Raw genomic sequence first — 72,089 nt, 5'->3', positions numbered from 1 at the left:
AATAAATACTGTTCCATGAATATGAGAGTCTCTGATGGTTAGTGTAAGCAGTTCCTTTGGTCATTCAGGAGTCTCACTGCCTGTAGGAAGAAGCTGTTCCTCAGCTTGGCTCTGATATTCCTGCATCTCTTCCCCGAGGGGAGCAGCTGAATGATCCTCATCAGTTAACCCCCCCTCATCACTGGAATCAATCTGGTGAACCTCCCAAAAGAGGAAGGAGTATTAAACAAGATAAATGTCAATGGTGCAGTCAAAGAGGACCTCTTCCACCCCACACACAGCATCCTTCAGTTCCTCCCATTGGGAAAATGATACAGGGGGATCAGAGCCAGCGCCACCAAGCTGAGAAACAGCTTCTTTCCACGGGGAGTGAGAATGCTGAATGACCAAAGGAACTGCTCATACTGACCATCCAAGACTCTCATATTCACAAGCAACATTTATTTATTTCTTTGTATTAATGAATACTTGTTCTGCATATGTATTGTTTGTCTGTATGTGTGTTATATCTGGTTGTGTGATTGCGTGTTTTGCACCGAGGACCGGAGAATGCTGTTTCGTCGGATTGTACTGGTGCAATCAAATGACGATAAACTTGACTTGACCAAGAGAGGAGAAGTGAATATTGAGAGGAACCAGATGTTTAGAAGGGCCAAGGATGGGTTGTTCAGTATAAAGAAAAGTGCTTCACCCAACTTCAGGCTTCACTTTACATTGCACGTTATCTAATTACAAGCTGATTTGGTGAATATATTGCTCATTCAGGAGGTTCAGGTTGATATCTCTGGAAGGATCTTTGGGATCAGGCTCGGCTGATGAACATGTCATTGCTTCCTTCCCAAGACTCCAACCTGCTCTGCTTCACATCTTTTGTGGGACCTCCTATGTCCAGTTTCTCCACATTGTCCAGCCCTGCTGACTTCACCTGCAGTAGCTCCTGCTGAGCATCGTTTTGGGGTGAAGCCGTGCCAGATGTGAAACTGGACTGAGTGTTTCTGTGTTCCAATCATGTTAGAAAGGCGGGCGCTTTTCTGACATCTGGCTGGAAGTGGATCCATTTTAATCCAGTTTCAAACTTCATTGGGGAGGTGTGCTAAAGCTCCCAGCTTCACTTAGCTTGACCTTAACCTCCAGGAAAGAACAGTCCAGGTTCGGAGCCCATCAAAGTCTACCCACAGAACATCATCTGCAAATGCATCATTCATCAGAGAAGTCTGAAGTAGATGGATGTGCTGTCTCTGTAGGTTCTCCGAGTGTGGGCTCTTTACTGATGGACATGACGGTGGCACTATTGGTGTAGTGGTTAACACAACGCTCTTACAGTGACCTGGGTCGAATCTGGTGCTGTCCGTAAGGAGTTTGCCTTTTCTCTCTGTGTCTGCATGTATTTCCTCCAGGTGCTCCGGTTTCCTCCCACATTCCAAAGATATACGAAGTTAAATAGATTAATTGGTCACTTGGGTTTATTTGGGTAGCACAGGCTCATGGGCCAGAAGGGCCCATTACTGTGTTGTATCACTAAATTTTAAAAAAAATTAAAACGACTTTTCCCTGACCCATCTGCTATGGTCAAAACAAGGCCTGCCTGATAATATCAGTTCATCTTTAATTTCAAAAATAAACTTCATTCACAAAAAATTACAAAAGAAGAACATGGTGTAAATCTCTTTACATCCTTCATCAGTCTGTATATTTACCGTTACTGATTCTGAACATAGCAACACATCTGTTTTGCACGTAGCTCCATTGTTTGCATGTAGCCCCTGGAAGTGGGGGAGGGGGGGGATACCCCCTCCTTCATTTGAGGGGTTTGCCCACCAAAAATCACTCAAAAAAAACTGGTCAACTCCAATACAGGTGCTGATTACTCAATTTGTCTATAGTCAGCCATCATCAAACGGGTGGAAGTTGTCATCAACAGTGCTTCCTGATGCTTGATCCAGGGGTGCAGTGCTAAATTTTTAGGTGCGGGAGCTCACCAAAAATGGCGACAAGGAGGTGCCCCATGAGGTGCCGGAGTGGTGCTCCGTTGAGTCCAGCAGCACTTCACCCCTGGTTTTATCATCACTTCTTAGCTCCAGGCCTTGCTCATCATTTGGGTCAAACGTGAATGAAATACTTGAACTCCAGAGAATGACTGCGTTCAAAATCATGGCACCATCACTCTTGTGTGTCCAAAATAACAAGGAAGACCAGGTAAGATGAATATCAATGGAGCAGGCAAAGAGAGGAGAAAATGAATACTGAGAGAAACCAGATGTCACTTAATGCTGAACTGGTCTTTGCTACCTTAAACCTAACTCCAGGCATCACTTGGGTCAGATGCTTTGGAAGTGCTGGAGCCTGTACATGGAGACAAATCTGAAGAAGGCACTCCATTACCTCCACTTTTTAAGAAATCTGAGGAGATTTGGCCCATGGTCAAATACTCTATCAAACCTCTACAGGCGCACTATGGGAAGTATCCTGGTTACATCATGGACTGTTTTGGTTACTCAAGTTCACAGGAATGCAGAAGGTAGCAAACATAGCCAGTACCATTGCGGGCTCTGATTTCCCATCCATTGAAGACGTCCATGTGAAGTGCTGCCTCAAGAAGGCAGCCAGCATCACAAAGAACCTCCCACCCCCCATCACCCTGGTCCCAACTTCTTCTCACTGCGACCTTCAGGCAGAAGGTCTGAAGTCTGAAACCTAAAGCACAGTGCCTCCAGGTTCAAGAACAGTTTTATCTAAAAGCAGTCAGTTTTCTTGAATCTTCCCTTATTACTGAGTCATTAACTATCTAACATCACAAAAAGCCCTGCTTGGACAATTGAAATATCACCTTTTTACTTGCACTAACAGTAACTGTGAACAATTATTATCTATTTATCTTTTATATTTAATATCTCTTTCCATATGGTAATTTAATGTATCCTGAAAGCTGTTTTACAAAATACCTCTTTTGCTGCACCAAGTAAGAACTTTGGTGCAAATATACATTGGACTTATGTGTATGACAATAAATTTATCATTCGTCTGTGAATAAACAAAGAATAGGGCAGAAATATTTAGTCAACATATACGGAAAGAGAAATGGAGGCAGTAATTCGGGGCACTGACCTCTCTCAGAACTGGAAACAGTGTGAAATGTAGCATACTTAAAATGGTCAAAGACGTGTAAAACTGAGATACACTTTTTGAGGAAGGCAGGAAAGATTCAATAACGAGAAAGATAAAGAAGCAGAGTGAAAGGGGTGGTAATGGAGCAAATAAATGATAACGTTATGAGATATGAGTTCATTGTGTGGTACAGGAACTGCTCCCCCACCCCCCCAGACCTCAAGAAATGTAGAGGGTTGCGAACATGGCTCAGTCCAGCACTCATACCCCCCTCTCCTCCACTCATACCACCCCTCTCCTCCATTCATACCTGCATCTCCTCCACTCATCCCCCTCTCCTACACTCATACTCCCCTCTCCTCCACTCATACCCCCTCTCCTCCACTCATACCCCCCCTCTCCTCCACTCGTACCCCCTCTCCTCCACTCATACCCCCCGTTCTCCTCCATCTATAACCCCTGATACCATGGAAAAGAACGAACACGTTAAAAAGCTCGTGTCACTCCAGCCATACTCTTCATTCCCCCCTTCCCCCATCTCCCTTCCTTCAGGAAGGAGACTCGTGTGCGGGATCACACACCATCAGATTCAAGGACACTTTCTTGCTGACTCCTGAGTGAACTATGAAATACTAAAATTATGTTGCCTTTACTATGTAGCAGCTGATCTCTCTCCATATCTCTACATGGTTGTATTGTGTGTTATGGACAGGTTATGGGCTGAGAAGAAAGGAAGGGTTAGATTGATATGGTGGAGGTTTATATCGGTTGGCACAACATCATGGGTCAAAGGGCCAGTAATGTGATGTACAATTCTCTGTTCTAAATCTACTGCTCTGCTTTCAAAGCAACTTCTATCACTGCATTTTTAATACATATGACAATAAATTTGAACATACATAAGTACAATGTCCAGATGTAATGGAATTCCTGCCACCTACAGCTACATAGGTACATAAAACACAGAAAAAAATTAAAGTACAAAATAAATTAACACAATGTGCCATGAGAGGAAAAAGAAAGAACAAATATCAGAGGAAAAACGTCCACCGTAGCAGTAGTGCAAAAAAAAGAGTGCTGTTTCGAAAGGCAGCTTTCGAGTTGGGGTAAGGTAGGGTAGTGTGGAGAGCCTGAGAGCTCTTGAACCAATTTGCTCAGATGGGGGAAAAAAAGACCTTTTTTGAATGTAGAGATGCCAGACTTCAGGCTTCTGTTTTTTTCCAAAGAATCACTGGAGGGGGGGGTGGGGGGGGAGGGGTTCCAAATAGCAGCAGCAGAAAGATTACCAGCAGTATGAAAAAGTGAAGGCAGGGATTAGGATCAGAATCTGTTGAATTCACTGTTGAGTTCAGAGGCTGTCGAGGGTTGAATTAAAAATGAGGTGCTATTCCCCAGTGTTAAGTTAACTTGAGGAAACAGAATGGAGTGTGTGAATTCCTGTTCAGCCCAAATGAATCGGCAACAACTGCGTCTTTTGGGTTTGGATCAAGGTTTTGCCACTTAATTGTGCACGTGGCAAAGTGAAATAATGGTGAACTTAGTTCTCTTCATTTCAACCCCAAGCAATCAGTGATGGTGGATCAGAAATTGCACAAGCACCACATTGCTGAAGCAATTCCTGACTCCCCCTCATGCAATCACTACCAGTGATTTTTGGGCTTTGTCAAAATGTTATGGAAGTGGACAGCACGCTTTGAAACCCTGTAACCTCTATTATGCAATAGGAAAGACTGTCTCTTTAAAACAATATTTTCTTCTATTTTAATAATGGTCAGTGTAATCAAATATTGCTTTCGAGTTAGATAACTCAATCTCAATGTGTGTTCAATAATTCTGATTCCAACCGGGACTGATCACAAATATCATTTGAGGTTTTGGTTCTCTTTGCGTACAGGACTTTGGGATGTATTGTTACTATAAAAATTCATAAAACTCTGACTTACCTTTGTTCAGAAAGGTGACATTTTTCCATCTTTGAAGCAAGCTCTCACGAGACTGACTAATGTGGAGCAAAAAAAAACAAACTGCTAGAGGAACTCAGCGAGACGAACAGCATCAGTGGGAGCAAGACAGTTGTTGGCATTTTGGGTCAGAGCTCCTTTTTGCTCCAGATTCCGGCGCCTGCATTTTTGTATCTCCAGTTTATACTCCACTGCAAAGTCTCTTTGAGGCATGCCAACTTTCGTACTCTCAATCTTTGACGAAGGTCTCTGACCCGAAACATCAACCATTCTTTTTCTCCCCCGCCGATACTGCTCGACTCGCTGAATTTCTCCAGCCGATTATTTGTTGCTGCAAGATCCCAGCCTCCATCGTCTCTCGTGTCGTGAAACCGCTGTAATTTCATTCCCCGGTGCGAGGACTGTGAAGATCATTGTTCAACATTCTGGGTGAATTGGATTTGGTGGCCCCAGGGGTGTTAGTCAGGAAATCCAATCCAGTCTCCTCATGCGGGGGCCTTTCTGATGGGGACATCACAGTGTGAGGTCCACAAATCTGGCTTTGATTTTGTTGTCGCCTACTGTACCCAAAAAACTGGAGTAATTGCCAGTTTGGGTTACTTGAATGCAATCCACACCTCAATAAACAATATAATTGGTACTCTCATGAGCATGTGGTTTTTTTCCATCTGGATTTGATTGTGTCGTACATGGAGAAGTGATAATCACTGTAAATGCAGCATTCCATTCAGTGGAAACATCCCTGAGATACAGCTACATTGGCCAAGAAATGCAGAGCGGAGTGGTAGTGCATGGGAGACACATGTTGGCTCCATCCTCATGGTCACGCACCTTGTCTACATGTGCAGAGTGAATTGAAACTGGTGAACTGATAGTACGGCTCGTTTTCGATCTGTGAGCCAACACGCACAGTGCGTCACTGTGCCAAGCTGCACTGGATCAGCTCACTGACCAAATTTGCTACCCAGTCTGCTGGGTAGGGTTGGTTGCGTTGACTTCCTCTGCTTGGGAGTCCTCTTGTGAAGCAGAGCAGGCTGGCATCCCTAGCCCCCATCTTGACAACATTGACGATTGAGAATGACCTGCCTGGCTGCATCCTTGTGGGGAGTGGTAGCTACAAAGCATTGGACTGGGATTCAACACAGAGGTTCATCAAAATGGTCAAGTTGATCACTGGGCCTTTCCCTTATTGATGACATTTTCTGGGGCCAATGCTTAAAAAGGGCTCGAAGAATTATTGAGGACCCTTTCTGTCCAGCACATAGTGTCTTTGACCTATTACCATCAAGCAGCACCAAAATCAGGGCTACCAGGTTGGGAAATAGCTTCTTCTTGCAGGCTGTGAGATTGATGAACAGTATCCCATAACCAAGTAAATCACTCAAAAAAAAAATGTTTTTTAAATTATATTTTCATATATTTCATTTTTAATTAGAGATGCCAGTAGGTTACCTGCCAGTAGGTTACATGGTCTTCTGGTGCATGAGCCCTCGCTACCCAAATACATCTATGCAGCCAATCAACCTACTAACTGTAGTGCACGTCGAAAGAACCAAAGACCCGTTGATCCAAACCAAGGCTTTTATTAATTGAAAGACTGGAGCATATCACAAGTAGGTCGACCAGTCCAGAATGACCTGGTCTGGCTAGGGGCCATCCTTTAAGACCTACCAGTAGGTGTGGCTACACTCTCAGCCAATCACAGTCACCCTACACTACCATCTGTACATATGTACATATACACATTGGTTATAGAATCTGTACTATCACACTAACTCCGTGCATCCTTGAAACTGGGAGGAAGCTGGAGCCCCTGGAGGAAACTCACGCAGTCATGGGGAGAACATGCAAACTCTTTCCATCATGGCTGATCTGATTGATAGACTCATCTCCACCTACCTGCCTTTTCCCCAAATTGCTTAATTCTCCTACTTTGTGAAAACCTATCCAACCTGGTCATAAATATATTTACTGAGGTCGCCTCCACTGCTTCAATGGGCAGCGAAGATTTATAAGCAGCTAATGACAAGTTATTCAAAGCAATAAAAAAAGAACATTTTTGAGACACAGAAATACATTAGAATAAAGAAAAATAATCACTTATCATTCAGTAGATTTGTTTATGCATAGTTACACAGCAAGGAAACAGGCCCTTCAGCCCAACTCATCCCTGCTGGCTGACATGCCTACCTCAAAATCAGAATTTATTGTCATGAACAAGTCATTAAATTTGGTGTTTCGTGCCAGCATCATAGGGGAAACATTAATATTATAACCATCTTACTTCATTACTTTAAAAAAATAAAAATAACAGTGCATGAAAAATAAGGCAGTGTCTTTGGTTCATTGATTATTCAGGAATCCGATGGCAGTGGGGTAGAAGCTGTCCTTGTGCCGCTGAGTGCTCACCTTTAGGCTCCTGTACCCTTTTCCCGATGTTAGCAGAGTGTAGAGGGTATGGGCTGGGTGGTGGGGGGAGGGGGGTGTCTTTGAGGTTAGAGGCTACTTTTTTAAAACATCTCATGTAGATGTCCTTGATGGAGTGAAGGAAGTCTGGGCACCTAAGCTGATCCCTGCTTTTGCTTCATATACCTCTAAAGCAGTGGTTCTCAACCTTTTCCTTTCCACTCACTTAACACTGTAAGTAATCCCTATGCCATCGGTGCTCTGTGATTAGTAAGGGATTGCTTAAGGTGGGATGTGGGTGAGAAGGGAAGGATGAGAATCACTGCTCTAGAGCCAATTGTTACTGAAATATTTTGCTTGAGAAAAATTGTCATTGGCCCATTTCCTTTGGAGTTATGAAACCATGCACATAACGAGCCAATTAAGTACGATTAAAACAGTGGCTTTCAAAAACCAATGGCATAGGGAATGCTTAAAGTGGTATGTGAGTGAAAAGAAAAAGATTGAGAACCACTGCTCTAAAGCTTTCCTATTTATGCATCTGTCCAAATGTTTTTAAATGTTGTAATTGCCTCTGCCTCTACCCCCTTCGTCTGGCAGCTCGTTCCAAAGACCCACCACCTTTGTACCACAAACCTTGAAATTTTTCCCCTCTCACCTTAAACCAATGCCCTCCATTTTTAGATTCCCTGACCCTGAGTAACAAGACTATGACTGCTTATCCAATCTATGTCCTTCATCATTTCATGAACCACAGCAAGATTACACTTTAGCCTCCTTCACTAGTGAGAAAATAAATCCCAGCCAATCAAATCATTCCATATAATGCAAGCCCTCCAAGCTAGGCAACATCATTGATAAACTTTTCTGCACATTCTCCAGCTTAATTAGATCCTGATATATTCAAGATAAGGCTAGCCCATTCAAATTACTGGGATCACACCATGTCTGCCAAATGGCTCTGCATTGTAGCAATGGATATGATTTCTTAACACAGTACAGTAGTGAGTTCAGTGGCCAAGCAGGGTCTGTAAATAGTACAGAATCTAATCTGAAGATCATTCCCACACCCCCTCCCCCACCCCCATCTCATGCATCCAGGCACAAAACTCGGACATGAGCAAACTGAGAAGCAAGATTTCATCATGGGTTCCCTATGGAACAGCTGGCTAAACAGCTGTACAGATCAGTTCAGATCCATAGAACACCACAGCATAGAAACAAGCCCTTCAGCCCATCTAGTCTGTGCCAAACTATTAATCTGCCTTGTCTCATTGACCTGCACCCAGACCATGGCCCTCAAAACCCCTCCCATCCATGTCCCTATCTAAATATTTCTTAAATTTCAAAACCAAGCCCACGTTCACCATTTCAGCTGGCAGCTCAAGCCACACTTTCATCACTCCCTGCATGAAGACGTTCTCCCCTATATTCCCTTTTAAAACATTTTCCTTTTCATCCTTAACCCATGTGCTCTTGTTTAATGAAGCATCAGCTGTTAAAGCAGTGACATTCACCTGTAATGACTGTTGAAATGTGTTGGATTGTTTGGGGTGAACGATGTGTTAAGATTTGACAGGGGCCATTGACTGAGGTCAAAGTGGGAACCTAGAAGAAATATAGGGGCCATCACCTGGAAAATGAATAGCAATCCAGAACTATTTATTTCAGGGTGTAATGACCTTATTATTTGTGTAATTCCTCATTCTTGCTGGTGTTGTACATTGGAATGTAAAGGTACAACCTGCAAGAGTTGGTTCAGATCAAACTCATTTGTTTTTTTATTCCAAGAATTTTTTTTTGCCAAGACTAACTGGGAAGTCCATTAATGTGCTTCCCACATCTGCCACAGAAATAATTTAAAATGTAATTTTAAACCAAACACGAAGCATGTTTAAATTTAAAAAAATTTAAATTTAGACATACAGCATGGAACAGGGCCCATCCCACCAAAGTACCCCAATTAACCTAACAACCCCCATATGCTTTTAAAGGTGGCCTCGACCCTTCTCACCTTCCCGGTGTCAGTTGATTAAACCAGTGGGAAAAGGATAGACGAAAGTCACCCGTTTCTGGTTGAAGGTGGTCTCTCCTATTCCTAGGGATGAGATTGTGTTCAGTCAGTGTCCCGGTTAAAGGTGGCCCAGTGGAAGCAGCACCAATGGCTTCCTATCCCGGGACACTGCACGGCCAATTAACTGGGATGCCAGTGAAAAAGGGGCTATTGATAGCGCCAGTTTCAAACACAGGTTGTTGGCGCTGAAATAGTGCTGTGCTACCACTACGCACAAATATATTTTTATCAGTCAGTATCTACTCTCAGTTTAGTTATTAAACCAACAATGTTTTGGATTTATTTCTGCTTAATTAGAATTGACCTTGAATTGTATCAATTCTACCTCTCCAAGGGAAATAGTAAATATAGAAAAAGAATTAGCAATGAAGGAAGATACAACTAAAAGAAGAGAATTGGCAGATAAAAAAATAAAATATGAAACACTACAAACATACAAGGTGGAGAAGAATATAATGAAGACAAAACAGAAATATTATGAACTAGGAGAAAAAATGCACAAAATTCTAGCATGGCAGCTTAAGACAGAACAAGCTAAGAAAATGGTATTGGCATCAAGGAAAAAAGACAAACAAATCACATATAATCCAACAGAGATCAATGAAAACTTTAGAGAATTCTATGAACAATTATACCAAACTGAAAACGAAGGGAAAGAAGGCAAAATAGATGAATTTTTAACTAAAATTGAACTACCAAAATTACAAATAGAGGAACAAAATAAATTAACAGAACCATTTGAAATAGTAGAAATACAAGAGATAATAAAAAAATTATTAAATAATAAAACACCAGGAGAGGATGGATTCCCAATAGAATTCTATAAAACATTTAAAGATTTATTAATTCCTCCCCTCCTGGAAGTAATCAACCAGAATGACAAAACACAAAGCTTACCAGATTCATGTAAAACAGCAATAATTACAGTAATACTAAAGCAAGGGAACGATCCACTCGCACCAGCGTCATATAGACCAATATCATTACTTAACACAGATTATAAGATAATAGCTAAACTATTAGCAAACAGATTAGCAGATTATGTACCTAAAATGGTAAATCTAGACCAAACTGGATTTATTAAAAAAGACGCACAACAGACAATATTTGTAAATTTATTAACTTAATTCATGCAGTAGAAGGGAGTAAAGCGCCAACAGTAGCAGTTGCTTTAGACGTAGAGAAGGCCTTTGACAGAGTAGAATGGAATTATTTATTCAAAGTATTGCAAAAATTCAGTTTACCAGAGAAGTATATTAATTGGATTAAAGCATTATATAAGGGGCCATTGGAGAAAGTGACAGTAAATGGATATATATCAAAGCAATTTAACTTAAGCAGATCAACAAGGCAGGGATGCCCACTATCACCTTTATTGTTCGCGTTAGCTATAGAACCACTAGCAGAATTGATAAGAACAGAAAATAATATAAAAGGGATAAAAATAAAAATCAAGGAATATAAAATCAGTTTATTTGCGGATGATGTTATAGTATACTTAACAGAACCAGAACTATCAATAAAAGAATTACATAAGAAATTGAAGGAATATGGAGAAGTGTTGGGTTACAAGATTAACATAAATAAAAGTGAAGCAATGCCAATGAATAATGCGGATTTCTCAAAATTTAAGAAGGAATCACCATTCAGATGGCAAATGCAAGCAATAAGATACCTAGGTATACAAATAAATAAAAATCTCGGCCATCTATATAAACTCAATTATTATCCACTAATGAAAAAGTGACAGGGCGATTTGGAGCATTGGAAAGATTTACCATTAACACTAATAAGAAGGATAAACTGTATTAAAATGAACATTTTCCCATGGATATTATACCTATTTCAGGCATTGCCAATACACTTGACAGAGAAATTCTTCAAGGAGTTAAAGAAAATAATAAGGAAATTTTTATGGAAAGGGGGGAAACTGAGGATAGCACTAGATAAATTAACAGAATGGTATAAACAAGGAGGCTTACAACTGCCAAACTTTAAAAATTATTATAGAGCCGCACAATTAAGATACCTATCAGATTTTTACCAAACGAGGGAAAAGCCAGATTGGACTAGATTAGAACTAGATATAATAGGGGAAAAGATACCTGAACACATATTATATAAATGGGATGAAAAATTGGTACAATGTAGGAGTTCTCCAGTATTACATCATCTGCTCAATATTTGGAAGAAGATTCATGTAGAAAGGAATAAAACAAATTACCAATTACCAAAACTAATACTGACGCAAAATCAGTTACTCCCTTTTACAATAGATAACCTTTCCTTTAGAGAATAGGAGAAAAAAGGGATCAAAAGAATAGAAAATTGTTTTTCAGGAAATAGATTCTTATCCTTTGAACAAATGAAAGATAAATACAATATAACTCAAGATACAGTGCTGGCATATTACCAATTGAGATCCTACTTGAAGGACAAATTAGGAAGCAGTCTGAGGTTACCAGAGGGAAATAACTTTGAATATGTGATTACAGATACAATGATAATCAAAAGATTTATAACAAATATGTATATTAAACTGCAAGAAAAGGAGAATGAGGAAACAAATGGTAAAACTAAACAAAAATGGGAACAAGATTTAAATATAAAGATAAAAAAGGAAACATGGGAGAAGTTATGTTCTGGAACGATGAGAAATACAATAAATACGAGGTTACGTATGATACAATATAACTGGATACACAGGCTATACATTACACCTCAAAAGGTAAATAAATGGGACCCAACAGTATCTGACAGATGTTTTCGTTGTAAAAAAGAAATGGGAACAACAATTCATGCAATCTGGACATGTGAGAAAGTAGACAAATTTTGGGAAGATCTAAACCAGATATTAAATAAAATTACAGAAAACAATATACCAAAAAACCCAGAGAGATCTTCCTCCTAAGTAACATAAAAAACAAAGAATTTGGAATTGATTTGGATGGTGCACAAAAAAGATTTGTTAAGATAGCTCTAGCCGTAGCAAAAAAATGTATTATGTCAACCTGGAAATTGGAAGATCATTTGAAAATACAACAATGGTATATAGAAATGAATAAATGTATTCCATTAGAAAAAATAACATATAGTTTAAGAAATAATATTGAAATATTTGAACAAATATGGGAGCCATACATGAAACACAATAGAGAAAACCTACCGGGGACATTCACCACCTAAATTAACGAAAGGAGAAGGAAATGAAAAGAATTGACTCAGTGGAATTTCTTGTTTATTTTTATTGAATGACAACATTGTTTGACTGGTTTAATGTATCTTAGATTTTGTACTTTAAATGGATGGGGGGGGGAGGTAGGGAGGGTGGGATGGGAGGAGGGGGGGAGAAAATGACACTGCATATATTTGAAAAGGAAAATGTATGTATCATGGTCAATGTGGTTTATGGTGTGAAAAATTAAAAATTAAAAAAAAAATTCTACCTCTCCGATTTGAGGGACACACTTTTTTCATTTGCTTCTCCAGGGAAGCAAGTGTTTGATTAATCAGAGTGGCACAGCTGGTAGAGCCACCGCCTCACAAGTGTCCAAGGCCCAGGTTCAATCTTGACCTCAGATGCTGTCTGTGTGGAGTTTGCATTTCTCCTTGCGACCATGAGGATTTCCACAAGACGTAGGAAAGAGTTAGGCCATTCAGCCCATCGAGGCTGCTCCGCCAATTCAAATCATGGCTGATGAACTTTTCCTTTCAACCCCATTCTCTTGCCTTCTCCCCATAACCTTTGACACCGTTGCTAATCAAGATTCTATCATCCTCCACTTTACATATACCCAGCACAGCCGTCCGTGGCAACAAATTCCATAGATTCAGCACCATTTCTTCTCATCTCTGTTCTAAAGGGACATCACTTCTAAGCTCCAGCAAGTACAGGCCAAGAGGCATCAAATGCTCCTCATATGTTAACCCTCTTATCTCCAGATAATTCTCACAGACCTCCTCTGCAACTTCTCCAACACTAGCATATCCTTCCTTAGAAATGGGGTCCAAATGGTTCCACCTCATGCTCTCCCACATCCCAAAGACCTGTGGGTTGTTCAGTTAATTGTTTACTGTAACTTTTTCCTGATCTGTCAGCAAATTTTGAAGAAGTTGATGAGAATGAGGAGAGAATAAAAAATGTTGGATTAGTGTAAACGGGATGTTGAAGATTGGCTCGGACTTTGTGGGTTGAAGGGCCTGTTTTTGTCTGCCTTTACATTGCTTAACTTACCTTGGGCAGATTCTGGAGGCAAACTCAAATCTGCCTGGGGTGTACACTCAGAAGTGGAGCGACTCTCTCCGCCTCATCCATGAAGGCAATGCTGCAGAAAGCGACTGCAAACAGGGGCGAACTGATGCCTCCAACCCAGGAGCACAAATGTTAAAGTGCTCAATGTGGTCAGATACTTAATTTAATGAATATTATTGTAGATTTATTTTTACAAAGTACCTGTTTGTCTGCAGTAAGTAAGAATTTTGTTCTTTTGGGTGAGAGGGAATACCTATACAGCTGCCTAACCTTTTATCCAGAATTCCGAAAACTGGCAACCTCTAAAAACTGGCACTTTTTTTCAGTAGATTGCATCTGCTGATCAAAGATGGAGTTTGGCGCCACACATGATCTGATGCGACCCTAACTCAACTCCCGTGTATCCCGTGGCGTTCCACTACTTTATAGTCACGGTGCTTTCAGTCAGCCTGGTGGCGGCTCAATAGGTGTTGTTGCTACCCATAATCCCCCACACACCTGTAACCCTATACAAGCCCCAGTGCAGGGGAACTAAGAAGGGGGCCATTCTCCTGAAGCTGGTACGGTGGGGGGCGGTGGAGAGAAAGAAAGAGATGGGAGCCCGACTTGGGCGGGTGAGGGGTGGGGAAAGATGGCAGCGCAATTCAGAGAGGGGAGGGGGGAGAGACCAGCGCGACTCGGGAGAGGGGGAGAGATGGCAGCTGACTCGGAAAGGTGGGCTTAAAGGGAACAAAATCAAAATTATTCTGAAATCTGGAAGATTCCTAACAATGGCAGGTGTCTGGTCACGATTATCCTGGACAAAAGGTTAGGCACCTGTATTAACTTTTCACTTGCTGGCGCGTATGGATGACATCACCTTGACAGGTGGCGCTACTGCACCACTTTCCCCGCCTCCCTCAGTGCCGGAAAAGTGATCGCGACGCTGCTCAGTAAGAAAGCAATGCTGATCCGCCTTGTGGGCCTTCTCTATAAAAGGGTAAATTCAACTCTTTTTTCATTTCATTGACCCTCCTTCAAGGAAATGTTGTATCATAAAAAGGCTGAATGACTCTAATGGGCTGAGCATTGACTAATTAAGCAAGAGGAACTCTTTACACATTGAAAACGGGTGGGTCACTCTCTTGGAGGAAGGGAAGGTGAATATGCTTGCGAAACTCTCCCAGACAACTCCTGAACAAAAAAGTCCGCAGACGCAGTGATTGTAGTTCAATATGCAAAAGTGCTGGAGAAACTCAACAGGCCATGCAGTGTTCTTGATGTAGCAGGTATGTGTGATAGTACAGACCTATCACCAATGTATATAGTTACAGTATCTAGAGTGTAATGACTGTGCTTACAGCGATTGGCTGAGAGCTTAGCCACGCCTACTGTCTCGGCCTTAAAGGGTTGTGTCCCTAGCCAGGTCGGATCATTCCGGACTGGTCGGCCACCTGTGAAGAGCTCCTGTCTTTTGCTAATAAAAGCCTTGGTTTGGATCAACAAGACTTTGGTTCTTTCAACGAGCTCTACAGTATGTGACCAACATTTTGAGTCTGAGCCCTTCATCAAGATATGAGCAAATAGTAGGCAGGTGCCTGAATAAAGTGGTGAGGGGGAGGGGTGCAGACCCTCAGACAAGTGGATAAAGGAGGGAGAGCGGAAGAGATCATAGCTGGGGTGATGGGGGAGGGGATAGCCCTCTTTATGGAGAGGGAAGGGCATGGGGAGCTGGAGAGGGATAGGGCCAGAGAGAGATAGGGGAGGGACCGAACAGAGAATGGAGAATGGAGAAGAAAGGAGTGAGAGGGATAGGGCCAGAGAGAGACGGGGGAGGGACCGAACAGAGAATGGAGAATGGAGAAGTCAATGTTAATGCCATTTGGTTGGACAGTGCCCAGGCAGAATATTGGATGTTGCTCCTTCAATTTGCAGGTGGCCTCGGTTTGGGAGTGCATGAGGCCATGGACTGACAATTCAGCGTAGGAATTAAAGTGGTTGGCCACTGGGATGTTCCCACTATTTTAACGGGCAGAGAGAGGGAGCTCAACAAAAGCATCTCCCAGTCTGCTTCTAGTCTCTCATATGTAGAGGAGGCCATAACAGGAACACCGGATGCCGTAAGTGACCCATACAGGTTCATAAGTGAAATGTTGTTTCTATTGGGAGGATTGTTTGGGGCCCCAAATGGTGGTGAGGGTGTGGGCGCAAGTGTAGTAATTCCTGTTGAAATACAACTGATTTGACCTTTGCAAAATTCTCACTCACCCCTGAGGCCTCACCCAGATGTCAAGGGGTGTGGCTGAGAGTGTCCTGCCTGATCAAAGAGGAAAGAGGTCTCTTCTTTCAACAGCTTCTCTCTTTCCCCAGGACAAAGCCTTCAACACATTCCTATTTCACTGTTGATGCAATGTAACCCCTGTCTGGGAGGGGATAAGGCTAAACAAGAAACTAGATGTTCTGGTTTGGTGTTCTTGATGTTTTGGAAGGGGCAGGCCTTCCCCCTCTCTCAGCACTAGTACAACTGGATGATCATTTATAAATCATGTCAACTGGCTGTCGTCATTCCCAGTCTGGGTGGCATTTGAACATCATTAGCTGAATTTACCTCCTCCCTCCCCTGGTTTTCTCACATTAGTATCTGAAAGTGAGGTCACTCGCATATGCTCTGACGTGACGTTGGGGGTGGTAAGTTCTTTTGTGAAACACAAAAGTCTGCAGACACTCTTTTCTTTGGCTTGGCTTCGCGGACGAAGATTTATGGAGGGGGTAAAAGTCCAAGTCAGCTGCAGGCTCGTTTGTGGCTGACAAGTCCGATGCGGGACAGGCAGACACGGTTGCAGCGGCTGCAGGGGAAAATTGGTTGGTTGGGGTTGGGTGTTGGGTTTTTCCTCCTTTGCCTTTTGTCAGTGAGGTGGGCTCTGCGGTCTTCTTCAAAGGAGGTTGCTGCCCGCCAAACTGTGAGGCGCCAAGATGCACGGTTTGAGGCGATATCAGCCCACTGGCGGTGGTCAATGTGGCAGGCACCAAGAGATTTCTTTAGGCAGTCCTTGTACCTTTTCTTTGGTGCACCTCTGTCACGGTGGCCAGTGGAGAGCTCGCCATATAACACGATCTTGGGAAGGCGATGGTCCTCCATTCTGGAGACGTGACCCATCCAGCACAGCTGGATCTTCAGCAGCGTGGACTCGATGCTGTCGACCTCTGCCATCTCGAGTATTTTGACGTTAGGGATGAAAGCGCTCCAATGGATGTTGAGGATGGAGCGGAGACAACGCTGGTGGAAGCTTTCTAGGAGCCGTAGGTGATGCCGGTAGAGGACCCATGATTCGGAGCCGAACAGGAGTGTGGGTATGACAAAGGCTCTGTATACGCTTATCTTTGTGAGGTTTTTCAGTTGGTTGTTTTTCCAGACTCTTTTGTGTAGTCTTCCAAAGGCGCTATTTGCCTTGGCGAGTCTGTTGTCTATCTCATTGTCGATCCTTGCATCTGATGAAATGGTGCAGCCGAGATAGGTAAACTGGTTGACCGTTTTGAGTTTTGTGTGCCCGATGGAGATGTGGGGGGACTGGTAGTCATGGTGGGGAGCTGGCTGATGGAGGACCTCAGTTTTCTTCAGGCTGACTTCCAGGCCAAACATTTTGGCAGTTTCCGCAAAGCAGGACGTCAAGCGCTGAAGAGCTGGCTCTGAATGGGCAACTAAAGCGGCATCGTCTGCAAAGAGTAGTTCACGGACAAGTTTCTCTTGTGTCTTGGTGTGAGCTTGCAGGCGCCTCAGATTTTTTTTTAAAGTTTCAATGTCATTACTTTTTTTAAAAATTTTTTATTTTTCACACCATAAATCACATTAGCCATGATATACACTATTTCTTTTTCACACATATACAGTGACTTTTTCTCCCCCCCCCTCCTCCCAAGCCACCCCCCCACCCCCCCCTCTCATCCATTTTAGGTATACAATCTAGGTTGCATTAAGCCAGTCAGACAATGTTGTCATTCAACAAAAATACACCAGAAATTCTACTGAGTCCATTCTTTTCTTTCCTTCTCCTTCCATCAACTTAGGTAATGTTTGTCCCCGGTAGGTTTTCGCTATTGTATTTAATGTAAGGCTCCTATACTTGTTCGAATATTTCAATATTATTTCTTAACCTATATGTTATTTTTTCTAATGGAATACATTTATTCATTTAAGTTTAGTAGTTTCTTCCTTTTAATTTGGTTATGTATTCCATTAATATTTAAAGTCATATAGTTCAGCATAGCCCTTTTATATTTTGTTTATCTTCTCTTTCCGTTTTTCCATCATTACCTTTCCTCCTTTTCCATTTCTGTTTTCTTATTTTCAACTCTTTATAAGACAACATTCCTACAACATCCAACATTTTCCTTATTCTCCTATTTCTATCTTATTTATCCCCAATCTCCCCTTCCCCTCCTGAGTTGTCCTTTATCCCTTGTCGGACAACCACATCTCCCCTCTCCATTTGAATTTGCGAATCCACTCGCAAGCGTCAACTGATTTTGCAATGACCACTATTTCCCCCCACCCCGCCCCCCCCAGAAAAGATTTCACTTTTCATATGTCACAAAGGTCACTCTTTTAATTCCCTTCTTATTCTCTCTATTCCATTACCTTCCCTTATTAATTCTTGTCTATACTATCTATATTTTCCTCTAAGTACAGATACATTCACGTATGCACATTGTCTCTATTCACTCTTAAACCTCTTTACCCGCATACATATCAATCGTGATCATTTTTACTCTCATTACCCGTCTTCATCCCTCAGTCTATTTTTGTCTTTACCCACATACATATCCATCGTGATCATTTTAACTCTCATTACCCGTCTTCCTCCCTCAGTCTATTTTTGTAATTGTTCTGCAAATTTTCGTGCTTCTTCTGGATCCGAGAATAGTCTGTTTTGTTGTCCTGGAATAAATATTTTCAATACCGCTGGATGCTTTAGTATAAATTTATACCCTTTCTTCCATAAAATCATAGGCGCCTCAGATTGAAGAGACTGCCATCCGTGCGGTACCGGATGTAAACAGCGTCTTCATTGTTGGGGTCTTTCATGGCTTGGTTCAGCATCATGCTGAAGAAGATTGAAAAGAGGGTTGGTGCGAGAACACAGCCTTGCTTCACGCCATTGTTAATGGAGAAGGGTTCAGAGAGCTCATTGCTGTATCTGACCCGACCTTGTTGGTTTTCGTGCAGTTGGATAATCATGTTGAGGAACTTTGGGGGACATCCGATGCGCTCTAGTATTTGCCAAAGCCCTTTCCTGCTCACGGTGTCGAAGGCTTTGGTGAGGTCAACAAAGGTGATGTAGAGTCCTTTGTTTTGTTCTCTGCACTTTTCTTGGAGCTGTCTGAGGGCAAAGACCATGTCAGTGGTTCCTCTGTTTGCGCGAAAGCCGCACTGTGATTCTGGGAGAATATTCTCGGCGACACTAGATATTATTCTATTTAGTAGAATCCTAGCGAAGATTTTGCCTGCAATGGAGACACTGAGCTCATGGTAAAACACATACAAAAATGCTGGAGGAACTCAGCCAGTCTCGCAGCATCCACAGGAGGTACAAATATATTACTGACGTTTCAGGCCTGAGCCCTTCTTCAAGGTATAAGCCAAGATCTTGTACATTCTCCCCGTGTCTGCATGGGTTTTCTCCGGGGGCTCGATTTCCACCCGCCCTTCAAAAATGTACTGGGTTGCAGGTTAATGTGATGTAAATTGGGTGGCACGAACTTGCAGAGCCAAATTAGCCTGTCACAGTGCTGTATGTCTAAATTTAAAAAAAATTAATTAAAGACTGGTGAGAAAGGGGGAAGAATGGGAGGGGAGGAGTCCAGATCAAAACCAGAAGGTGTTAATTGGATACGATAAGAGGAAAGGTGAGAATTGATTTTGGCTCTGTGAAAGGAGATGGAGAAAAAAGGGAGAGGGAGAAAGAGAGAGAGAGAGAGAGAGAGAGAGAGAGAGAGAGAGAGAGAGAGAGAGAGAGAGAAAGAGAGAGAACTAGAGGTAAGGAGGCAGGAAGAAGGGGGGCTTCTTAACTGAAACTGGAGAACTCAATGTCAATGCCATCTGGTTGGAAGGTGTCTCAGTCTGGCAGTGGTTGAGACCATGACAGACATGTCAGGGAATGGGGTAGGGGATTGGAAAAGGGGAGGCCACTGGGAGATAGATGCTATTGCAGGGGATAAATGTCTTTCCCGAATTGTACTACGATGAACACATTTTATGTCCTTTTGCATTGTAAAATAAAGGATGTGATAGAGCTGGAGAAGGTGGAGAGGAGATTTGACGGGCTGTTGCCTGGGAAAGAATGTTTCAGCTATGAGGAGAGGATGGAGAAGCTAGGTCCATTTCCCCTGGAGTGGAGGAGGGTAAGAAGGGATGTATATAACATTATGAAGGGTGCAGAAAGAGTGGACTGCAGGAAAGCTCATCCTATTACATAGGATGACAAATTTGGGAAAAAAATTTGCTTTGTGGGGATCATGGTAGACAATTTTAACACAAAGGTAATTTCAGATTTGCTATATCAAGTGGAGAAACATTAAATTAACTTTTATTGAATTTAGCATATTGTGTTAATTCAATTGACTTAAAATTGTTTTGCCACTGATTTTCATTTGTTCTCATCAGCTGATGCCTTTCATGTCAGTGTTTCCACAATCGTCAGCCAGCATTGATGGATTCCAGTTGCCCTGATGCTGCTTTTCCATGGCTGCAATGTCCTGGTGACACCTTTGACCATGTTCATCACTGACTGCACCAAGATCAGCTGGGTAGATGTCCAGGTGCGAATGCAGAAAATTAATTTTCACAGACATGCTGCACTTCATGGTTTTGTCTACTCGAAGTTGAATATGACAGGAAATCAGAAAAATAGGTTATATCTAAAAAACAGTCTGTCAAAGGAATCATTTAAGGTGATTTCGTGATCAGCTGTCCAAAATCCATAAAACACCACCCATAAATGTTCAGGAAGCAAAATCTTCATTCTCCAGTGTTATGAGAGGTGACTAAAAGCCGAAGACATATGTAGGGTAGGAAATAAGAGAATCAGAAGGCCTCTTACCCTTTCTCACCCAGAGTGGTGAGTTTTCAGAAATTGATGCTGGATAGAGTGGTAGAAACAGGGTCGCTGACAGCAGTTGTCTGGACGAGCATTTAACTTACCTTGGCAAAGAAGGCTGAGAGCCAAATGTAATCTGCTGGAGGAGCTCAGTGGGCTCAGCAGCTTCAATGGGATAAAAAAGGTTGGTTAACGTTTGAGGTGGGAGTCCTTTATCAAGAACCCCTCATTTAGCTTCAGATGCCAGCATCTGCAGCCTCCTGTGTGTCTGAAGGCTGAGCCAAATGCTGGAAAATGGGATTAATATGGAAGGATGCCAAGGGATTGGCATGAACATGATGGATTGAAAGGCCTGTTTCCATGCCAAGTGAGTCTGCGACTATCATTGATGCTAAAATAATATTTATTGTCATAATATACATGAACATAAACACTGAAATTCTTACTTGCTGCATCTAAATATTATAGAGCACATTAAATTACATGCCACAGTCCACCTGTAGAAGTTGATAGAGTACTTGATACCATGCCAAATCTCCTTTGAAAGTAGAAGCATTAGTGTGCCTTCTTCACAGTTGCCTTGTGTGCTGATGAAGGGTCTTAGACCATAAGATATTAGAGCAGAAGTAGGCCATTCAGCCCATCAAGTCTTCTCTGCCATTCCACCATGAATTGATCTATTCTCCCACTCAACCCCACTCCATGGTATAATCTTTTATACCATGGCTATTCAGATACCAATCAATCTCTGCCTTAAACACACCCAACCACCTGGCCTCCACAGCCACCCATGGCAGCAAATTCCAAAGTTTCACTACTCTCTCTGGCTAAAGAAATTCCCCCTCCTCTCTTTTTTAAATGGACACCCTTCAATCCTAAAGTTGGGCCCTCTTGTCCTTGACTCCCTGCCAACCTGAAATTTTAGCTCTGCTTTTCTTCCCACAGATTGTGGCCTGGCCCATTGAGTGTTTCCACATTTTTGGTTTTTAGTTTATGTTTCTGGCATCTGGAGTTTTTTAAAAAAAATTGCTTCCAACGTTGCATTAGATTGGGTTTTGAATCAGAATTATACATCATTTGAACGGGAGCAGTCCACGCAACCCATCATATCTGGACTGCAACAGGAACATGCTCCTGCCCAGGATGGGACTGAGAAGATCCTGTTTTCCCTATCCAATGTTGAAGATCCACTCAGACACAGTTGTGAATAGTAGAACAGGGCTCTGAATGGCGAGGCTCCTGTTCCAATTCTCTTGTTGATCCCCCAACCCTCCAGAGGACAATTGACAATGGTTGCCCATCAGATGTTGATCTCTTATCCAGACACATCAAGACCAGATCTGTTCAATCCCCAATCCCAGATTTTCCCAGGCACATCAAGACCAGCAAGCAACTACCAAGCCTCCATGTAGAATTGGCCCAACCCAAGCAAATAGATCTTTCCCTTCCCTTCACTTTCAGAAAGAAACCACTCCCTCCTCGATTCTTTGGTTCACCTTCCTGTCTCCTCCAGCCACTCCACTGCTCAAGGCACCATCACCTCTTCCCATCCCGGGGACCCAAGCAATATTTCCAGGCGGAGCAGCAATTCAGTTCCACCTCTGGCAATCCATCGTACTGCATTTAGCATTCACAGTGTGGACTCCTCTACAAGCACAGATCACTTTGGAGAACAACTGCTTTCAGAGTGCAGGAGTGAGACTGCCTGCCACGTGAATTCGTCTTCCCCCTCCCAACACTAGCCTCTTATAAAGAAGGACAACTTGAAGACCAACACCTTGAAAACTTCTCCAGGTGTACTGTGGAGAGCATTCTGGCTGGTTGCATCACTGACTGGTACGGAGGTGCCAATGCTCAGGACAAGAAAAAACTCCGGAGGGTTGTTAACTCAACCTGCGGCATCACAGGCACCAGTTTTCACTCCATCGAGGACATCCACATGAGTTGGTGCCTTAAGAAAGCAGCCTCTACACTCAAGGATCCCACCACTCAGGCTACACCCTCTTCACTCTGCTACCATTGAGAAAAAGATATAGGATCCTAAAGACGAAGACTCAGGGGCACAGGGACAGCTTCTTCCCAGCTGCCAACAGATTCCTGAAAGAACAATGAACCACAGACTCTGCCTTACTTTGATTTTTTCCTTGCACTAATTTTATTTATTTGTAAAGTGGTTTATGTAAATGTTTGCACTGTGACGCTGGTGCAATACAATGAATTTCATGACGTGTACATGACAATAAATTCTAATTCTAATTCCTCTTCCATCTGCCCCTTCTATCACATTTTCCAACCTCTGATAATTTCCTTTCTCTGCCTGTGGTACAGTCACAGGCCACTTTTCCTTCTCCGTTGACACCCCCCCACAACCTGGTGTTTGCAACACATCACATTTAAATTTTTAATTTTGATATTTTAATTTAGAGAAATAGCACAATAACAGCCCTCTCTGGCCCACAAGCCCACATCACCCAAAATACACCCATGTGATCAATTAATCTAACCCCGTATGTCCCTGGAATGTGGGAGGAAACCAGACCACCCAGAGGAAACCCATGCAGGTCATGGGGGGACATATAGACTCCTTACAGACAGCACCAGATTTGAACCTGGGCCACTGGCGCTGTAATAGCATTGTGCTAACCACTCATTGTCACCATCGAACTGCCCCATCAACAACTCTTCCCCAACAAGCTCTTGCCCCTACCCTATTTAACCACCCCTCAGCCAACTTTTTCAGCAAATGAACTCTTCCCTCTCTTCCCCAGTGTCCTTCAAGAATCTCAGATCTGAAACACGAACTCTGTTTCAGAGCTGCGAAACAGAAAGCTCAGGGCTTTCTGGATTTGTTTCATATTTCTCAGCATCTGCTGCAATTTCTGGTTTCTGGTTTTGTTTTCATTTATTGTCCAAACCCATACAGGTGTAACAAGACCTGGATAGAAAACACTTGTCAAGACCTCCCACATCTTAATTAATTCAGGCTTTCTCAAACCTACCTAGACTGGTCCAGACGCACCAAGATCCAGGTTGTCCATTTTAAGGCATGGGCCTGATGGATATTTTTTTAGGTGGAGGACAGTGTGCACAATACTAGCCCCACCCTATACACCCGGGGGCCATGGCCCAGCATGCTGGGACGGTGACAGCCAGGTCCTTGGGTCGTAGGTGTTTTGTCAGAGTGTCTTTCTCCTAGGTGGGTGTCCTGACAAGCCTAACGAGCCCCTTCTGCCTGGGTTTGAAATTAGAGTTCTCCTTCCCTTAGGTTGGCTGCCAACCAAGGCTAACGAGCCCAGCCTATCCGTCCAGTTGTACTGCCAGACACAAACGTAGCAAACTTAGTGAAAACGGGGCTCACTGACGAGAAGGTGTTGCTACAGGTGCAGTAATGTAGGAGAAGCCTTCTGCTTGGCAAGCCAGAGAGTAGCCACGAGGCGATCTATTACATGTGCACTTTCCATGGATGAGTGGGACATCAGGCCCAGACCTCGCCTGCCCCATGTTTTGCCAATGCAAATATTTTCTATTTAGAGCTTTGTGTTTATTTTATATTGTTCTGCATTGTATTTTCTGAATTTTGTATTTAATTTCAAGCCAAATAATTAAAAGATATATATGTTTTCAAGTTTTGTAAGAATTTCTGGTGTAATGTTTTAACAAGGGGCCTCCAAGCTTTATATAGCTTAGGGCCTCAACGAGACTAAATCTGGCTCTGGATAGTCTGGTTCATTTTCCCTGGAGTGAAGGGGGCTAAGGAGTGATCTGATAAAGGGGGATAAATTATAAGAGGCAAGATAGGTTTTATAGGATCTTTTTTCAACGATAGGATTACAAAAATAAGGTTTAAGGTGAGGGGATGAAATTTGAGCGTGGAACAGGCCAAAGTGATGAAAGAGGCCACGATTTTGACGTTTCAGAAACATTTTGATGGGAAATGCATGGTCGACTGTGGTCCAGGTTAATGGGACTAGACAGAATAATAGTTCAGCACAGGCAAGATGGAGTGAAGGGCCTGCGGTCTTCGACGGTTCTATGGTTCTAAAGGAGATTTGAAGGGAAAGTTTTACACAAAGATAGAAGCGTGATTAGGTTAATTGACAAGTGTAAATTGCCCCTAATGTGAGGGTGAATGGTAGAATTGAAGGGCAGGAGAATGAAAAAAAAGGGATTAACGTAGGATGAATGTAAAGGTTTGGTTGATGGTCAGTGTAGACCTGATGGGCTGAAGGACCCATTTTCATGCTGTATCTCAATTATTATGACTGTGTGACTATGCTTCAGAGAATTTGGACAGATACTTACAGAAGCAGGGATAGAAGGAATGTTGACATGTGCAGGCAAATGGGTGGAGTCTAAATGCAGTTACCATGGAAACACTGGACTGAAGAAGGGCCTCTTTCTCTATGGTCCATGAACTCTAAATCTTTCCCTCTCTCTTGCTTTTTCTCTCTGGGTCATTTTCATTATTTCCCAATTTCCTTGCCTTCATGCCTTCAGCCTCCTGAGTCAGGACAAACCAGCCAAGAAAGGGCAGGGCTTTCTCTCCCACCCAAATATCAGCGGAGGGAAAACAATACAGAGAGTGGAAGAGGTTTGAGAAGGGGATTCCGGAGATTAGAGCCTTGGCAGCTGAAGGATGTTTGTGGGTGCAAAGCAGCTGCTCTGTTTCCTGCGTTGTTGAGCAATGACATATTGGAACCGTCACCTTAGTTCATGAAAGACATTTCACGAATACAGGATTTTTCCTTCTACCTGCTTCCATTGGGTTAGAAGTTCCATGAGCTTTGAAACTCAAACCTGCAGATTCAAGGACGGGGCAGCGCTTTTAGCATTGCGGTTAGCGCAAGGCCTTTGCAGCGCCAGCGATCAGGACTGGGGTTCGGATACCGCGCTCTCTGTAAGGAGCTTGCATGTTCTGCCTGTGTCTGCGTGGGTTCTGGCTTCCTGCCACCCTTCAAAACATACCAGGGTCGTAGGTCAATTGGGTGTAATTGGGCAGCATGGTCCCATGGGCCAAAAGTTACCGTGCTGTATGTCTAAATTTAAATTTATAAATTAAAATTTCATTCTTTCCCACTGTTATCAGACTTCACGGATCTCTCATTGGTAAAGGATGATGCCCTTGCACTGTTTTAAGGGCACTTTGCCTTTGTTACACTGTACCCTGCACATTTTGACTTACTGTGTCACCCCACCCTGAACTTTTGTTTTATTATTTCACTCGCTGCTGCACTTAAGTAAGGGTTGACTTGCCTGGTGATCATGCAAAACAAAGTTTTTCACTATTTCTCAGTATATGTCACAATAAGAAAAAAGGGGGCAGAGTTTAGTGCACATTTAAGTTTCCCAGAACAGGCCCACTTTGCTCAAGAACACCTTGACCCATCTAACCTCTGCTCTCGCTGTCTCCCCAGATATAGCCAAGAGGGCAGTTGACTTTTGGAGTGCGCTGGAGACATTCAGATTCTGATGAGACATGATGCTCCGTGAGCCCGAATGCTGAATGTTGAATCAACTCAAGTGCCACATCATAAATAAAGTGACAAGGTGAAGAACCTGGCTTGTTTGCAGGTTCCCTGCAATTCCCAATAATCCAAACTCAAACAAGTGGTGACACGAGCCAGTGATTCACCATGATAATGCAAAGAATTTTGGAGGAATTTCTGTACACGCAGAGGGGCGAGAAGGTGGAACTTGCTGTCTTGTAAAGTGTCTTAAATTGATAGCACTGAAATATTAGAAGGGAGCGAATTCAGGGACATGGAATAGAATGGACAGAAGGAACTAAATTGGTTGGAGATTTCATGTGGGATATAATTATCAATGCATTGGAGTGCATGGACAGTGGAGTCCATGGACGTCCAATTACTTTACACCTCCATTCCCTATACAGAAGCCCTTCATTTCTTTCTTGACAAGAGATCTAATCCCACCACCACCCACCTCTGCCTGGCAAAGCTTGTTCTCACCCATAATAACTTCTCCTTTGACTCATCTCACTTCCTCCAATAAAAGGAGTAGCCATGGGTCCCAGCTGTGCCTGCCTTTGTGTTGGCTTTGTGGAGTAATCCATGCTGCAAGCAGGGTCCCTCAACTTTTCCTCCGCTACAAAGACCATTTTGTTTGGTCACCTGGCTGCATTTTGCTCATACCTTGACAATGGGCTCAAACCCAAAATGTTGGTTATGAATCTTTATCTTTATTACATAAAGTACATTGATGAGTTTCTCCTGCCTTGTGTTTTTACTACATTGGCAGATTGTATTTTGGGAATACTGTTTGTCAAGACTAGTGTCCGGTTTGTCATTGGACTGTGGTAAAGAGATGACTAAATGCCAAGAATTTCCAGAATGCTGGAGTCCAGGAACAATTATTTTAACTCCTACCAGCTCTCCAAAGGATAATGGCAGTAAATAAGAAAATCTGCAGATGCTGGGGTTTTAGTGCAGTACACCAAAAAGTGCTGGAGAAATTCAGTGGGAAGGAGGATTGAGTTACAGTTTTGAGGAGAGAAAATGCTGGAATCATTGAAGACCGTTTGTGGATAGAGAAAAGTAGTTAATGTTTCAGGACAATGATCTTCCTAGGATACTGGATGAATTTGATGTAAAATATATAGAAACATTGTAAGGAAAATCAGAATACCTGTGGAAAGTAAACACACCAGTTCCATTTATCATTAATGATGCAAAAAAAAACTTCCAAAAAACCTTCTCAGAAGAGCATTATCGAAAAAAAATGGTTGGCAACTACTTTTGAAAATCCCAGCATCCATAAGAAGGGACCAGGCCTGGAACGTCGACTGCTTATTGCTTCTTATGGTTGCTGGGTGACCTATTAAGTTTCTCCAGCACTTTGTACTGGACTGAGATCCAGCATCTGTAGATTTTCTTGTTTACCACTGTTACCCTTTGGAGTGCTGGTAGGAATGAGAATGATGTGTCGTGGACCCTAAGATTCTGGAAAACCTGACATTCAGCACCTCTTCAAAGTTTAAACTTGTCTTCAGCTATCTCGCTGCAAGTCTCCTGGAGAAGGGTAAAGCAGCACCATCTGCTGGCGCAACCGGAACACTGCAGTCGTTGCAGTGTGATGATTGGCACAAAGCAACCAAAAGTTAAGTTTGTTGTCATCTGATTATACAAGTACAACCCTACGAAACAGCATTCACCAGTCCTCGGTGCAAAACATGCAGACACACAACTAGTGGGGAGGGGTTGGGCCGGTAGTGGGGTGTCTTTTTGCCGGTAATAGTTTGTAAATGCCTGCTTGATGAGCCGAGCTCTGCAGCAGGAGGCAGACGGCACAGACCTCAGGCTCAGACTTGTGTGCACTTTTTACAAATGTGCAGCGTGAATATTGACCACCGGCTTCTCCCGCCCAAGAGCAGACATGGCAGGTAGAGACCAGGTGGCAGGCGCCTACCCTTTACCGAGTAGGCGCTGAAGCCCGGCGTCTCAGGCCCCCTTACTCTCCGGGCTCCTAGGCTTCATCCTACTCAGCCTATTGGTTAATCCGCCACTGCCCGCAGGCTTTTGGTCTGAGCACCAACCTGACGGTGGCCACCTGAGCTGCAAGCGTCTCCTGGGTCAGAATGGACATGGATAATCTTCAAGCTACAAAATAGCATTTAAAGAACCGGACAGCATAACCTACCAAAAAGCTGGGACCAGTGACTTAATTGATATTTATTTATATGATTTGTTCAGTTATAAATGTTAGCAATGCTCAAAAGCTCAGAGGCTGCGGGCGACTTGCAGTTGGGGGGCCCGCACTGGCTGCAGGCTACTAGAGACTGGTTCATGGGAACTGGGATTCCCAGTCGGTCCTGAAGGGTTTTGGGCACTAAAAGCTTCCTGATTGTATCGGAGGTTTGGATTTGGAGCTCGGATTGCTGATGGATGGAACAGGAGTCTGAGGCCGCAGGAGCATTGGAGACAAATCCATTGACGCTCAGTGACTTGGTGAGAGCAAAGAGACACTCTTTTGCTCCTCTTTCTCTCTTACTGTAACCGGGCAGCGCTAATGCCGACTCCTTGCCTTTCCGCGGACAGAAAGCAATTTTTTGCAGTATTAGCCTATATGCCCTTGTGAAGGATGATTATCGAAACTTAAAAACGGCACCTTAAAATCAGGGGTCGTCCTATAAAATTGTTAGCTTGGCAGCGAACTCGCAACACCACTGGTATCTTCTGTCGGCTCCGAAGCAATCTCGCGCATGCCCCATGCTCAGTCTCAGTGCTCCTCCACAGGGTCCATCTGCCCGGTTCCCTCTGTACGGGCTTTAAGCTGTCTGTTACAGGAGCCGATGGCGGTTTATTTTAAAATATCCAAATAAGATTAAAACCCTTAAATGATCATTTGTTCTTAAAATATTATGATTTGGCTTTTAACAGAGTCCACTGGTCAGCGGGAAGTGGCAGATTTTGGGGGTGGGCATCTTATACAAAGCTTGTAACCAAAATTGTAGGTGGAAATTCCAGGGGTTGTTCCATACACGAGTTGTCCTATGCAACAGCATATACGGTACATGCTCTGTACTTTGACATGACACTAAAGGAATCTTGGATCTTATGATGTAATGTAGTTCATTGTGCAGAGGCAGCTGCTTGCATTATTGCATACCCTGAGATCCAGTGTCTAGAGACTGCAGATATCAATAGGCTTAAGGAAAATCTTAGTCGCTGCTACATGGAGAGAGATAAAAATAAATGGTCTCACTCTGGCAGAACGCAATTCAAAAAAAAATTGACTGATACCATATCAAATGATGTGGTAACCATATCTCTGTTACTCTAGCTACGTATGATCTCTTTTTTTTTAATTTTTTTTTTATTTTTTATTTTTAAAATTTTTTATTTTTCACACCATAAATCACATTAGCCATGATATACACTATTTCTTTTTCACACATATACAGTAGCTACGTATGATCTCTGAGGTGAAATTAATTCCTTTATCAGGATTCTTCTGCCCTGCTTGGTTTTCTCTTATAATATTTATGATGTCATACTAAGAGGCTGAGAAATAGGAGCCAAATCACATAAAAATTAGGAGCAGGAGTTGGCTATCTGGCCCACCAAGTCTGCTCGGTCACTTAATAAGATCATGGCTGATTTGCCCATGGAGTCAGCTCCATTTACTCGCTCACCCCCAAATCCTTAATTCCCCATAATATCGTGAATACATTTAATGAAGCAGCCTCGACTGCTTCCTTGGACAGAGAATTCTGCAGATTCAGTACTCGGCGGGAAAACCAGTTCCTCCCCTTCCGTCCTAAATCTACTTGCTCGAAACTTGAGGTTATGTCCACTAGTTCTAGTTTTCACATGGCCAAATGAAACAATGGCTCTTTTGCCTTTCATGACGAGCATCCCATTGTAAGTGGGATTGAAAGCAACATCATTCATTAGAAATAGAGAGAAGCATGTCCCTACGGAGGCCACATCCAATTGTTAAGAGCTGTGTGAAATTATTTGTCTCCACTGATCAAACTTCATCAGCTCTTTCCCATCGTGCACCTTTAAACAGTCAATTTGTGCAGTGGCTTAAAAATAATCCTACTCGGAGTTTCCAGAGGGACTTCTCATTGATGGAATGGATGGAGAGGTTTAGCTTCTTCAAATTCCTAGGAGTTCACACAATGGAAGACCTCTTCAGGAGCCAGTGCACTGAAGCGTCTATGAAGAAGGCACACCAATGCCTCTCCTTTGCAAGAAGTTAGGAACATTTGGTTTTGGCATTAAACACTCTTTCAAACTTCTATGGATGAACTGTGGAAAGTATTCTGACTGGGTGCTTCACGACCTAGTTTGGAAACTCGAGTGCCCAGGAACACAGAAATCTGCAGAAAGTGGCAAACCTAGGCAAGTCCAGCAGTGGATCCAACCTCCCATCCATTGAAGGCATCTATGTGAGGCACTGCTTCAAGAAAGCAGCCAACATCACAAAGGATCCCTGGTCACAACCTCTTCTCACTGCGACCTTCAGGCAAAAGATATCGAATCCTGAAGACCAGCATCTCTAGGGTCTTTTCCAACACTTACCACGGTGTTGAATCTCCCCATACCACCCTAACCCTAACCATAGACTACACCTGGAACACCCAAATATTTGCTTGCACAATTACAACATCACTTTTTTTTGTTGTTGCGTGAACTGCAATTGTGAATATTTATCCATCTATAGGTACTCCACGACTTATGACCTATGCCCACAGGTTGCATGAACAAACATTCCTAACCCCACACCGACACCTCCGGTTTCACCCTATGGATCTTTTGCAGTGGGTGGCAGAGCTGGTGCAAGAAGTTGCATTGAACCAATCTGTATCTAGAATTAATCACTGCTGTCACACTGTTTTTACACCAGTCCGACCACCATCTCTCATGAATTGTGAGGCCTAAGTCCGACTTCCTTGATCTGCGTAGCCCCTGCTTTGGACTTTCATCTTGGAGTACAGAGTACATTCTCGAAATAAATTTAGGGTTGGGGTCATTGAGGGACCCTACCTATTCCTCAGGAGCAATCTCAACTGGAGAAAATAATGAAAGGTCCCATAAGACCAATCGTATTTACCTTTTAGCTGTTCGAAGGACATAAGCTGTCTCTCTTCGTAGTAGTTCTCGATATATCGGATCCCCTGTTGATGCTAGATCTCCAAAATTTTGTTGCCCAAATTCATTGCCATCATTTCATCCTGGGTCAGTGGCGTGGCACCGGATAACTTAGGGCAGCAGCGTTACCTCGCAACCTATGTTGTGATTTGGAATGCATGAACAGATCTCCCTCTTCACTCTTTCTCCCTCTCGAGCGACGCCAATCTGCGTATGCATTACAAATCACGTTATGCCATTCCAAATCACCTCTTTTTAAAAAATGCCTTTGGGTCCGTCAAAGCGTGTTTCCTTGACATCACTACAAGAGCTCCGAAAGGAAAGAAAATATATAAAATTTATGCAATTACAGTGAACATCGGGCCTATCTATGGAAAATGATGCCTCTCACGAGAGCTGGCTGGTGGCCGCCATGTTATATTTGACAAACTATAACAGGGATGTAGGACAATTCCGGCATACGTCCATTCCGAGACATGACTGGTCACCCAGAACGGAACACAGATGTATGCTGGGGAGTACCTGTATGTTTAGTATCTCTTTTCCCATCTTGGAAATTTAATGTACACTATTTTTGTCTGTGTATCTCATGTACCTGTTTGGCTGCAACAAGTGAGAACTTCGGAGCATCTGTACATCATACTTACGTATGTGACAATAAACTCTCATGACTCAATGCTCAGAATTTAATGCATTGAAATATTAACTGGTCCAAATACTATCTATAAAGTTGTGCCATAACCTCCCTGCTCTGTTTCTCACCTAATGAAGGCAATATTTCCATATCATGCTGTAATCCCTCTGTTCCTCAGTGCCTACTGAGGCCCTACCATAGACTGTGTATGTCCTACCCATATCAGATCCCCCAAATTGCAACCATCTTGCAGTGCAAACTCAGATAGCTTGGAAGGATCACGTGTATTGCCAGAAACCTGGTATTAAACACCAAGGAATTGAATGGACATTCTTGTTCCATGGAATAGTGAAGGTCAGTGATCTTTAAAGTAACAATTTGTCTTGTGTTTAAAATGAGAAGATAATCTTTTGGAAATAAATACTTGGGTCAACTGTGGAGAGAAGTGCCGTGAGTCCTTCCAGGAATGGGAGAGGGCCTGGAATAAGCAGTTCTCTGTGGAAAAGTGATGCCCCTTGTGCAGTGCTGCTGTATCACAGCAGCGCATGAAGAATCTCTCCACGAACACACTGATCGTCTCGTCCAAGGCTGGACGTCCTCTCAGATTTCCAGCCGTCTAAATAAGAAAATGATTGCCTCCCCATAAAATATTCATGAGGCTGACATAATCGTAGAAATCTTTATTACATCCTTTTACAGATAGTAAAATTAGAAATAGACCCAAAAAAACCCCTAGTGTTACTAACTAGAAATATCATCTATTTCTCTAATCTCAGCTTGATCAGAGTATAAAACACGTTTGCTATTTGAAAGTCCTTTCATTGAGTCTATTTTGGTCTTGCTGATTCCCAACCCAATGGTCATTTCACAGGGTCAATCATTTCTGTTGTACTCATTCCCACAGCCTTGGTATGTGCTTGAGAAAACCTGCACAAGGCTGCCAAGAAATGCTGACCACGTACATTGGTCTAACACTAGTCTGGGAGGCTAAGTAAAGCGTACTTCAGTTTCAAGCTCTGCGCAGGTTGGCACAGCAATGGTCATTCGCATGCAAGTTTCCCGTCGAAACTGGAGAGAGCGATGGCAAATGCCTGGACTGCACACATCGGGTAGCTGTAATCCATGGTGAAAGCATCATCCGCCACGCGCCCAAACTGCATCACAATGTAGTCGGCTGCAGGAGATGCAGAAAGGACACAGCTAGACACTTCATTCAGTCCCTTGCCCATAAAAATGTCTCCTTAAGAAGCAATCAAAAAAAAAATCCTTGTCTTTTTCTCTTTTCCCTCCCTCTCCCCAGGGTAGCACACCTTCTAAGAGGTTTGCAGGAACTGGATGTCGATTTCCTTTATAGTTCCATGAACTGCACAGATTAATAAAAGTCACATGGCCACTAAAAAAAGGTTTGTTTGATTCATTGTAAAAACAGATTGCTGGAGAAACTCAGCAGGTCAAAAATGCCCTTTATAGAGCAAAGATTAAAAATACATAATTGACGTTTTGGGCTTAAGCCCTTCATGGATGTATGCAAAAATGTCGGCAGGTGTCAGATACAAAAGGGTAAGGAGAAAGGTGTGGTTGCAAAGGCAGGAGGTATTAGGCAGAGAAAGGAGGGAGGGAACAGCAGTAAGTAAGGGGAGGAGGGATGGCTAAGTGAATAGAGGGGAAAGGGGGGTGGAGAGCTGACGGGGGAAAGGAAGGGTTAAGGAGAGCTGGTTAGCAGAAACTGGAAAAGTCGATATTAATGCCATCCGGCTGGAGAGTGCCCTAACAGAAAAGCAGCTGTTGTTCCTCCAATATACTCATGGTCTTTGTGGGATAGTTCACGAGGCCATGGACAGACATGTGACTATAGGGGTGTGACACAAAACTGAAGTGGTTGGCCACTGGAAGGTCTCTATTCACTGGTGTGGACAGAGAAAAGATGCTCAGTGAAGTGATCTCCCAGCCTGCGCCGGACAGAGTGAAGATGCTCAGTGAAGTGATCTCCCAGCCTGCGCCGGACAGAGCGAAGACACTCAGTGAAGTGATCTCCCAGCCTGTGCCGGACAGAGCGAAGATGCTCAGTGAAATGATCTCCCAGCCTGGGCTAGACAGAGCGAAGACGCTCAGTGAAGTGATCTCCCAGCCTGCGCCAGACAGAGCGAAGATGCTCAGTGAAGTGATCTCCCAGCCTGCGCCGGACAGAGCGAAGTTGCTCAATGAAGTGATCTCCCAGCCTGTGCCCAGTCTTTCTGATGTAGAAAAGGCCACAAAGAGAACACTGGATGAAACAAATCAAACCTTTGCTTGTAGGGCCTGTTTGGGGCCCCAGACTGAGGTGATGGAGGAGGAGTGGGCACGTGTGTCACCTCTTCTGTCCACAGGGGAAGGTGTTGGGGGGGTGATTGATGGGAGGGATGAGTGCATGAGGGAGTCATGGAGGAAGTGGTCCCTACAGAAGGCAGAGAGAGAGGAGGGAGGAAGATGTGTCTGATAGTGGGATCCTGTTGTAAATGCCGGAAATTCTGGAGGTTAATACGTTGGATGCGAAGGCTGATGGGGTGGTAGGTGAGGACAAGGGGATTCCTGTGTATGTTGTGTCTGGGAACGGAGGGGCCAGGGCAAATGACCAGGAAATGGAAGAAATGTGGGTAAGGGCTGAGTTGATGTTGGTGGAGAAGAACCCACGATTGAGGAAGAAGGCAGACATTTCAGAAGATTTGGACTGGAAGACCACATTTCGTGAGCTGATGCAGCAGAGAGGGAGAAATTAAGAGAAGGGGATAGAATCCTTGCAGGGAACAGGGTGTGAGGAAGTGTAGTTGAGGTAGTTGTGAGATATTGGGTTTGTAATATATGTTGGTGGAAAGATTTTGTCCCAAGATGGAGATAGAGATATCCAGAAAGGGGAGAGTGTTGTCACCGATGGACCAAGTGAGTTTGAGATTGGGGTGAAAGTTGACTGCGAAGTGAATAAAGTTGACAAGCTCATCACGGGTGCATGAGGCAGCCTTGACGTAGTCATCAATATAATGGAGGAAGAGTTGAGGGACCTTGCCTGTGTAGGCTTGCAGCATGGATTGATCCACAAAGTCCATAAAGAGGCAGGCATAGCTGGGACCCATAAGGGAACCCATGGCTATTCCTTTGATTTGGAGGAAGTGAGATGAGTTAATGGAGAAGTTTAGAGTAATGACAAGTTCTGCCAGGTGGAGGAGGGTGGTGGTGGAGGGTGTCTGGTCCAGAAAGAACTTAAGTTTTTTAAGACCTTCTATATGGGTGAATGAAGGTATAAAGGGATTGTACATCCATCATGAAGATGAAGTGGTTCGGTTCAGGGAATTTGAAGTCATTGAGGAGATGGGGGGGTATCGCGATGTAGTTGGGGAGGGATTGGACCGGGGAGAGAAGATAGAGTCAAGGTAAAACAAAACTAGTTCAGTGGGGTAAGAGCAAGTGGAAACAATTGGTCTACTGGATGGTTGGGTTTGTGTATCTTGGGTAAAGGGTAGAAAGGAGCAGTGTGGGAAAGGGAGACAATGAGGTTGGCAGCGTGGGAGGGAGGTGACCAAAGGCGATGAGGTTGGAGATGGTGTTGGTGGCTTGATGAGCAATAGTGAGATCCTGTGGAAGGGGAAAGTAAGACATGTCTGAGAGTTTCCGTCTGGCCTCAGCAAGATAGAGGTCAGTGCGCCAGAACAACAGCACCACCCTTGTCTGCAGGTTTGATGCTGAGGTTGGTATTGTTGTGGAAGGCAGAGTGTTCAGAGGAAGTAAGATTAGAATATGAGAGGGGAGTGGTGAAGTTGAGACGGTTGATGTGGCATCAGCAATTGGAAATAAAAGGACCCAGAGTGGGCAGCTGGCCAGGATGAGGTGTCCAAGAGGAGGAAGAGGCTTAAAGCAAGAGAAGGGGTCTTGTATGGGTGATGGAGAGCCAGAGTCACAGAGGTAGGCCTGGAGACAGAGGTGACGGAAGAAGGGTTTGGCATTGTGGGGTCCACGGAACTCATTAAGGTATGGGCAGAGGGGGGGCGATGAAGAGAACCAAGTGCTTCATCTCAGGGGAAGGTCAGAGGGTGTGCTGGGAGGAGGTGAATGGTTAGGGAGGTCAGAAGGTAGAGAAGGAAGTAGGGGAGGTCAGAGAGGGAAGGTGGAGGGTTGGGAATGTCGGAACATGGAGGGTGAGGGTTAGGGAGGTCAGAGAGGGGATGTGGGGGTGGGGGAGGTCAGAGGGGGAGGAGGAGGGTGGGGTTAATGAGAAAGAGGGAGATGAGAGTCAGAGGGTTATGGGGTTGGGAAGAAGAGGGGAGCTCTGAGGGGGAGATGGGGTAGAGTAGGGGAAGGTGTAGGGGATTGGGAAGGGTAAGAAGTAGTAGGGGAGATGAGTAAGTGGGATCCAGCAGCGAAATCGGGACCACAGTTTATGTTGGGATCCATGTGGTGTAAGTCAGTGTGGGAAGCTCTGGTGAGAATGAACTCATCATCAGGTTTTTAGGATGTGAAGGGAAACTGAAACACATGGGGACATCTAGACAGGGAATGTGCAAACTTCAGATGGACAACACCGGAAGTCAGGATCAAACACTGGGGTGACTCTGTGGCATGTTAGTACAGGTAGAGGATTGATTAATAGATAGAAAACAGCAGGTCATTTCTAAGCTCCATTCAGTCGCAGTCTATGAAGTAGGTGAAGGAGCAGAGGGCATTATGTCCATAGATGTGGGGACTGGTTTAAGAGGATGTGTGGGACAGTACATGGAGGGGAAAGCCTCATGAGGAATGGTAAATGGAGATGGCAGCATGTGGGGAACGGAGATGGAGGAAAATACATGGCGAGTGGTTCATGGAGACAGCGAAGGGGATGTGTAGGATGGCAGGGCAGTGCATGGAGATGGGGAGAAGAATGCAGGGAATGGTACGTGGTCATGCAGAAAAGGTCACGGGGAAAGTTATTTGGAGATAGGGGAGTTGGAAGACTATTTTAGATAGTGCAAGCTTACAGGAAATGGTGCTCGGAAATTAAGGTGGGAGAGAGGAATTGGTCATGGAGAACAAAAACAAAGAGGGAAAATACAGAAACACAAGAATGAGGCAATTGGTTCCTGAGAGGGTTTTAAACAAAGTTCCAACACATTCCAGCATTCAGTTCCACAGAACAGGGATGCAACCCACCATCATTCTCGTGGACAATCTGGAAATTCTTCACTGAGGCATGAGTCACTCTCCCATGGAAGTTCAGCATGTAGGATTGTGTCTCATCATTCCACACTGGGGTCTTGTTGTGCAGTTCAATCAAGTTCTCAGTGTTGTTGCATTGCCATCTCGTGAGGAGGCCGTCTTTATCCTAAAAAGAGGCCCACATTTGCCCAATCAGTGGAGTGCATCCCACGCCATCCTCTCCAAGCATTCTCTACCCTGAGACAGAGCTTTATGGGATAGACCCAGTGCCAGAACCAATGCTTTATGGCTCCTTCAACGATTGATCCCAACATTTATAGTTTCTTTCAGACGGCAGTTACGTCCTCTGGGAATGGGCATAGTTCACTCCCTTGAAATGGTAGTGCCCATATCACGAGAGTGTTGACAATGAGTTGAGGTGACTTACTGGTGTAGGAAGGTGAGGTATGAAATGTTACTCTGATGGGTACAGGATTAGGGCAGGTGTCAAATAATTTACTCAATTATTTTAGGGTAATGGCCTGGGTTTGATTGGTTTCTCAAACCAAGGTGGTGAGCTGGATTATTCAAGTAATGGGGTAATTTACCTGGCAATGGTGAGAGGTATTTACTCGGGGTTGGATAGGTGAGTTTGCTCAGGGATAGGGAGAGCATGCAGGGGTGAGATAGGAGCCTACTCTACGTGTGGGATGATTTACACTGGGGATTGGGCAATGGGTAATTGCTCTGACATCATCGGAAGTGACTCTGTGGGGAAGTCAAGGGGAGGTTAGTTGCTTTCAGAGGGAGGTAATTTCCAGTGACCCATCTCACATCAAAAGTAAATTCAAGTCAAAATGCTGCAGATGGTTAAAATCCACAATAAAAACAGAACTTGCTGGAAATGCTCAACAAGACCAGTAGGATCTGTAGAGAGAGGAACAGAGTTAATGTTTCAGGTGAAAGATCCTTTATCTGTTCTGACGTGTTGGGCATTTCCAGCATTCTCTGCTTTTATCATATCTTGGAGCAGTTTCTAGTTGAGGGACAAGTGAAACCTTTTTGTTGAACATCGAAAGAACCAACATTATTAATGCTTGAATTCAACTCACATTACGGGGGCGGAACGGGATGCGATGCTGCTCCTCATCCATGGCTGGGATAATGACTGTCATCCTCCTCGGGCCTCGGAATCCAAGCACGTTGGTCTCCTGCAGTGAATTGATTGGAATGGTTCAGCTTTTCTTGAGAACCATTAATCAGACAATGGAGTTACTAACATGGACAACAATTACTGCCGTCCTGAAAGGGCCCAGGTCCGAAATGTTGGTTACTCTGGACGCTGCGTAACCTACTGAGTTTGTCGAACATGATTTTGTATTGCACTTGACCGCAGTATCGAGAAACGTTCTTATTTAACTGCTGTGGTATTGGTTGACAATGTAATGAAATGAATGTGCTGTGTCTAAGAGTTAAGATGTTATTATAACCGTATTATGAATCCTGAAATACCTTTTTGTTTCTGAACTGCTACACTCCTTCAGAAGAGAGACCACCCTTGGACAGAATTTCATCACTGTGGACCCAACAATGATGTGGGATGAGTTGCCAAGTCAGGAGGTGTTAAACACAAAGTAGAACATAGAATGCTACAGCACAGTAGAGGCCCTTCAGCCTCAATGTTGTGTCGATCTATATATTCCTATCAAAAAAAAAAGGAAACTCTTCCTACCATTTTTCTTCCATCCATGTGCCTTTCTGAGTTTCTTAATGCCCCTAATGTTCCAGCCTCTACCACCACTCCTGGTAAAGCATTCCAGGCACCGATCTCTGTATAAAAAACTTATCCCTGATGTCTCCCTTAAACCTTCACTTTGTACAGATGTCCTCTGGTGTTTGCTATTCCTGCCCTGGGAAAAAAGGTAGTGGCTGTCTACCTTATCTATGCCTCTCAGAATTTTGTAGATCTCTATTGTCACCTCCCATCCTTCTTCACCAGAGAGAAAAGTCCCAGCTCTGCTAACCTTGCCTCATGAGACCTATTTTCCAATCCAGGAAACATCATGGTAAATCTCCTCTGTACCCTCTCCATTGTTTCCACATCCTTCCTATAATGAGGTGACCAGAACGGAACACAATATTCCAAGTGCTGTCTCAACCAGAGATCTGTAGATTTGCAACATGATTTCTCGACTCCAGAACTCAATCTCCCAACTTATGAAGCTCTTTTTAACTATCCTATCAACTTGCATGAAAACCTTGAGAGATGTATGGATTTGGACTCCCTCTGTTCCTCCACACTGTTAAGTATCTGGCCATTAACCCTGTACTCAGCCTTCAGATTTAACCTTCCAAAATTCATCACCTCACACTTACCTGGATTGAACGCCATCTGCCACTTTTCTGCCCAACTCTGCATCCTGTCTGTATCCTTCTGTAACCGACGACAACCTTCAACGCTATCCACATCTCCTCCTCGTATTATCCGCAAACATACGAACCCATCCTTCTTCATCTAGGTCATTTATAAAAATCACAAAGAGCAGGGGGTCCCAGACCAGATCCCTACTGAGCTCCACTAGTCACTGACTTCCAGTCAGAATACTTTCCATCTACTACTACTGTCTGCTTTCCACAGCAAGTCAATTTTGACATCACATAGCCAAGGTTACCTGGAAGTGATGATGTTTCCAAGCTGCTCTTGACCTTGGTGGTTTTGGGAGGTGTTGTCAGAGCAGCTAATGTATACACCAGAGCTGGCACACTGCAGCTTTGATGATGGAGGGATTAAATGTTCAGTGTGATGAATGGAGGGGCAGAGTCAGATGGAGTGATTTGATCTGGGTAATTGGCAAACAATGTTTCTGGAGCTGCAGGTGAACAATTTTACATCACACTCCTCACAAGCCTTGAAAGTGTTGGCATGCTGTCAGAGAGTCAGGAAGTCAGACACTTGCCAAAAGCCACCCAGCTTCTTGTTGCCATTGCACTGATATGCTAGTCGAATTGATTTGTAGGTGAAGTTGTGGATAGTGTTGAAGATTGCCGTAGATTATAGAAGAATATAGACAGGATTGCAGAGTTGGGCAGCAATGGTACAGCCATGGAATACAGAGGGTGGTGGGTATGTGCAATGAGTTGCCAAGCCAGTGGTAGAAACAGGTACGATTACAATGTTGTTGTAAAGACATTTACACAGGTACATGGAAGGGAAAAGGGCCAAACCCAAGCAAACAGGGCTTGTTTTGGTCAGCATGGACAAGTTGTGCCAAAGGGCCTGCTTCTGTGCTGGAAAAGTCGATGACGATGAATATTAGATTCTCCTTTAGTAGGATGAATGTCACTGCCTGCCTTTTGTGTGGCATGAATGTCACCGATTTTTGGTTCCACTGCATGGGGTCATGGGCATTTCATTTCCTCAAGTGTTGTGAATAGAGTTGAACCTTGTGCAATAATCTGCGAATGACCTTACAATAGAAGGAAGGCTGATGTGACTGATTTCCGACAGGCACAACCATTGTGTCGGCTATGGCCTAAACCTCTCATGCTTATAACATGGACTATAAAGCCCTATTTGGTTCAAGATCAAGTTTATTGCCACATGTACCAAGGTAGAATGAGAAAGTTTGTTTACAAGTAGTCCAACTTGGCACCAAATACATAGTGCAGGATACAGGAAGTGATCAATTAATACAGAGCAAAGGAGTCTCAGATTCTGAACTATAGCACTTGCTTATAGGCAGCTGAATTACTTCAAGAAACTCGATGGAGGATGTAGTCAGAAAGGAAAGAAAATGTCCAATTTTTAATTTTGCGAATTGGCTTGTTTTTAAAAAAAAATCTGTCATTTCTGTACAACCCAGGAGAAAACTAAAGAATTTGGGAATGGTTTGCATATGCGGCAGGTTGAATGGACCAACAGGTGTTTCCTGCTCTGTCCACTCGTGATGTTCATAGTTGTGCCGGTTTCTGCACCGGTATTGATATCTGGTTGCCTGGAAGCAGCATCTCCCTGTCATATTCGAAATATCCTTCAGGGTAATCTGTCCAGCGCAGGAACCCTCCTTCTCAAAGGATGCAACAATGAAGACCAGGAATTGTTAAGCTGTGGCTAGGAGTCAGAAATGATCAGACTGTGGACATCGGGGCCAGCCAATGAGAGATCTGGCAGTCATCACAGAGTCTTCAATGTGGTACTTGAAACCCATCTCTCATCGAGGATGATACCCTCACATTTGGCCCCATTACTGAAGAGGCTGAGAGGGAAAGTAGGTTGAGATAGAAGAGAGCCCTTATAATAGTAGATTTGGGGTTCAGTTGTCCTAATCATTGGGTTAATAGATTGAAAGAATGAATGGTGATACAATGCACCAAATTTCATCTGAGCAGGGGGATGGTGTTTTTGCATGCTCTCCATGTGAGTGAGTGGATTTCCTTTGGGTTCCATGGTTTCCTCCCAAGTCCCAGTTGCGTGGGACTGAATTGGTGTAAGCTTTAGAGACACCTCGCCTCGAGGAGTCAACGACATAATTTAGACATACATACTTTGCAGCAATGATTAAGTTTCAAAATGCATTTTCTTTTTTGTAGTTTTTGTTTATTTGGAAGTCCTGATGTTATGAAAGGCTCAGAATAAGTACAACTCCTTCTTTACTTCCAACATGACAGAAAGCAGATGTTGGGTACAGTGATGAGCTGGGACGAGCTGATTGCTTGGACACAGGTACTTACGTAAGTGACAGCACAGAGCTCCTGACGGATGTTGGAACGGTCAGCCCTTCCCCGATCAGGATTAACTCCGTTGTTGAACACCGTGAACTTGGTTCCCATCAGGTTTGACCTAGGAAAGTCCAAATAGAACAAAATAAACTTGATGTTGACCAGGGTTGGGGGTGGGGGGGAATGATAATTAATGCTTATCTCCAAAGGAGCAAGAGAGGAGAAGAGTCCAGGAGGTCATCCCTGGCCATCCGAGCTGTCTCATACAGTATCATGATGTGCGGTTTCCCACCCAATCTCAACCAGTAGGGAGGATAGTAAGAGAATCAAGATACAGGCAGTTAAGGCAGGAAAGGTACACGGAGGTGGAATAATGCAGAAGGCACATGGAGCTAAAAATTTTCAGGACCTGCTGAAGGGGCAAAATAAAGGAATTTAAAAATAAATTTTGAAAAGTTGTGGAGAAAAAATTCTGCAGAAGTCACCTCCAACTTTTGGGGTGGCACAGTTAGAGCTGTGGTTAGTGCAATGCTATTACACCAGGGTTTGAATCTAGCACTATGGGTAAGGAGTGTGTATGTTCTACCCTCATCTGCGTAGGTTTCATCCAGATGCTCCAGTTTCCTCCCACCTTCCAAAATCGTATGGGGTTTGTAGGTTAACTGGTGTTTTTGGGAGGCATCGGCTTTGTTACAGTACTGTATCTCTAAATTTAATTTAAAAAAAATTAACCTACCTTAGACAGTTCAAACTAGCCCAGAAGACCATCATGAGAAACACAAAAGCTGCAAATGCTGGAATCTTGAACAAGCATCAAGTTGGTGGGGGAACTCAGAAGGTCAGGCCGCATATCCATGGATAGAAATGGTCAGTCAATGTGTTCCCAACTGAAACATGGTCTGACCAACTCTACCCATGGAGGCTGCCTGACCAACCGAGTCCCTCCAGCAGCTCACTGTTTGCAAAAGGTCATGCTGACCTTATTATATCATTGTGACGCTTTCCAGAAAGTAACAAGATTTTTCTGGAAGGAGCTCAGTGGGGAGTTCCAGTGACCTGGATTCAACCTGGCGCTCAAATACTGTCGGTGTAGAGCTTGCACGCTCGCCATGGGGCTGTGTGAGTTTCCTCTGGATGCTCCAGCTTCCTGCTACGTCCCAAATGGAGGAGGCAGATTAATTGGCAAGTGTAAATTTCGCCCCCCACCCCCCCCCCCGCGAGTGTGCAAATGAGTGGTTATAAAGTGGGAATATGGGGAGAAAATAATTTAGAGTCAGAGTAGTGTATAAATGACTGCTTAAAGGACGGTGCAGATTCAGATGGTCTTGTTGAAACTGGTGAAATGGCAGTGCTACCGCTGGTGCAGATCCATGAGAGCGGGGAGCTGAGAACAGCACTGCTCTGCAGGGTCCAAGTGCCTGTTCTTAATGTTCATGGCACCCTACAGGCTTTAAATAGCTGGTGAAAGGAGCCAACAGCATTTGTAATTATCCTGCAACTGCAGGATCTTTGCCCAAGAGGGCAGTGCCTACGTTCCACAGCAGCCACAAGGGGTTGCAGACTACGGGGAATCAGTGAATTGGCTTCTTTGGCTTGGCTTCGCGGACGAAGATTTATGGAGGGGGTAAAAAGTCCACGTCAGCTGCAGGCTCGTTTGTGGCTGACAAGTCCGATGCGGGACAGGCAGACACGATTGCAGCGGTTGCAGGGGAAAATTGGTGGGTTGGGGTTGGGTGTTGGGTTTTTCCTCCTTTGCCTTTTGTCAGTGAGGTGGGCTCTGCGGTCTTCTTCAAAGGAGGTTGCTGCCCGCCAAACTGTGAGGCGCCAAGATGCACGGTTTGAGGCGTTATCAGCCCACTGGCGGTGGTCAATGTGGCAGGCACCAAGAGATTTCTTTAGGCAGTGCTTGTACCTTTTCTTTGGTGCACCTCTCTCACGGTGGCCAGTGGAGAGCTCGTCATATAACACGATCTTGGGAAGGCGATGGTCCTCCATTCTGGAGACGTGACCCATCCAGCGCAGCTGGATCTTCAGCAGCGTGGACTCGATGCTGTCGACCTCTGCCATCTCGAGTACTTCGACGTTAGGGATGTAAGCGCTCCAATGGATGTTGAGGATGGAGCGGAGACAACGCTGGTGGAAGCGTTCTAGGAGCCGTAGGTGGTGCCGGTAGAGGACCCATGATTCGGAGCCGAACAGGAGTGTGGGTATGACAACGGCTCTGTATACGCTTATCTTTGTGAGGTTTTTCAGTTGGTTGTTTCTCCAGACTCTTTTGTGTAGTCTTCCAAAGGCGCTATTTGCCTTGGCGAGTCTGTTGTCTATCTCATTGTCGATCCTTGCATCTGATGAAATGGTGCAGCCGAGATATGTAAACTGGTTGACCGTTTTGAGTTTTGTGTGCCCGATGGAGATGTGGGGGGGCTGGTAATCATGGTGGGGAGCTGGCTGATGGAGGACCTCAGTTTTCTTCAGGCTGACTTCCAGGCCAAACATTTTGGCAGTTTCCGCAAAGCAGGACATCAAGCGCTGAAGAGCTGGCTCTGAATGGGCAACTAAAGCGGCGTCGACTGCAAAGAGTAGTTCACGGACAAGTTTCTCTTGTGTCTTGGTGTGAGCTTGCAGGCGTCTCAGATTGAAGAGACTGCCATCCGTGCGGTACCGGATGTAAACAGCGTCTTCATTGTTGGGGTCTTTCATGGCTTGGTTCAGCAACATGCTGAAGAAGATTGAAAAGAGGGTTGGTGCGAGAACACAGCCTTGCTTCACGCCATTGTTAATGGAGAAGGGTTCAGAGAGCTCATTGCTGTATCTGACCCGACCTTGTTGGTTTTCGTGCAGTTGGATAATCATGTTGAACTTTGGGGGACATCCGATGCGCTCTAGTATTTGCCAAAGCCCTTTCCTGCTCACGGTGTCGAAGGCTTTGCTGAGGTCAACAAAGGTGATGTAGAGTCCTTTGTTTTGTTCTCTGCATTTTTCTTGGAGCTGTCTGAGGGCAAAGAGCATGTCAGTAGTTCCTCTGTTTGCGTGAAAGCCGCACTGTGATTCTGGGAGAATATTCTCGGCGACACTAGGTATTATTCAATTTAGTAGAATCCTAGCGAAGATTTTGCCTGCAATGGAGAGCAACGTGATTCCCCTGTAGTTTGAGCAGTCTGATTTCTCGCCTTTGTTTTTGTACAGGGTGATGATGGTGGCATCACGAAGATCCTGAGGCAGTTTACCTTGGTCCCAACAAAGCTTGAAAAACTCATGCAGTTTGGCATGCAGAGTTTTGCCGCCAGCCTTCCAGACTTCTGGGGGGATTCCATCCATACCTGCTGCTTTGCCACTTTTCAGTTGTTTGATTGCCTTATATGTCTCATCCAGGGTGGGAACCTCATCCAGCTCTAGCCTTAGGGGCTGTTGAGGGAGCTGGAGCAGGGCGGAATCTTGGACTGAGCGGTTGGCACTGAAAAGAGATTGGAAGTGTTCTGACCATCGGTTGAGGATGGAGATCTTGTCGCTGAGGAGGACTTTGCCGTCTGAGCTGCGCAGCGGGCTTTGGACTTGGGGTGAGGGGCCGTACACAGCCTTTAGAGCCTCGTAGAAACCCCTGAAGTTGCCAATGTCCGCACTGAGCTGGGTTCGTTTGGCGAGGCTAGTCCACCACTCATTTTGGATCTCCCGGAGTTTGCGCTGAAGATGGCTGCATGCGCGACGGAAGGCTTGTTTCTTCTCTGGACAGGACGGCTTTGTAAGGTGAGCCTGGTGGGCAGCTCGCTTCTTTGCCAGCAGCTCCTGGATTTCCTGGCTGTTTTCGTCAAACCAACCATGGGTGTAAAGGGTGGGGCCAGTACTGCGCGCACTGCACTCCACCTAAAAGCTCCTTTGCGCAGGCCCGAGGACAGGTCCACGTCCTCCCCCTCCACGTCCTCCCCCTCCACGTCCTCCCCCTCCACGTCCTCCCCCTCCACGTCCTCCCCCTCCACGTCCTCCCCCTCCACGTCCTCCCCCTCCACGTCCTCCCCCTCCACGTCCTCCCCCTCCACGTCCTCCCCCTCCACGTCCTCCCCCTCCACGTCCTCCCCCTCCACGTCCTCCCCCTCCACGTCCTCCCCCTCCACGTCCTCCCCCTCCACGTCCTCCCCCTCCACGTCCTCCCCCTCCACGTCCTCCCCCTCCACGTCCTCCCCCTCCACGTCCTCCCCCTCCACGTCCTCCCCCTCCACGTCCTCCCCCTCCACGTCCTCCCCCTCCACGTCCTCCCCCTCCACGTCCTCCCCCTCCACGTCCTCCCCCTCCACGTCCTCCCCCTCCACGTCCTCCCCCTCCACGTCCTCCCCCTCCACGTCCTCCCCCTCCACGTCCTCCCCCTCCACGTCCTCCCCCTCCACGTCCTCCCCCTCCACGTCCTCCCCCTCCACGTCCTCCCCCTCCACGTCCTCCCCCTCCACGTCCTCCCCCTCCACGTCCTCCCCCTCCACGTCCTCCCCCTCCACGTCCTCCCCCTCCACGTCCTCCCCCTCCACGTCCTCCCCCTCCACGTCCTCCCCCTCCACGTCCTCCCCCTCCACGTCCTCCCCCTCCACGTCCTCCCCCTCCACGTCCTCCCCCTCCACGTCCTCCCCCTCCACGTCCTCCCCCTCCACGTCCTCCCCCTCCACGTCCTCCCCCTCCACGTCCTCCCCCTCCACGTCCTCCCCCTCCACGTCCTCCCCCTCCACGTCCTCCCCCTCCACGTCCTCCCCCTCCACGTCCTCCCCCCTCCACGTCCTCCCCCTCCACGTCCTCCCCCTCCACGTCCTCCCCCTCCACGTCCTCCCCCTCCACGTCCTCCCCCTCCACGTCCTCCCCCTCCACGTCCTCCCCCTCCACGTCCTCCCCCTCCACGTCCTCCCCCTCCACGTCCTCCCCCTCCACGTCCTCCCCCTCCACGTCCTCCCCCTCCACGTCCTCCCCCTCCACGTCCTCCCCCTCCACGTCCTCCCCCTCCACGTCCTCCCCCTCCACGTCCTCCCCCTCCACGTCCTCCCCCTCCACGTCCTCCCCCTCCACGTCCTCCCCCTCCACGTCCTCCCCCTCCACGTCCTCCCCCTCCACGTCCTCCCCCTCCACGTCCTCCCCCTCCACGTCCTCCCCCTCCACGTCCTCCCCCTCCACGTCCTCCCCCTCCACGTCCTCCCCCTCCACGTCCTCCCCCTCCACGTCCTCCCCCTCCACGTCCTCCCCCTCCACGTCCTCCCCCTCCACGTCCTCCCCCTCCACGTCCTCCCCCTCCACGTCCTCCCCCTCCACGTCCTCCCCCTCCACGTCCTCCCCCTCCACGTCCTCCCCCTCCACGTCCTCCCCCTCCACGTCCTCCCCCTCCACGTCCTCCCCCTCCACGTCCTCCCCCTCCACGTCCTCCCCCTCCACGTCCTCCCCCTCCACGTCCTCCCCCTCCACGTCCTCCCCCTCCACGTCCTCCCCCTCCACGTCCTCCCCCTCCACGTCCTCCCCCTCCACGTCCTCCCCCTCCACGTCCTCCCCCTCCACGTCCTCCCCCTCCACGTCCTCCCCCTCCACGTCCTCCCCCTCCACGTCCTCCCCCTCCACGTCCTCCCCCTCCACGTCCTCCCCCTCCACGTCCTCCCCCTCCACGTCCTCCCCCTCCACGTCCTCCCCCTCCACGTCCTCCCCCTCCACGTCCTCCCCCTCCACGTCCTCCCCCTCCACGTCCTCCCCCTCCACGTCCTCCCCCTCCACGTCCTCCCCCTCCACGTCCTCCCCCTCCACGTCCTCCCCCTCCACGTCCTCCCCCTCCACGTCCTCCCCCTCCACGTCCTCCCCCTCCACGTCCTCCCCCTCCACGTCCTCCCCCTCCACGTCCTCCCCCTCCACGTCCTCCCCCTCCACGTCCTCCCCCTCAAAAGATGCTCACAAACTCAAGCTAGCATGCTGGAACATCAGAACCATGCTAGACAAGGCTGACAGCCACCGACCTGAACGTCGGTCTGCCCTCATTGCACATGAACTCCTCAGACTTGACATTGACATAGCCGCTCTCAGTGAAGTCCGCCTGGCAGATGTAGGCAGCCTCCAAGAACGCGGCGCGGGCTACACACTCTACTGGTCTGGCAAGCCTTCGGATGAACGACGCCTATCTGGTGTAGGCTTCATGGTCAAGAGCTTCATTGCCTCCAAACTCGAAAACCTTCCGACAGGCCTCTCGGACCGAATCATGTCCATGCGACTCCCCCTTCAAAACAAGCGTCACATCACCCTCATCAGTGTCTATGCTCCAACCCTCCAGGCGGAACCAGCAGAAAAGGACCGACCTGCGCAACCTCATCCAACGCACCCCTACAGCCGACAAGGTTGTCATCCTGGGCGACTTCAACGCTCGTGTCGGCAAAGACTCAGAAACCTGGCCAGGAATCCTGGGCAAGCATGGCGTCGGCAAGTGCAACGACAATGGGCGCCTCCTGTTGGAGCTCTGCGCAGAACAGCGGCTTGTCATTACAAACACCCTTTTTCAGCAGAGGGACAGCCTTAAGACCACCTGGATGCATCCCCGATCCAAACACTGGCACCTCCTGGACTACATCCTGGTGCGAGAAAGTGACAAACGAGGTGTGCTCCACACCAGGGTCATGCCTAGCGCGGAATGCCACACTGACCACCGGCTGGTTCGCTGCAAGCTCAACCTTCACTTCAAGCCAAAGCCCAGGAACAATAAAGCCTCCAGAAAGAGGTTCAATGTTGGAAACCTGCAGTCAGACGAAGCAAGAGGAAACTTCCAGGCAAACCTCAAAGCAAAGCTCGACGATGCAACCCGCCTCACGGACCCGTCCCCTGAAACCCTCTGGGATCAGTTGAAGACTACCATACTGCAATCCACTGAAGAGGTACTGGGCTTCTCCTCCAGGAAAAGTGAATTGGCTTAATGCACCAGAAAATCCTCCATCGAGATGTAGCATAGGAGACGACTATACAGGGCTGTGACCATGGCAGCGGGCCAGTGAGGGTTTCGGCGGCTGAAGGAGCCATACAGTCTGCGGGCTGCAAGAGAGTGGCTCATGGGAAACAGGTATCAGTACTGGGATTCGAGAGAGTGCTGAGGGCAAGAAAGTCTCCTGAAGGGCCTCAGGTGCCGAAAGCTTCCTGATCATATCAGAGTTTTGAATCTGGAGCTTGCCAATCGATCGTACAGGGGTCTGTGCGGCTCCAGAGACTGCGGGAGCACTGGAGGGAAATCCACAGAAATTCAGTGTCGTTGAAAGAACTCTCCTTTGCTTCTCTTTCTTTACTATAAGGGGCATTGGGCAATACTAATTGCAACTCTGTGTCTGCATTACGGAAGTGAAAGATAATTTTGTGTAATATTACATTTTCAGTATTATTACATATCCATAAAGGAATCTTGGAAAATGGACCGTTTCTATGAAGTTTCTTTCTTTGAATAAAGCTGAAAAGTCTCTTTGATGAAATCACATTGTGCATCAACTGGTTGGAAAATAATGTGTTAAATACCAGTGGTCTTTCATTTTATAATCATTTAGCCTGTTTCCTGTTTGTGGTTCAGATTTTCAGGGTAAAGGGCACAGTCTGTAATAGAATTCCACCTGCCACCTTCACTACTAGCCAACTTCCATGCAACTACTTTATATTCCAGTACCCAGCATCTGGAAGCAGGTAGTAAACTGCTGGACACAGAAATGCAGGAGGGTCTCAGCCAGTCTGGCAGCGTCCATGGGAAGTAAAGATATATTACTGATGTTTTGGGCCTGTGTTTTTCCTCACTCATAGCTTGAGGAAGGACTCAGGCCCGAAACATCAGTAATATATATATTTTTTTAAACCTCCTGTGGACCCTGCAAGACTGGCTAAGACCCTCCAACGTTTCTGTGATTTTACTACAATCGCAGCAAATGCAGACTTTAGAGCTTCACAATAAACTGCTGGAACCCAATAGTCAAGCAGCATCCGTGGAGGCAAAGGGATGATTGATGTTTCAGGTCGAGATACTGCATTGTGACTGAGAGTGCATGGGGACGATAGGAAGTATGTCAGACTGAGGGGGGAGGACTGAGACAGAGGAAGGTAGATGATCGGTGGAACTAGAAGCGGGAGGTTGATGGGCAGATGGAGCCAGGTGTGGAGGGGAGAGGGAAGGTGAGCTACAGATGGATAGGTTTTTGGGTGACTGACAGATGGAATTAGGTGAGGAAGGGTGATGAGTCTTGGTAATAAGGGGAGTGGAGGAGAGATGGAAAAGGTGAATAAAGTGAGACACACCCTGGGTAGACTGGCAGCAGTGGGAGAGAAACACTTGGGCTGTGCATAACTGAAATTGGAAAATTAAATATTCATACCAAGGAGCCTTCAGATACTCTGGCAGAATACAAGGTCTTGTCCTTCTTGCCTCGGTTTGGCCTCACTGTGACAGGTTGTGGACAGGTAAGTGGCTGTGGGAATAGGAAGAGGGGCTGAAATGACATGCAACAGGGAGCTCAAGATGGCCATTGTGGATAGAGGACAGGCACTCTCAGAAATAGTCACCAGTCCACGCCTGGTCTCAACAATGCAGAGGAGGCCACATGGCGAGCACTGAACACAACAGTGAAGAATTGGAAGAGGTGCCCATGAATCTCTGCCTCATCTGGAAAGGCAGTTTTTGTAGCTGGATGGCAGTGAGGTGAATGAATCAGAGTCGCACCTCCAAGTTACAGGGGAAGCGCCAAAGGACAGGAAGGAATGGGTTGGAGGTGATGCGTGGACCACAGAGTTGCAGAGAGAGAGCGGCCCCTGCAGCCCACAGAAGTGTGGAGCTGGGGGAGATGTGGTGGGGTTCTGTTTGGAGCAGGAAAAGTATCACCCTCTCCCATTTACTGATCATTCACATACCTATTTACCTGGGGTTCTTAAAATTAGGCCTCCCATTGTTCCTTTCTTGTCTGGCTTCCCCTATCACCTAGCCCTACCTGCCTCTAGGCTACTTCTGCCTAATAATCTATTCCTTATTATGTTTCTACCTATCACTCACCAGCTTAAGTCTCAGCACCTAGAAGTAAAACACGAAAGTCTGCAGCCACCATATTACAGAAGTAAAATGAGTCACTAATTTCAGTAAATCAGTAAATCAGGGCTGTGGTGGAGATGGTGGAGAGCTTCACGTTCTCAGGAGTAAATATCACCAACAACCTGTCCTGGACCAATCACATTGACGTTACAACCAGGAAAGCTCACCAAATACTTGACTTCCTCAGAAGTCTGATGAAATCTGGCACATCTTCCCAAACTTTACAAGAGCATCATAGAAGGTGTCTTGTCTGGATGCATCACATCCTGCATATGGGAATTGCAGAGAGTGGTAACATAGCTCTGGCCCCCTCTATCGACTTCATCTATACCTTTCCGTGTCTCAGGAAAGATGCCAACATATTAAAGGACTCATCACATCCCAAAATTCTTTACCCCCTCCTCCCCCCACCCCCCCACCTCCTGCTGGGTATAAGATACAAGAGCTCGAAAATACAAACCTCCAGATTTAATTTCAGACTCTTAAATGGATCTTGCTATTAAAAGATGATTCCCTTGCACTGTTTTAAGTACTTTTCTCTATTCCCTGCATTTGATATTTTGTTCCATGCACTGTCTGATTTATTGTAATTTTATCCCCACATTGTTGCTTTATTTGTTACAATTTCACTACCTGTTGTAGGAGTTGACTTGGCTGGATATCATGCAAAATGAAGCTTCTTACATAACAATAAATAATACAGCCCGATTCATTGAACCAGGGTCAGTTTCCAGCCTGGGTTGTGATGGTGGATTGAGGAATATGCTAGGCAAGTTACAGGGTACAGTGGTGGTGTACATTCAGTTGCAGGTGTTGATTCATAGCACATCATGACTGCCCAGATGGTTCTGAGCCCATCTGCAACAACACATGACATGATGGGAGGTTGGGCGGCCTTGAGAGAGAGTTTCAAATGAGTATCATTGCTCTCAAGTCATCCCTACACCATTTGGAACAATATGGTATACAGTTAACTCGTCCAGTGAGAGTGCTCGCCTGACTTGGCTATTACTTTGTAACCAATCTGACGTCTGTAGGACGGACACAATGGAGCAAATATTCTACAGCCAAAATCTAGAATGTATATTGCTTTGGAGACTTCTCACATTTATTAAATGTTCACGATGACAAAGAACTTCACCGATCAAAAGTGAAGTTACTCGTGTGTCGTATCTACTCTGACAGAAGGCTTGCAGAAAATGCAGAGAACCAATAATTAATTCAAGCTGCTTGCAACAAGAACAGAGCTTTGAGGATACTTGGCCTGTGTTTAATTCCACAGGAGTGTGTAAATGGAAAAGTAAGGAATTTTCTCACTGCTGACTGTTGATCCAACTGAACCCTGAGGTGTCCTGAAATGAATTCCCTGCACTGTCCTGGGAAATCCGCAAACACTGACAACATCATAGTTTGGTGCACGTTTAACGCTTCGGTTCATTTCAACAGGGAGGAATGGTTCTGAAAGAATGAGGCTAATTTACACAAATGTGCTGGGGAATCTCAGCAGGTTATGCAGCATCAATAGAAAATGAAGGGTAGCGAATGTTTCAAGTCTGGGCCCTTTATCGGGCATGAGAGAAAAAGAATAAAAAGATTGGGGGTGGTGGGGGGTGGGGGGGAAGAGGAAAGGAGGGAGGAAGGAGAAGAGGGAGGAACACAAGCTGACAGGCAATTGGTCGATACAGGTGGGAGGTAGAAGAGAGAAAAAAGCTGAGAGGTGAATCAGGTGTCTGCCTATTTGATTCTTATTTCTGATGAAGGGCTCAGGCCCAAAATGTTGGTCACCCTTTACCTCTTATGGATGCTGTGTGATCTGCTGAGTTTCTCCAGCTCACATTGTTCTCGACTCCAGCATCTGCAGATTTTCTTGTTTGACCATTAGGTCATTTAGATTGTTTTATTTAGTTGAATTAACTTAATTGTTCCAAATTCTTTTCAAACGTTTACTTTTTTAATATAATCATTAAAATATTAATGCAAAAACTTTTGATGGGTTTGAATGCTTGTGATTTCAATCTCATTGATCTTTCACAGCTATCTCAGCCCTAAGTGTGATGAGCCTGATAGCCAAAGTGCTTCTGTGGGATCTCCAAGAGCAAGCGCCTGGCTGAGCAGTCTTTATTCTAACTGAGGATCCCCTGTTACATTGAGGCCAAACCCAGACAGGAAGGGCAACACCTCGTATTGGTACATCAGTTAATGGAGAATGACCCAAGATGTCCTCGGAGTGGGGAATAACCTGCTCTTAATACCTGCCCTGTCATCCTCATTTCTGTGTGAGTTTTCTCCAGTGCTCTGGTTTCCTCCCACCCTTCAAAACGTACGGTGTTGCAGGTTAATTGGGGCAGCACAGATTTGTGGGCCGGAAGGGGCCGTAACTGTTTCGTTATTTATATCTGAATTTAAATTTAAATTTCTGTTCCTGTTTTTCCATGAAAAGTGGATTGTGACATACCCAATACCAGGCTATTCCAGATAGACAAACTGGAAGAGGTATAACCTGAGCTTTCCGATAAAGTTCTCTCCCCCTCGGGACAGGTCAGTTGGATCTATCGAGATGAGGTAATTGGATGTTTTGCTCTTCTTCCGCTTCCTTCCAGCTAGCAAGAAAACCTGAGAGGAAAGGATAAGATTTAGCTGGAAGCTCAGATTGAACCTAGATTAGCCAAATGATGTCATGTCTTGGTTTCAAATTCCTATCAGTTCAACACAGACTGAAGCTTTCAGCATGCAGAAACATCTGGCTATTGCAAACAAATGTAACAGTCCACTGTAACCCATTGGATGTCACTCACACTGTAACATGTGAGGAATGTGCTTGTGGCCATCTTATAAATTCTATTGCTTAAATAATGCCACAGTGTTCCAATATACCATTGTTTATTGGTCATGACTGACCTGGCTGTGGGCTCAGCTCCACTTACCCACATTTGCCCCATAACCTTTCATTTGCAAACACCCACAAAAAAAAATCGGTGTCTTAAATATATTCAATATTCTACTGCTTTCTTGGGCAGATTCACTACTTTCTGGGAAAAACCTCCTCATTCTCCCTCCTATATCCCCCAAATCTTGAGGCTACATCCCCTTGTTCTAATCTCACCTAGCAGTGGAAACAATGTTCCTGCCTCTATTTTATCCACTCCTTTCATCATTTTATGTTTCTAAAGATCCACTTTTATTCTTCTAAATTTCAGTGTGTTGTCCCAGGAATCTCAACTCTCTCCTTATAGATTATCCCCCTCCTGTGCAGAATTAACCTGGTTCTAACCCAACAGCACTTGCTTGATAAACTCCACGGGTCATGCAAGATCCATTAGAAGTAAAGGAGTAACCATCGTTTTGGGCCTGGATCCTTCATCAGCCATGTCAGGTCCAAAATGTTGATTATCCTTTACTTTCTCTGGACCTGCTGAATTTCTCCAGCACCTTTGTGTATTGCCCTAAACCCGAGCAACTGAAAACATTCTTGTTGAACTCTAAGCCAACAATTCCAGACTACAAGCTCTGCTCTCTACCTTCTTGTTCTCGTCAGTGTCCAGGTGCATGTAGTAGGTGGGGTATAGGCCTCGGTCCATGCCTTTCTTGTCCCTAGTGACTCTACATTTGATGGTTGTACCCTGAGGTGCAGGCTGTAGCACAAACTTCTCCAGGTCATCAATTTCCACAGTGGGAGATTCTGCTCTGGTCTTGACACTGTCCTGGAAAGAGAAGATGTGTGACCACTGGTCAGAACATGTCCTGTGGTGGACGTGACTGCTACCCCACCTGAGCTCCTTGGATAACATTATACAAGAGCACAATAAGCAGGAATAGAACCCCACCATCCCCAAATCATGCCTGCCCTGCCATTCAGTATGATCAACTATTCCTCTGTGTCTGTTTTACATGGCCCTCAATGCCCTGATCATTCAAAACATTGTCCACCTTCTTTTTAAATACTGCCAGAGATCTAACCACAATTCTTTAGGGTAGATTCCACCAGTTCACCATCTTCTGGAAGAAGGGGTCCTTTGCACTCCTTCTACGCATCCTTTCAGTCTCCAGACCCGTAGGTATTCCAGTTCAGCCACATTCTTGCCACATCTTTTGATCATCTTCATTTCCTAACTCCCAAACTGATACAGCTGCAGACGATGGCTGTGGCAACAGTCCCATTCTCACATGCAATCAAAGGCCTGCTGATATTCAGTAGATTGGAAGTTAATTTATCAGATAATTAAATAGTTGACAGTCCCTAGATTGTATTAACAATGAACTTACATTGTTTGATTTTTTCTTTACACTCTTTCCCTTTCTGTTGCTGTTAGTTTGTGTGCTTTCATTTTCCTCATCTTCAGTTTCTGTCAGATCAGAAATGTACAGTTACTTGCAAGCGGAGAACAATTTAAAATACTATAGATGCTTGTGCAGAGCCCAGGGGTTACCAAGATTCTGGAGGCATGAGTCATGAGGAGGCCACTTCGTCCCTTCATTAGGCACTTTTAAGCTGTAGCACCTGGGTGGCCCTCCTGGGACTCAGGTGCGATTAACGGGGCAGGGCGATTTAAGCTGCAGGGAGAATCGACCCATTATATCGCCAACCCGGCAATTAAAGGGGGATCCCGCCCCCCCGCAACGATGTATTGAAGAACCACACACTTATCAGAAGTGATTAATCAAAGTCCAAATAGCCAGCGGGAACGGGAGCGATCTTCAGATGTTGGCTAAGCAATTCTGCTGTGCTGCAGTACAGCAGGCAGCTGTTGTGACCACCTCTGTCAGGCGAATGCTGCAGTCATTGGAAGAGCAGCAGGATGTAAGCACTGTGCATTTCAGTAGGTGCAGCCCAGTGATGCATGCACGCAAGTGCTGACGTCACCGGAACAAGTGGGTCGGCCATTTTCATTTTCAAGCCGCCGGTGGACATGACCTAGGTAAGTTTAACTGAGTTCCCTGACTACCTACTGAGGTAGGTCAGGGACCCAGTTGGATTTGGACCATGCTGACCAGGTCAAACCCTTTCACGCTGCCGAGTGAGTGGGGTGCTAACTGGGCAAATTGTCTGGTTAACCCAATTTTACACGGCAGCTTGAAAGGGCCTATGAATCCCTCCATTTTGACCTCCCTGACTGATGAGTGGTTTATCCTCACCACTATTCATTTTATCATTTTAAACTAGAAGGTACTGTGAACTTATAGGGCACCACTGGTAACGACACTGATTTACCACAGCTTACAAACAATTAAAGAATACTTTCACTTGTTTTTTTTCAGCACTAAATGGAGTCAACTTTCTTTATTCTCTTCAGACACAACCTTGCATTCTTCAACTCACCAAACCCCTCTGACCTTTTCATTGACTCACTGCTCCACAGGTAATCCTGGCACTCTCACTCTCCTGCATCCGAGATCCATTTCACGCATGTAGACTGCTTAACACACCCGCGCATGCGTGCTATTACTGCTGCATGTCACTTCGGACACATCATCAGTGGTAACCGGCACAGCTCCCGACGCAGGTAAGTACGCGAAAATCTACCCCATTTACTCCATCATGATTAGTTAATTTACCTCAGGTTTCAAGTCAACAGTTGACCAAGCAGCAGCAGTTTAATGGGAAGAGAGTTCCTTACTTTTGCTACGTTTTGCATATGGACGTGTTTCTTAAACTTTGTTGTTGATATGACTGCCCTTCAAATTCAAGTTTAATATCATCTGATTTTACAAGTACAACCCAATGAAACAGCATTCTCTGATCCTCAGTGCAAAAGCATGCAAACATACAGACAACACATGTACAAACAAACAATACATATACAGCACATAGACATAAAATATGTAAAATTAAATAAATATTGTTAAATAAATAGTAGCATCTCTCTGAGGGATTGTATGAGCAGTTCATTAGTCATTGCCCATGGGAAGAAGTTATTTCTCAGCCTTGTGGTTCTGGCTGTGATCTCCTGTACCTTTTCTCCTGATGGGAGTAGTTTGAAGACACTGCATCCAGTGTGATAGGGGTCTGCAATTATTTTACAAGCCCACTTCAGACAACAATCCCAGTAGATCATGTCAATAGAGGGGAGGGAGACTCCAATAATCCTCTCCACCACTCTAATTGACCTCTCTGATCTACAGCAACTGCACCACACTGTGATGCAGTTGGCCAGGATGCTCTCGATAGAGCTCCTTGATGTTCAGCTTAATTCCAGAATGTCACACCGGAAAGTCAGTTCTCTATTATCTGATCAATTCCTAACAAAATTCTACAAACCGATTTCAAATCATCCCTTAGGAAACAATATGGACTGAGATCTAATGTTGGAGCTTAGGGATTGTACCAGTAGTTTACCATGAGTGTCATTTATTAACATGATTTGAGAATGTAACCCATTAATAGAGTCAAAGCAATGAATGATTGGATGGCGTGCATCTTCTGAGGGCAGTTTACAGGGAAAAGATAAAGCTTTGCCAGGCAAAAACAATTAGGAATGGGTAAATCATCTACATGTTCCTTTACCGAGCACACTTCCAACTTTTCATCAATATAAGGAGCCTATATAAGCTCTGCACATCTTATCACCCTTTATCCTTCCTTACTCCAAATAATAAAAAGTTTAATTGATGTAACCTCTGCTCATAACCTGATCTTGGAGTAATGGTAATACTCAACAACTCCAAATTTAGTTCCTCTAACCAAATAATCTCCAACCAATAGACACAGTTGCGAGCTATCTTCAATGTCCACGTTCCTATTAAAGGTCAATGACATTGGCTCAATATTGTGAATTCTAGGGAATCTGCCCCCTGTTTGTGCAATCTCTCCTTCAATTTTAACCTTTGGATTCCTGTCCTCATCTTCATAATTCTACACACCTACTTTTTCATACGTTGGGCTCAAACCTCATTAAGATTGAAATCTGGTCCATCCCATCAATATACTGCAGGTGAATCAGCTGAATATGGTCAACCAATATTTCTCAACGTGTGGTCCGCAGACCACTGATGGTTTGTAGTTGGTGGTCTGTGGTGACGTGGCAAAGACAAACATTACTGATGTGTGGACACATCAAGGACGAGGAGACATGAAGGTCGAGGTTGTAAATTGGATGACAAAAAATACAAAAATTCTCAAAAAACGTTCCCATCAAAACAAAAATTCTGTTGGTGTTCTCGGAAGGAGCTTGCGCTCGACTGTTCTCCTCCTCACTGGTGGTATGTGGCTTTGTTATATGTGGTCCACGGAAAGCAAAATAATGCTTAAGATGGAACCATTGTGGTCAACATTTACAAATACAGTAGCATGCAGCCTGCCAATTCACTGTAGTGTTCATACGTTTATCCATAACTATTGATGAGATGTAATTACATCATTAATAATCAGTCTTGTCTCATATTGACTTTGACATTTTGAATTGAGCAGAAAGGTCAATGCGAGAGGTTTACCAAACATTCCTTAAAAAGGAGGATTACACGGTGAGCATTATTCCAACTTATATTTTTATAAGTTGGGTGCTCCTTAATATTAATTTATCTTATGTGTTTCCGTCCCATCACAAATCTCTGGAAAATGCTGAAAACATTCATCATGTCAGGCAGCATCTGTGGAGATAGAACCTATTAATGTTTCAGGTCCAGGAGCCTTTGCCAGAATTGGGAAAGAGAAAAACAAGTCACAAAGAGAGAAAATGGAAGAGGGGTGGATAAAAGAATATCTGATAGGATGTGTTCAAATGGGAGCATCCAACTGATCACACCACCACCAAGGGAAGAGATTTTCCAGTTAAATCCTTGCAGGTGCCCTCCTTATTGGTGCTGTCTGACCAAAAGTCTATTCCCACTTACAATTCTTTCTTATCTCTTTGTACTATGGGAAGACTGGCTGGACTGCTCGCAAAACAAAATTTTCACTTTACCTCAGTACATGTGACAGAAGCTTGAACTTGAACTTGAATGACATCTTATAGCACTGTGCCCTGAATAGAAACTCTGAGCTCTGAGGGCACTGCTTGGTAAATTTTGTTATCAACTTGTTACTGAATTCAGTTGATTCTAAGTAGATTTCCTGTTGTCATAAGGATTCAGAACAGAGATCAAGGATTCCAGCATTGTAAAGCTAAACAATTAATTTAATTTAATTAATTTACAGCATGGTAACTTTTGACCCACAAACTCATGCCACCCAATTGTGACCAATTAACTGACCAACTCCGTATATCTTTAGGACGTGGGACATGGGACAAAACCAAAGCACCCACACAGGCACAGGGAGACTCCTCACGGACAGTGGTGGATTCATATTCAGGTCACTGGTGCTTGTAATAGTGTGCACTAACTGCTACGTTAACCATGCTGCCCAATTATTTTGGAAATTTTGACTAAAATCCCGGTTCCATTTTCAGGTGGTCACACCAGCAACTAGTCCCCAGGAGTTGGATTCTGAATTCCAACCCCCCTCCCCCTCCCCTCTCCATCACTGCCCTAATGCCTTCTTGACAGCTGAGTAATATCTTCTGTTCTACTGAGGCAGTGGTTTAACATCAACATTGAGTTGGCTGTTATAGTAAACCCATGTGCAACTTTTACTTTTTTAGTAAACTTGATTTTGCCTCCTTTACACATCTCCACACATGCACAAGCAACATCCACACCCCACATCATTCAGCCATTTTCCTGACACGCTCAATTACCATGGCCATCAACTTGCTAAACAACCATGGTAGAAACTGCCACCCTCCTGATCCTACAATGCCCATTACAACTTGATTTCAATGCATACAAATGGACCTTTGCCTACTGAAATCTGCCCAGGCTAGGTGGGCAGCCAGATCTAGGATGGGAAGGAGGGAGAAAGGGCCTAGTAGGAGTAGCAATGGGCTACTTGTGACTGGAGCTTTCTTCATGTTCCTTTTCTTCTTGTTCGTTGCTCCTCCAGCCTGGAACATGTTGGCTGTGTTCTTCTTCTTCTTATTATTTCTCATCTTTGTGGCTTTTGGGTTGGGTTCTGAATCCTCGCTCTCACCCTGCTCGGTCGGTGACCCTGAGAGCAGAGAGGCAGCAAGTAAAGAAGGAAAAATTTTAACAGAGTGAATCAACAGCAGGATGGAAGTAAATAACTTAAAAAAAAAATCAGGGAACTTTGAACAATATTGACTCAGCTGCCTGTCTGTCATCTCTCCTAACTTTCATTTCCACTGAAATCCTATTGAGAATTTAATCCCCATCAAAGTTAAAATGACCCATGGTCAACTTAGAGGCAGGAAATAGGCCCTTCGACTCAAGTCAATCCAACCAAGATGTTTATGAGAGCTAATCCCCTTTGTTTGTGTTTGGCCCATATCCTCTTAAACTTTTCCTATCCATGTATCTGTATTTCTTTGAAACCTTGTAATTGCGACTACCTCCACCACTGCATCTGGCAGCTCGTTCCATGCACCCACCACCCTCTGTGTGCAAAAGGAGCATGTCAGGTTCCCCTTTCCAATCTTTCCCTTCTCACCTTGAATCTAGTCTTAGATGCCGGTACCCTTGGAAAATGTCGGTCACCATTCACCTTATCTATGCCCCTCATGATTGAATATACCTCCAGAAGGTCACCCCATAGTACCCGATGATCCAGGGAAATAAAAGCCCTAAGTTTCTCTTTTTAACTCAAGTCCTCCAGTCCCGTCGACATCCTCATTAAATATTTTCTGCACCAGGGCTATTGACTCCCCATTTCAGGGAAGATTTGGGAGAGCAGAATGAAGTTAATAACCAGCATGAGGGCTTGAGTGATAGACCGGCACATTTCTTTATCTCCTGGAGCAATGGACACTGAGGGGTAACCATCTAGAGATGCATAAAATTAAGAGACCATATACAAGGTGAATGATGAGTCTTCTTTCCCCAGAGTAGGGGAGTGTAGTGTTGAGCAGATGGCAGTGGAGGTAAAATATACTAGTTTCTTTTACTGTTGACTGAATTCAGCTGAAGGCTTCTTTTGTCAATAATCTTAAATTTGAGCTCTTTGGTTTCTGACTTTGTTGCCAATCAAAACAATTTTTCATTATTCATTCTATTATAGCCACTGCTTGACCCGCAATTCAAATCCAACACCTCCCGTGTCCTCCCCCATCCCCAGCTCCCTAGTCAGCATTATACCTATTGCTGTATTGGGAATACCAGACTGCAGCAGAAAGATGGAAACACAAGAGACTGCAGATTGCTGGAATTTGGAGCAGAGAACAAACTGCTGGAGGAACTCAGTAGGTTGAGCTGTTGGGGGGGGGGGTAAAAGAATTGTCAATGTTTGGAGTCGGGCCCACGACACAGGGTCTTGACCAGAAATACGGACAGTCCCTTTCACTCACAGATGCTGTTCGACCCTCTGGGTTCCTCCAGAGGTCTGGAGAGGAATAAAGGTGGCTTTAATGTGAAGTGGAGAATTCATTGAAGGGGGAAAGAGGCTGACCTTTTTTCTCACCCCCAGCTTGAAAGGTTAAAGTTGGATCCTTCTTCGCAGTTTTGCTGGGTTTCCCTCTGGTCTTGGATTCGGGTTCATCCTTATCCTGGTCTGAGCAGCAGATAGGGAGAGGAAGCATAAAGTTGAAACGCCAAGGAGATAGAGAAATGGGAACATCAGAACATAAATAGAAACGTGTTGGTTATTTGAACTAGTAAGCCGGTCCTCCTTTTCAATATGGACGATCTTTTACCCCAATGCTATTTCCTGCACTAACCTCATTCACTCACGAATCAAAGAAATATTGACAGCGATCTTGGGTAGAGATTTCCAAAGATTCACTGCTCTCCAGGTTAAAATAAAAATCTGCCCAGACGCCTGACCCCTTATTTTGAGTTGGTGATATCTGCTAGAGATCTCATACAAGGAAAACATCAGTTTCACATCTACCCCATCAAGGCCCTTAGAGTTCTATATGTTTCAATGACATTCACCTCTCATTGTTTCAAACAGGACAGGGAAGTGAATGGGCAGATAGTTGCAGGGACTCAGGAAAGTTGCTCCGAGAGACAGCACCAGCGACCCGGGCTCGAATCTGGCACTCTCTGTAGGGAACTATTCTCCCCATGACCTGCATGAATTTCCTCTGGGTGCTCCAGCTTCCTCCAACCCTCTAACAACATGTGGTGTGGGTGGGTTAATTAGGTGCAATTGGACAGCCCGTGTTTCATGGGCTGGAAGGGCCTTCCTTGCTGCAAGGTTAAAAGAAATAATATTCATCATTTAAAATATTTACAATTTATCAGCTCTACCTTTTAAATAAGGGCGACATGGTTAGTGTAACGATTAGTGCAACACTGTTACAGCGCCAGTGACCGGGGTTTGAATCCGATACCGTCTGAAAGGAGTTTGTATGTTCTCTCCATGTCTGCATTTGTTTTTTCTGGTCACTCTGGTTTCCTCCCACCATTCAAAACATATAGGGTTTTTAGGTTAATTAGGTATAATTGGACAGCATGGGCTCATGGACCGAAAGGACCTGTTACCGTGCTGTATATCTAAATTCACTCTCTGAGTGAAGAACTTCCCCCTAATGTTCCCCCTAAACCTTTCCCCTTCCAGAAAACTATGACCCCTTGCATTTACCTCCACCATTCTAAGTGGCAAAAGCCTACTCACATCCATTTTGTCTATACCTCTCATAATCTTGTGAACCTCTATCAAATCTCTTCTCATTCTTCTTCGCTCCAAGGAATAAGGTCCTAACCTGTTTAATCTTTCCCCGTAACTCAACTCCTGAAGGTCCCTTTCGGATGAGATGTTAAACTGGTCTCCACGAGATGAACAAGAAGACCCAGCACCATTTCAAAAAGAACGAGGCACTTCTTCTCTCTGTCCTGACCAATATCTATCCCTCATTCAAAAATCACCAAAGCAGATTAGCCTTTTCCAACAATAGGGAGCTTTCTGTGTGCAGACAAAGTTCCAGTGCTACAAAGGCACTTCATTAACAATAAACGATGAGGTTCTGAGGTCATAAAAGGCGTCACGTGAAAGGTTTAATGCACAAAAATGCTGGAGAATCTCAACAAGTCACACATCTTTCTTAATGGGCAAAGATACATAGCCTGAGCCCTTTATCAAGGTAAAAGGAAAAAGCAGGCAGGCACCAAAAGAATGCTGTGTGACCTGCTGAGTTTCTCCAGCACTTTTGTGTATTAAACTACAATCACACTGTCTGCAGACTTTCTTGTTTAACTGCGTGAATTTCTTTCTCTCTTAGATCTTGTCATTTCAGGGCACAGATCATATGAGCATTGAATTTATTTTTCTGTATTACTTTGCATGAAGACTATGCACTGCTGTCCTCCAGCATTGGGCAAGAGTCACATACCTTGCTTTTGTTTTTTGCATGGTTTTCCAACAGTGAAATAAGAGGCTGGATTCTCCTTGGTCTTGGGGTCTTTGATGAACTTAGCGTAGGGATCTTTCTCTGGCTCAGGATCTCCTGTCTCCGCCTTTGGTTTCTTCTTTCTTGGCTTCTTATCTGTAACTTCTTTGTGTGTGTGTGTGGGGTGTGCACACATCAGGAAGAGGGGGAAAGAAAGCAACGCCGTTGGTGAATGATCTCCACAGCAACATAAAAGGCACCTTTCGATAAGGTGCACTGGGTCTGATGTGAAGGCAATGGAGAACTACTGAGGATCTGTTCAGCTGTCAGGATGGATGGAGAACAAAGTTACCGAGTGCACACACTATGAAGAACAATGAACAGCGCACACTGGGTAGGTACGCTGATTCACAGCTCCAGAGACCCAGGTTCAATCCTATTCCCCAGTGTTTTGTACGTTGAGCTTGTTTGTTCTACCTGTAAGCACATGTAATTCACCTGGACACTCCTGTTTCCCCCTACAACTCAGACGTGCAGGTAACTGGCTAATTGACCACTGTAAATTGCCTCAGGACCAAGGTGAGTCCCAGAATTTAGCGGAGATGATGGGAATATGGTGAAAAAACAGGGTAAAATTCGAAAGGAAGCCATTCTACCAGTTAGGTCTTTGCCAGTAATCCCATTGTTCCATCAGTGGGCAGAATAGCCACCTTGTTCTTTTGGAGGCATACATTGAATCACATAGTTATGGAACAAGGAAACGGGCATTTTGTCAAGTCTTTTAAACAACCTTTTGCGATTCACAGGGGACCTTCTGTACCACAGCATGCTGCAATATTGAACAATTTAAATCTCTATTTTACCTTCCAAATTGAATGATCTCACATTTGTCAACATTGTGCTCCATCTGCCAGACTCTTGCCCACTCACCAACTTCTCTGCACAATTTGCTTTTCCATCCATTTTTGTGTTAAATTAAGGGTAAATTCCATTATAATGAGTAAATTGGTTCTTGGAATTAAGTAAATATGGATGGGTGAGTGGAACAAGAATTCCCACTGTACTCATGAGAAATTAGATAATCCATTGCTGCATGCCAATTTCTTCCCCTTGGTTATCCATGTAATGTGTATGAATTATCACACACATGCTGTTTCAAGCTATGGAGAAGGCTACTTATCCCCTAGTGTCAGTTGACAGAGAGAGTTTTCCATTTCCCCCCACTCTTATCCCTAATTCTTCTCAAGTAGAGTCCTCCCAGATTACAAATGACCCAATTTATGGAAATCCAAATTTATGCAAATTCTCCCATATATTTTTGAAGTATACATTCCATTAATTTATTTAATAGTCATGTTAGGGTGAATGTTCAATGAACTGAGAGAATTGTATCAAGTTGTATGAAGAGAAATTTGATGTGGGTGACAAGAGAAAATGGACATATCTGACTTATATACAGTTGTCAGGAACAGAACTTCCTGGACAACATGATATGGGTCCAGGTGAAGAGAGGGGCCCTATGTATTCCACTAATTTCTGTCTCGGTTTCTTTGAAAAGGATTTTATGTAATTATTTAAGAAACAACTGAAATGGTCATTCAGGTTCTCCCATTCCACTCCCACAGTTCCATGATGCTGGCACCATTCTGCAATCGTCCCTGATTTTCCTGCAACATTTAATTGAGGTAGCCTCAGAAACTCTCTGGGAAATACAAGGAGTGCCTTTCCCCTCTACAGTGACAATTTTCAATACTTCTCCACTTCATGAGATGGCAGTAATGCTGGGCTTTTTGTGGAACTTTTGATGTTGTCAAAACATATACACAGTGTTTTTTCTTAAATGATTTATAGTGGCAAGAGTTTCAAAACAAGCATCTTTCCATTTTGACTGATGAGAGAATAGAGGCTTGTCTCTTTTGTCCTGGGCAATAAACTCCACATCATGTCAGTGGTCTAATTAAGAACTTACAATAAGTACCCCTTATTCGAAGATCCAAAAACTGATTTTTTTTATAGCGCCGACATGATGTCACAAGTGGAAAAGATTCAGCACCTGACTTCCCCACGTTGGGCTCTGATTACAATAACAGTAAAAAAAAAACAAATTCTTTGCTGCTGGTCGGGAAGATGGTAACTGGAGCTGGGTTCAGGTAAGTGCAGCCAGAGTCGGTGACAGCATTTCCATTCTCAACATCAGGTGCAGTGCTGTCCGCATTGAAGAAGTCACCTCGGGCTCCAAGGCAGGAGCAGGGGCCGTACTCGGGGACCAGTGGCGGTGGTGGCGTGGTTTCAGGGACTGGCGGTGACTGTGGGGAGATGCTGAAATGGTGAGGAGGTGCCAGGGACCTCTTTTGTAAGCAGAGATCGTTTTTTTTTTGATGAGTACTGAACATTATTTCTACTTGTCGGCGCTCAAAAAGCCTGCCGTTGTTTGGGGTTGGAGTTTAACCACTGATACAGGTATTTTGCTAATGCTATGTGCTATTTGCCATGAAAGACCTCAACAATGAAGACGCTGTTTACATCCGGTACCGCACGGATGGCAGTCTCTTCAATCTGAGGCGCCTGCAAGCTCACACCAAGACACAAGAGCAACTTGTCCGTGAACTACTCTTTGCAGACGATGCCGCTTTAATTGCCCATTCAGAGCCAGCTCTTCAGTGCTTGACGTCCTGTTTTGCAGAAACTGCCAAAATGTTTGGCCTGGAAGTCAGCCTGAAGAAAACTGAGGTCCTCCATCAGCCAGCTCCCCATCATGACTACCAGCCATTTCATCAGATGCAAGGATCGACAACGAGATAGACAACAGACTCGCCAAGGCAAATAGCGCCTTTGGAAGACTACACAAAAGAGTCTGGAAAAACAACCAACTGAAAAACCTCACAAAGATTAGCGTATAGAGAGCCGTTGTCATACCCACACTCCTGTTCGGCTCCGAATCATGGGTCCTCTACCGGCATCACCTACGGCTCCGAGAACGCTTCCACCAGCGTTGTCTCCGCTCCATCCTCAACATTCATTGGAGCGACTTCATCCCTAACATCGAAGTACTCGAGATGGCAGAGGCCGACAGCATCGAATCCACGCTGCTGAAGATCCAGCTGCGCTGGGTGGGTCACGTCTCCAGAATGGAGGACCGTCGCCTTCCCAAGATCGTGTTATATGGCGAGCTCTCCACTGGCCACCGTGACAGAGGTGCACCAAAGAAGAGGTACAAGGACTGCCTAAAGAAATCTCTTGGTGCCTGCCACATTGACCACTGCCAGTGGGCTGATCTAGTCTCAAACCGTGCATATTGGCGCCTCACAGTTCGGCAGGCAGCAACCTCCTTTGAAGAAGACCGCAGAGCCCACCTCATTGACAAAAGACAAAGGAGGAAAAACCCAACACCCAACCCCAACCCACCAATTTTCCCTTGCAACCACTGCAACCGTGTCTGCCTGTCCCGCATCGGACTTGTCAGCCACAAACGAGCCTGCAGCTGACATGGACATTACCCCTCCATAAATCTTCGTCCGCGAAGCCAAGCCAAAGATGTGCTGCTTAGTTCCATTGTTCCAAAAACCAATAAAACCCAAACATCAAAAAATGTCTGTTCCCAAGCATTTTGGATACGGGGTATCTGATCTTTATTATCTGCATATTCATCTGGAAATCCATCTCTGTTATCTTTAACCAGTCAATCTTAGGGTGCCATGGTTAAATGGACTGAAGAAAATAACTCTCAGAGAGAGACAGGTTTGGTTTCACACACACTTACCGTAGTGGTTAGCGTGGCAGATAGAGGAACGCTGTTCCAGCGCCCACATTCAAATCCGCCACAGACTGCAAGGAGTTTGTACGTCCTTCCCTATGTCCGCACAGGTTTCCTCTGGGTGCTTCGATTTCATCCCACATCCCAAAGACATGTGAGGTTAGTAGATTCATTGGTCACATGGGTGTAATTGGGCAGTCGTGCTTGTGTGTCGGGAAGGCCTGTTACTGTGCCGTGCCTCGGAATTCATAAAAATAATTTTACTCTGGTTCAAGGAAGTAAAACACAAAAGTCTGCAGGCACAGGTAGAAATAAAAACACAATGCTGGAGAAATTCAATGGGTCAAACAGAGTACATTTCTCCAGCATTGTGTTTTCACTTCAATCACAGTGTTTGCAGACTTTTGTGTTTAACTTCTGTCTTACTGCAAAATTTTGTGAAATCTCTTTGAGGGGTTGTGGTGGTACACCTTTGTACCTGCAGGAGTGTAAGGGGACAGGACAACACCTGGCCGGCTATTAATCAGTCGGCCTGAATGGATCAAGCCCCACCCGGTCGGGTGTCAATCACCCTCTGGGATATAAGCCTGCGCCGGCCTCCTGAGGCCTCACTCAAAGTTGCTGCAGCCACAGCCAGCCTGGCTCTATGGAAGTCTTTGTGGATTAAAGCCTGTTGTACAGTCTTTATCTTTGTGTGTGTCTGATTCTGGCTAACTGTGGGGTGTCTCTCCTGATGAAGTTCTCCTTTGCTCTCTGAAGGGAGTTCTGTGGGATTTTCTTTCACTGCTCTCCATCAGTAATTCCTGCAGCTCTCAAGATCTATGACCATATACCCACCCGGATTTATTTTCACAGCCTTGATTAACGAGCCAGAAACATTGGTTATGTACCTTTATTTTTGCTATATAAAGTATAATTTTTGGCCGGCTGAATTTCTCCAGCATTGTGTTTTCACTTACTTTGGTTCATAGTCTTTGTTTCTACTAGTGGGATCTGTTCATCCATGCGTTTTGCCCTGGTCTTCTTCGGCTTCTTGTCCTCATTGATGGATTGCACCATCTGAGGCTCCTGGCGTTTCTTTTTCTGCTTCTGCACCAGCAGCGCACGCTGTGTGGACAAAAGGACAACTTGTAGTAAGCATGCATTCACATTACTGAGAGCAAGATCTGTCCAGGGCCGAAGATATATTTCAGACTGCATTAGATGGATTTCTGAATACTGAGGGATCAATGGCTTGGGGAATTGAGCAGGAAAGTGGAATTCAGGCTAAGGCCAGTACAGCCTCAATCTCAACAGACTCCATGGTGCCCTCCTTCTCATCAAGTCACAGAGCCAAACAGCATGGAAACAAGCCCTTCGGCCCAGAGGTATTTATTATCTCTTTTTATGTCTCGTCACACTGTGGTAATTTAATGCAAACTATTGTAGTTGGTGTATCTTATGTAATGGTTTGGCTGAACATCTGAACATTGTACAGTAAAACCCTGGCATCCGGCACCTATGGGGATTGGTAGATGCTCGATAAGAGAATTTTCTGGTTGCTTAAGATTAAATGTTAGTGAAATGACCACTAGGGGTGTGTGGTAAACCACTGTTACGCTATGATTGGCTGCTGCTGGCTGGACACGCCTCCTGACACCGATCCTACCCATTGCCGTTTGCATGCTCCCCATTTCACTCTGCCTTGATCAATCAATGAGGTTGATGGCTGTTCCAGTCTATAATTAATAAAAGCCTACAAGTTTCACAACTTTAGTCTTTTGTGATTATTGATGGTGCACCAGGGTGCCAATTTTAAACTTTTGTATTTTTTACCTATTTATTTTCCATCATTTTTTTTTTGCTAGTTGCTTGGGGCTTCTGATTGGCTGAATTGGAGATGATAGGGATTTTACTGTGTATGACAATAAATTATCATTACTTGTCTTGTTTGCCTGTCTTTGATCCATAAGCATTAAAAAAGACCTTACCTATCCATGTACCCATCCAAATGTCGTCATTGTACCAGCCTCTATGCTTTTTCAGGCATCTCTCTCTGCTTCTTTTGTTCTTAGGCAAGGACAATTCCATTGGCTCTCACAAAGGTCAGAAACATGAAATCAGGGAATAGAATGGTTAGAAAGCTGGACACAGAAGTGGGGAGGAGGGATTAAAAATGAGAGGTGGGTTCTACTTAGCAGGGTCCTAAAGTTAAACCATTTTGGTTAGAACTGGGTAAATTATTGGAACAAATAAAGGGGATTAAATTCCCACAGGATCCAATATTATTTTTATTGGGTGATAGTAAGAATATTGAACCTAAGTTGAAATTGAATATGCATCAAAGGAAGTTTGTTCAAATTGCCTTACAATAGCAAGACAATGTATTGCCATAACTTGGAAGTCTGATGCAGATTTGGGTTTAGAAGGATGGCATTCTGAAGTCTGGAGTTGAGATAATTACTTATAATTTAAGAAACATATATTATATATTTTGGAAGATATGGCTCCTATATTTACAAAATAAGCATGCTAATATTTAAATGAAGCTCTGACATTCCTTCCTCCTTAAGGTCTCAGTATATTATAAGAGACTTTAAAGTAATAAGTATCCCTGTTCAGGGTCTCTTGACCTGTTCTTATTCTTTTTCTTTTTTTATTCTTTGTAGGGGATAGAGGGGGACAAGGGTGGTATACGGGGGGGTTCATATTTTTCTTTCTCTTTTATATACCACATGTATTTGTATTGTTTTGAATTATCTTTAAATATGTGCTTCATTGTGTGGTTTTAAACTAATAAATAACATTTTTTTAAAAATGAGAGGTGGGGCCATTAGCATGGTTCACTGTTTCCATAATTGAATGGGACTCCGGAAAGTGATGTTTAGTTGACTGAATTCTGACTGAATAAGACAGAATGAGTGTGCAAATAGAAAAGTAATTTCAGTAAAGGTGAGGTGTGTTTTGGGGAAAGGAGTAGGGCCACAACATTGAATGGCAGGGAAGGGGTTAAAGACAGCGCAGATCACTCATCGTTACAAGTGGCAAGAAAGTGACAAAAAAAAACACTACAATCTATTGATAGCCTGCGCTCAGAAATACTCCTGTGATCTCTTTCATTTGTTGCTTTTCAAAACAAAAATCCATTAATGAAGTCTCTTGGGCACTCCCCAAAGCTTTTGCAAAGGCCCCCTGGACCCACCCTGTCTGGCTTGAGCAGAGCTCCAGTATTTTAAATGAGATCTGTTCTGAAGTGTTTGTATTTGACCTACACTAAAGAAAAACCTGCCACACTTTATCTCCCAAAATCATATCTATATAGAATATAAATACCAGTCACACTACAGCATTACAAACTGACCAGAACATCCAAAGTTAAGGGATAAGCTGATAGAAAACCCACCAGACTTCAATTAACAGCATCAGTTGAAATACTTTGTGCTCTGCTGTATGTTTGCTAGGATTTAGTGAGCAAACACTGACATTTATTTTTAGCCATATAGTGTATTTGACACATGGATTGTCTGAAGGATTTATCCATTTGTCAAGCGCACGACATAACTAAAAATAAATTCCCATTCGAAGTGTTTCATTCTCCAACATTTGTAAGGTCAAGAATGTTCCTGCTTAGTTGTGTCTTCCAGATGCTTATTAGAAGAGTGAAATTCCATTCTAAGCCACTGATCTATTAAACAGCAGTTGTTCCAAGAATCTCAAGCCACCACGTCACAGAATCAAACAATTTAATGTTGTCCAGATGTCAGTCGTGGCTATGATGTCGCACCCTCGGAGTCAGAAGGTGAATGGAAACCACCACCACTTATGAGACTTGAGCAAAGGTCAGGGCTGACATTCCTGCCTGGTGTTGAGGTGGCACTACGCTTTCACTGGTGCAATCTTTGGAAAGAGAGAGTAAACTCTGCAGCCCTGTTGATTCTATCGTGTAGCTGTAAAAGATCTCAGGGCAGTGTGAAAAACAAGCCCGGATCCTTAGCGATATTTAGCTCCAAACCAACATTATTAAAATGTTATCTAGTCATTATCATAAGAAAATTTGAGGCATTTGCTCATTATGCTTTGGTTGTTATGTTCCTTTCGACACAGGTATGATTTTTTTCACAGAAATAAAGGAAAAATTCCCTTAAAATTTTACATACTTATCTCCGGAGTGGTCGTTTACAGAAGAAGCACTTTTACATTGCCTTCCTTCGTCGGAGGGTAAACGTGGGTGGACGTCGACGCGGATGTGCAATGAATGTTTGTCACACATCGTCACCACGTGGATGTCATAATGGCGTCTCTTTCCTGTGACAAAAGATGCAGGTCAAGTTCTTCCTCAACACAGATGCAGAGGAAGTCTTGGACCTCAGAGGCAGTCCTGGACCTCAGAGGCAGTCCAGGGCTTCGACATGGCCTTTGTGGTCGTCTGCTGCCTGCAAGTCGAATGTGTCCGCGGTATGCCACAGATTTAAAAGTCCCACTTGCTGACATGAGCTGCATGTGTTATCATTCGGCATCAGGAATATCATATTCATTAGCCCAGTTTCTTACAGTCAATTTAAACTAAAGCTGCTCCATAAAATTGTATGGGATCTTGGTGGAAAAATTACGGGATGGAATTTAGCAAATAAATTTTTAGACTGCCAGTGGAGCAGAAAATTGGAGCAAATATTGTGCTTCTCAGCAGCTGTGTAAAAGTGCCTAAGGAGGTCATCAAACTCCACATCAAAGGAGCAGAATTTTTTGCCTTGTGTTTCGGCCCACAGGGGCAGGAATGGTACGCTTTCCTCGTGTCCATTCAGACACCACTTTTTATACACACGACCATGACAACCATTTGTCAAGCCCATGACTGTAGTTCTGGAAGATGTCTTTGCTCTTGTGGACAAAAAAACCTCCCATGGATATTGTTCTTCATTATGCTGCACAAGTCCATCAGATCTCACTCTTCCATCCCAATACAACTCATCATTACCATATCCATTGTTTAAGTAGCTACCCTCCCCTGTAG

The 72,089-nt window shown here is 44.8% G+C and overlaps 1 protein-coding gene across 1 annotated transcript; it reads right to left on the bottom strand.

Moving 5' to 3' along the window:
• Positions 1–32,918: 32,918 nt before the first annotated feature.
• On the bottom strand, positions 32,919–63,541 carry LOC138765538 (tubby-related protein 1-like). Its single transcript, XM_069942569.1, has 10 exons — positions 63,349–63,541; positions 61,464–61,565; positions 59,889–60,050; positions 55,292–55,371; positions 54,547–54,717; positions 53,529–53,641; positions 41,995–42,103; positions 38,376–38,474; positions 37,279–37,450; positions 32,919–33,295 (listed from the first exon to the last, which is right to left on the bottom strand). The coding sequence occupies exons 1-10, from the start codon at positions 63,539–63,541 to the stop codon at positions 33,162–33,164; spliced, it is 1,335 nt and encodes a 444-aa protein (XP_069798670.1). The 3' UTR covers positions 32,919–33,161.
• Positions 63,542–72,089: the final 8,548 nt, after the last annotated feature.

This window comes from Narcine bancroftii, chromosome 5 (assembly GCF_036971445.1).
Source record: "Narcine bancroftii isolate sNarBan1 chromosome 5, sNarBan1.hap1, whole genome shotgun sequence".
Taxonomy (NCBI): Eukaryota; Metazoa; Chordata; class Chondrichthyes; order Torpediniformes; family Narcinidae; genus Narcine; species Narcine bancroftii.
This window is presented reverse-complemented; position numbering and strand designations above follow the sequence as displayed.

Coding starts and splice junctions, on each gene's coding strand:
- LOC138765538 (XM_069942569.1), bottom strand. CDS start 63,541: ATGTGTGCACACCCCACACACACACACAAAGAAGTTACAGATAAGAAG. Junction 60,051..61,463: donor AGCTGGGGGTGAGAAAAAAG/GTCAGCCTCTTT, acceptor CTCTGCTCTCAG/GGTCACCGACCGAGCAGGGT. Junction 37,451..38,375: donor TCCCGTTCCGCCCCCGTAAT/GTGAGTTGAATT, acceptor GCCTCTTTTTAG/GATAAAGACGGCCTCCTCAC.